Genomic DNA, 60,948 nt, shown 5'->3' with positions numbered 1-60,948 from the left:
TCCAAACAGCAACCAAGGCTCAACTACAACAGGAAGACACACACAACCCACACAAGGGACATACCTGTAGCACCCCGCTCAGGTGACCAGGGAGACTGCACCACTGGGCTTCACAGGACACCTACTACATACGGCCACTCTACTAAGATTGGGAGACATAGCAGCCCTACCTAACACATGGAAACAAACACAGAGAGGCAGCCAAAATGGGGAGACAAAGAAACATGTCCCAAATGAAAGAAGAGAACAAAACTGCAGAAAAAGAATTAAACAAAATGGAGACAAGCAATCTACCAGAGGCAGAGTTCAAAACACCGGTTATGAGGATGCTCAATGAACTCAGGGAGAACTTCAACAAAGAGGTAGGAAAAAAATGGGAGATAGAAAACATGAAAAAGAACCAGTCAGAAATGAAGAATACAATAATTGAAATGAAGAACACATTAGTGGAAATTAACAGATTAGATGAAACAGAAAATCTAATCAGCAATTTAGAAGATAAGGTAGCAGAAAACACCCAGTCAGAACAGCAAAAACAAACAAACAAAAAGAATCCAAACAAATGAGGAGAGTTTAAAGGGCCTCTGGGACAACATCAAGCATATCAATATTCACATCATAAGGGTACCAGAAGGAGAAGAGAGAGAGCAAGGAATTGAAAACCTATTTGAAGAAATAATGACTAAAAACTTTCCTAACTTGGCAAAGGAAATAAACACACAAGCCCATGAAGCACAAACAGTCCCAATCAAGATGAACTCAAAGAAACATCATAATTAAAATGCCAAAAATTAAAGACAAAGAAAGAATCTTAAAGCAGCAAGAGAAAAGCAGTTGATGACTTACAAAGGAGCTCCTATAAGACTGCCAGCTGATTTCTCAACAGAAACTTCACAGACCAGAAGGGATTGGCACAAAATATTCAACATGATGTAAAGCAACGACCTACAACCAAGGTTATTCTACCCAGCAAGGCTATCATTTAGAATTGAAGGGCAGAAAAGGAGCTTCCAAGACAGGAAAAAGCTAAAGGATTCATCACCACTAAACCAGTATTACACAAAATGTTAAAGAGAAGAAGAAGAAGAAGAAGAAGAGAAGAGGAAGAGGAAAGGAAGAGGAAAGGAGGAGGAAGAGGAAAGGAAGAGGAATATATATAATAAAATGTCAATGACTACATCAATAATTATTTTAAATGTAAATGGATTAAATGCTCCAATCAAAAGACATAGGGTGGGGACGGTGGGTTAGCTCAGTTGGTTACAGCACGTGGTCTTAACAACAGGGCTGCCAGTTCGATTCCCACATGGGCCAGTGAGCTGCGCCCTCCACAATGAGACTGAAGGACAATGACTTGACTTGGAGCTGATGGTCCTGGAAAAAACACAGTTACCCAATAAAATTAAAAACAACAAAACAAATCTGTTGCCTATTTAAAAAAAAAAAAGACATAGGGTGGCTAAATGGATAACGAAACAAAATCCTTACATATGCTATCTACAAGAGACCCACTTCAGATAGAAAGATACACATAGACTGAAAGTAAAGGGATAGAGAAAAGATATTTCATGAAAATGGAAACAAAGAACAAAAAAAGCTGGGGTAATAATACTTATACTAGACAAAATAGACTTTAAAACAAAGGCTATAACGAGAGACCAAGAAGGACCCAGTAATCCCAATTCTGGATATTTATCTGAAGAAACCCAAAATACTACTTTGAAGGTACATGTGCACCCATATATTCATTGCTGAATTATTTACAATAGCCAAGATATGGAGGCAGCCTGGGTGTCCATCAATGGATGAATGGATAAAGAGGAGGTGGTACATATACATAATGGAATATTACCCAGCCATAAAAAAGAAAATCTTGCCAACTGCAATAACATGGATGGACAGAAAATGTATTATACTGAGTGAAGTCACACAGGGAAAGACACATACCATATGGCAAGAAATCAGCCCTGAAGTCTCACTTATATGTGGAATCTAAAGAACAAAATAAACAAACAAAACAGAAACAAATTCAGATACAGAGAACATTTTCATGGTTGCCAAATGGGAGGAGGATTGGGGAGATGGGTGAAAACGACAAAGGAATTAAGAGACACAAATAGGTAGTTAGAAAATAGTCATGGGGATATAAAGTACAGCATAGGAATATCGTCAATAATATTGTAATAACTATGTGTGGTGTCAGATAGGTACTTTATTTATAGGGTGATCACTTCATAAGGTATATAAATGTCTAATTGCTATGTTGTACACCTGAAACTAATATAATATGTCAACTGTAATTGAAAAAATAAATTAAAAAAACTAATTTTCTTTCAGTGTTTGATTATATTCAATGCATTCAAGGTATGAAAGTTGATGATTCTGAATTCAGACCAAAATAATACACAGCTACAGACAGGGAGTTTAGCATTTTATCCTCATTTTTGACCCACAAGGTATAAAGTGTTCATCAAGGATTTTAATAAATATATTAAGGCTTAAGGTGATCACTGTTTTGAGTGAAGGCGGGAGACTCACTTTCTAACATACTAGTTTACATTCAGAATCTTTAGAAACAAAGACGTTTGCCACCGTACAGTGAATGATACAAAACATGAGCTGGCCCAGTTTCTTTCCCAATCGACATATCTTCGCATGCTCTTCCTTCCTCCTCTATATGATGAGCAAGGAATGATACACGTTGTTTTGTCAGGTTCAGAGAACGCACTTGATTGGTGTAACCTGAAATGTTTGCCTTTTCAGTACAGAGCTTACATGGAGTCACCTGGACAGTTGGTGATGCAGCTTACTAATAAATAAAGCTCAACCAAGAGGCTCAAAAGCTCATGAAAAAGCAAGCAAGGCTGAAGAAGGTACTAAGGAAGGGAGCCATGAAACGTTAGCTTTGACACATTTCAAATGGAGGCAAACCCTGCAACAAAGACAGTGGCAATCGTCTTCCAGCTGTCGAGAAGGAACGAACTAGAAGTCGTCTCGCAGGAAATTCCTACGAGGATCTTCTCCAGGATTCTCTTGTCATATTGTCTCTATGAGTCATCGGTACCAGGGTGTCAGAATACTGCTGTGCACCTAAGCAGAAACTCGGCCATCCAAACACACTGCCACCGGGTGTCCGTGCAGCTCTCCCTGCCTACAAATTAAACTGGCAGCACTGGTCCCGTAAGCCTGGGAACCACCCCCCATGAGCAGAGGAGCCTTCTTGCAAGAGGGAAGGCAAATGCTGACAGTGTGTTGGTAGTAAGAGTCACCTTCCTCCAGAGACCGTCTAGATGAACTCCAGAATCCAGTCGCTGCTGGAGAGGGGGGGTGCAGGCAGTGACAGGTCCTTCGGAGGGCCGCGTTCCCTCCCGTCATGGAGGGGGTCCTGCTCCTGGAAGTCCTCCTCGTCGTCATCGAAGAAGCCATTCTCCAGAGCGTAAGTGCCATCGGGGCTGGCTGCTGCCTGGCAGGCTCCCTTGTACTCCTGAATGGACTCATACAGGCTGTACAGTTGGCAGAGCAAGGACATGTCCAGCTGTCGGAGGCCAACCTTGAGGGGAGGGTGGGAGGTAAAAACAAGAAGTCAGCCCTGGAGTCTCATTTCGGTGGAACACTCCGCCAGCCATCTGCTCGTGCCAGCACATTCCTTCTGCATAGCCAGCGACTCGGGGCGTCACTCACATGCTTTGGCTTTCCAGTTTTGAGACAGCCTGAATTGTGGGATACCCACACCTCAGACATTACTCAGAGTGTCAGGGAAGGGTCACCCCTGAGGGGATGGGCAGAATCTCCCCAGCATTCAGCCGGCACACCCGCCAAGCAACAGCACTGCACATTCTGGTAGCTCCGGCTGGTTTCGTTCTGGATACCAAGACATAAGTGTGTCATTTCCTCTTGCTATGACCAGATTCAGAGACGACCCACATGTGCCTTCCTTGCTAACCCTGTCATTCTCAGCTCCCTGAAACAACACAGTCCTCTTTCAAGTGACAGGAGCGCACGGTTCAGTGTCACATACTGGCCCCTGGAGCACCCACCCTCTGACCAGCTCAACCTGTAAGCTCTCAAGAGAGGTGGTCTGATTCCCTCTCCTCCCGACTGGATCAGTCTGACCCCAACCGAGACGGTGCTGGGATCAGTTGCCAGAGCAAGCCATTGACTGTGCCTCGCAAGACTGGGCCTCAAAGAGTCTCCTGGGAACTATTTCCACCAGTGGTGATAGAATAATGAACATTTCAAAGTTATATCTTTGTTTCTCTTCAAGTTCCTCCCTTCCCCAAAGCCCATCCCACGGAAAAATATAGGACAAAAAAATACATCATTTTTATCAATCTCAAAGGGTTAATCCACCTGGAAATGCAGCCTAACCCAGAGCATCTGACACTTTCATGTGTGTGAGAATCACCTGGCGTTCCTGTTAACCACACAGATGCTGATTCAGTAAGTCCGGGGCCACTGGTGACAGTGACCTTGAGCAATGCTGCTGGGGAGAAACTCCAAACGAGATGCCAAGAGACCCGCCTTGTGCTTCTAGACGCTCGATCAGGTCATGTATCATCTCTATGCCTTGGTGGTGACAGAATGGAATAATAATTTCTCTGATGGGGATCCTGAGGGGAGTAAGTGAAATATCGATCCATTTTAATAAGCAGTAATTGAATGACTCTTGTACCAAGGCCTGGGCTAAAGCGCCAAAAATGCATGGCAATGTGTGCACAGAAAAACACAGAGACAGGTTAGAGGTTTCAGTTTTTCTAAGTCACACCCAGATAGGAGCTTTTGCTCCTCATAACAGTCTGACTTTTACACAAGTGAAGCTGGGGTCCAGAAAGAAACGTTTATGTTGTCCCAAGATTGGCTGTTAAATTCCAGGGTATTCTTCACACCCCTCAGCTACCGTGAGTCACCCAGCAAATGCTGGCTACCTTCCCACTATAGCGACACATACCGTAACACAGGAACCAGGTCACATTTACTTAGCACATTTTGCCAAGACGCTCAAGGGAAGACTTCCAGATCAAGAGGCAAGTTCTCTTGTTTCCACAGCAATTCCCATTATTCTAGAATTCCTTCTACCTTGGAACTTCTAAAATGAGCTTTTCTCAGGAAGAGACCTCACCACGAGCCAGGGGCCTGGCCTCCAGGCCCAGCCAGCTCTGCCACTTCCAATGGCTTTATGGAGGCCCCTGCCCTCACCCTGCCTATAAAATGAGGGACGTGGAGGGGATAACGTAGAGCTATCTCAAGCCCTTTGTGAGTGTGTAGTGAACGCCTGACTCTGTCCTAAATGGCACCCGTCTGGGAGTTTCCTGAGCTGTCAGAGGGCAGACCCGGCTCCTGCTCTCAAAAGTAGCTGACCAGGTAAGCTACAGGTGAGGCAAGAGATGCTCAGACTGTCACAGTGCCACACCCTAGGGTGACACCATTGCTCCTTGCCCTGGTTAGAGTGTGAGTATGCCGCGTGTGTATCTGTCAGGAGGAAAATGGGTCCCTGACACCTGCGTTTTAAAAGTCACCCAGATGATTCTGAGGTCCAGTTCCAGGGAAGAACAGTGTTGACACAAGTATCTTTCTGCCTCTCCCAGGCCACTTATGCTTATTTCAGGCCAGTCAGGCAGAGCAGCACGGAGAGTGCCTGCCTGAGTTGAAATGCTGGCTCTGCCACCCCCAGTTGAGCGACATGGACAAATTGTCCAGCTCCTAGGAAAAGCGACAGCTGCTGCTACCTCTGGCGCTGTTTTCGTTACTCTTCTCCACTCTGCTAGTCTGCGGAATCTCGCCTGGGAAGGAAAGGCAGGTACAGGGCACACCGGGCAGCAGGGCTCCATAATGACCGTGCGTCGTGTGCCACCCTGCCCCTACCTCCACCAGTCAATACCGACACGAAGCGAAGGCAGCAGTCATCTTCGGTAGAAGACGGCCAGCGTGGTCAGGCAAGGGTGGAAGCAGGAGCCGGCTCTGCGACCCTGGCCGGGTTTCAGAGGCCCGGACTTCCCAGTGCCTCGGTCCCAGGCTTCTCTCCTTAGGGGCCACTTCCAGGTGTCCCTGGCCTAGCAGGACATGCCCGGCCGGTGTGGGATCCTGTCCTGGATGTTTCTGCTCTGCAGCAGCCGATGACTCACAAAGCTGCCTTGTCATCGGGTAGAATGCTGGCCTAGAAACGGAGGTCTGACCCACCTGGGAAGTCAGCCCGTCCGGCACACGCACCTGTTACCCAAGCCAACACATGCCAAGGGTGTCAACTCATTGAACAGGCTTTAAGCACATACACGTGCACACACGCCTACACACGCCCCAGCTTCCCTGCTTTCCTCAGCACCGGCCCTCTTCTCATGTAACAGACACCCTCCAAATGAGCCGTGAGGACACGTAGGTCCTGCATAACCCTGCTTGCCACCAGGACACCTGTGCCTGGGCTGTGCTTGTTTACACACTAGCACTTGAGTCTTGTACAGGAAGCTGAAAACCCCTAGGCAGCATTCCATAATCTGCTCTACCTGCACCTCAGGCAACGGTCAGGTGGCACCCAAACTGTCCCCCACTTGTCCCCACCGCGTCGGTTAAAGCCCTGCTCCTGGCTCACCTGGCCCACGCCAGCGTCTCCTCCAGCCTTTAGACTGATTGGCTCCGCCCGCATCCCTCGCTTTTCCCTCGCCTCTGTCGGGTCTTGTGGCATTTATTGTCCTCTGCCTCACACTAATGACACGCACAGCTCTCCTTTCTCCTAATGGAGGACAGGCCCGTGAGGCAGTGACCCAGCTCCTTCCCATCCCTCGGCACCAGCACAGAGCCTTGCAGAGCAGGCACTGGGTGGGAGCACTCCCTGGAGAGACCTAAGGTCCCACCCAGAAGCAGCCTGCGTCAGTGGGCCCCTCGCTCCATTCCGGAGAGCCCCGAAGGCAGCAGGGCTGAACAGGTAGCCCTTTGTGTCCCGAGCGCCCCAAGGTGCCCTGAGGAAGCCTCACTCTGCACAGTTTTCACCACGTCATTAAAAAAAAAAAAAACACACACAACACTCACGTCTTGCCTGACAGAAGCAGAAGATGCAAAACCAAGTTTTTCTGAGTGCCGTGACAAGGTCAGGCGCAAGCGGTGTGCGCTGGGAGAGACAACAGTCGTCCCCAGAAATCAGTCTCTCCACACTGAAGTATGAGGGTCTGGAGACGTGGGAAGGGGACTGTCCAAGAGATAATACAATTAAATCCCCCGTGAACGAGAACTCATTCTTCCAGAAAAAAGTGTATGTACGCAAGCTAGCTACCCACCCGCCATTGTCTCCATTCTGCCAGCACCGGAAGCCTGTCATCTCACGGATGTGTTCCCACAGGTCCCTGAAGGACAGCTGACCCCTGGAATTCACAGCTGGATTCAGAAGATACAGCTGTTTTTGAAATTACACCTTTAAAAAATTCAGACAGGCTCATTTAAGGACAGCACAGCTTTCTAAGACCCTGTCACTGTAGCCCTCATTCTAGACCTTCAAGAGAAGAACAAGCCACACGTTTCCACTGCCTTCAACTGCTGACATGGTTCCTTCCTCTCTCTGCCCAGGCTTCCTGCTTCCTTCCTGATCCTTTCCTTCTCGTTCCCCGCAGAGCCCCCTGTACCCGCCAGCAGCACTCGCAGATGCTCACCAACCCACAACATAAACAATCCCGAACCACCCTTGCCATGCTTCAGAAATGCACAGAAGGCTGGCTTGTGAAGTCCACCTCACCCAGGGCGGGGGCTCCCAGCTGAGTTTCGCATCACTCAGTCTCTGAACATCTTTGGTGGGGAGGGACTTCTTCCTAACTTTAAAAAATTACAATAGAAACATTACCTGTAGGACACAAGGCTTAGAAGATGAAAGGAACTTTTCAAGTGAAATGTTTGTTGATTCAAAGCAAAGTATCAGAAAAAAGCTTAGGATATTTTTTAGAAATAAAAACTTGTACTAAAGTCTGTTTTATTTAAGAAACTAAAAATAAAAGTTGCAGTAATTCACTAGCATGTTTAAGAGACATAAACAAAAGCAACTTCTTCCCAAATACAGCAGTGAGTAGAAAGCAAAACCAACAGACAGGACATGAATTATCAGTGCCTGGCTCCATACTGAGCAGGGGCTGTGGGTCGGGCTGGGGAGGGAGCCAGTCGTGGTGCTGAGACGGGTTCTTCTCAGCAAATGCCACTGGGATGGACTCTGAAGTGACACCCCTCACCCTACCCCTGTCCACTGTCTCCTATCACTGCAATTCCTCCACCTGAGATGAAAAGTGCCCCCTCCCATGGGGCGGGGGGATGTACAGCTAAGCCGGAGGATAGGACCTATAGCATAGGGTCCTGAAATAAGGGGACAGATGCAGAAAACGTTTGTTGTGTGAGAGTTCACATCAAAACATAATGGGTGATAGCAACTTGGTGTAAGACAGTATGGCGGAGTCACACGATAAAAACCAGGCAGTCGTTTAAAAGAACGAGCAGTTCTGCATGTATTAGAGTAGAACAGTGACCAACATGAACTGTTCAGCACAAAAGTTCCAAGTTTCAGAACAGTATGTCTAGTAGGATCTCACTTTGTACGTATATGCACACACATCTGTAAGCTTCTGACTGGAAGACAAAATGTTAGCAGAACTTCTTACTGTACTGCTTAATTTCTTCCCAGCAATCATGATACTCGTAATTTCTAAAACTACGTAGTAATAACAAAAAGTATAATAAAATGGATGTACACTGCTAGCAAGACTGCAAGCTTATAAAATCTGGAGGACTAACGGGCAATGTCTACCAAAAGCCTTAAAATACTGCATAACTTTTAGTCAGCTAACTAGTTCACTTCTAGGGATTGATTGCAGAGAAGAACTGGGCTGTACATATTCCTCCTGAAATATGTAAGCCTCGGCCTTCTCCTGTGAGGGAGGTGTTGATTCTGTTGATGAGCAAATGAAGCCCCGGAAGGTGGCAGCCAGTGGCAGAGCAGGGAGCTGGCCGGGTCTGCAGGGCTGCAGGGCTGGTGCTGTGACCACCAGCCTGCACGGCCTGAGCAGACAACAGCAGAAGGAAGACACCACACTGCCAGCTGTGGGCTAGCAACAGGCTGAGATCACAGGTGATTTTCAGTGGGTTTTTTTGTCTTTTCTGAATTTTCTAGACTCTGTCATGAATATGTATTAACTTACAATGAGAGGACTTTGACAAAATTATCTTTTCAAAACGTAAAGGAGAAGCATCTACGGATGCTTGTAAATTTATTTCAGACGAGACTTGGTAAATGCCTGAAATCTAATTGAGCTGTGTAGTTTAAGTCTGCAGGACTGGAACATAATGAAGGAAGCAGTGACCTAATGGATCGTAACCTGATTTCTGGATAAAGGATGTGTTGACAGAAGGACACTGACCTGCATACTGTTTAGAAAAGGAAAAGCAAAGCAAAGACTGCAGCAGTGTGGATCTCGGGGCAGGGGCTGTTAACCCAGCTCCCAAGCTGCCAGACATGCCCCTCCCTGCCAGGGCCTCCGCTCCCCTGTGAGCTGTGGTTCTGTGCTCCCTGAGGCACAGTTCCCATCCATCATGTGGTCTCCTCCCCAGGGCGGAAATGCATTGGTGCCATCAGACCAGCTTCATCTCCCATAAACACTTTAGATTCACCAAGCTGAGGACTAGACTCTGAAGAGCCACGGTGATTCTGAGGCAGAAAACAGACCAGCTTGCATGACTGTGCCCCAGATTCAGCCAGACACAAAGCTCGCCCCACCTCTACACCTTTCCACAAATCCCTCTACTAGGTAAGGCAGTTTGGGTTGGCTTTTCTGCTTACCCTGAAGGCATCCACCCTGAGAGCCCATTCTGCTACTTAACTAACCTTAGTACCAATTCAGCCCATTTCCTCTTGTCCGGCCCTAGGCATAGATGAAGAAAAGGAATTGACCATTTTCTTTAAGAAATGTCTTTGCACAATCCTTTTACTTTTCCCTTGGGTGTAAAAACATTCTAATGTATTAAGAAATCAATGGTTCATAATTACATAAACCAGTCTTTCCTAATTCCACTTTCTAAAGCCACAATCTTCAAACATTTTGGTCATGGGACCCCTTTACTCTTAAAAATGAACATAAATAAAATTTTTAGGAAGAATCACATTTTGTAAATCTTTTTTAACATCTGCCTTATCTGCTTCTACATTTGATCTTTTGTGACATTTTGATTGAAGAAAACTTGGCCTCACACAGATATGTAATGGGGAAAGAAGGAGCCTTTCAGATAATTGTGGGTACTCTTCTTCGACACTCCCCTTTAGTTGGCTGCAGTGTGGGACTTAAAATTATGCCAGTGAACTTTTCATACTCTGTTACAATAAAATCCATCAGCCTTGCCCTCTGGATGGGTCTTTTAACCATGCATGACTTTAACATCAAGCATTAGTTATAAGAAAAACGTGGAAAATTGATTCACTGAATTATTCATATCTTCCAAAGGTTGATACATTTCCTTAGGTAATATTTTAAAAGTCATATTTGTCAATATGACCACCACATAATTATGGACCCCCAAAAGAATCTGGGGACCCCTAGGTGTCCCAGACCATACTTTAAGAACCACTGTTCTAAAGATTTCCACTTTTAGCCTTTGGATCTATCCCTCAAGACACTATGCATATCCAATTTGTTTTTCAGCTACCACTTCCATATATATGTTTTGTAACTTTATACTGTGAACATCTGTGTCTGCATATACAGTGGTACAGTCTTTTCAGCAGTCATGCAGTACTCCGTCAGTACTACATATTACACAACTCTGTTATGTATGACTGAAGTACACATCCAGGTACAAGTGTTGCTATTCACTTGTGTGACTATTTGTAGCATAAATGAAATTGCAGCGGAGAAGAGGAATGGATGCCTTCCTTCCAGTCCCTCCCCGGTCCTGGGGCCACAGACAACAGACCATTCATCCAAGGCCCAAAGGTTCAGGACCCAAGACGACGAACGCTGACATGGATGCAGCTGATGCTGAAAATCAGGGGGGACGGGAGGTAAAAACACGACTTCTAATGACAGTTGAAGGTTAGCTTGTGTTCTGTCATCTTCTTGAATGATCTCCAATTAATCGAGATTCCCTCCGTGTAGGAGCAGGTGCAGTTAAGAAAGATAACCTGAAGCTAAAATCAGAAAGCCCTTTCTTGGACAATGTATAGAAAATTTCCTATCAGCACCTAGTGTTTTCAGACAACTGACATAATAAGCAACAGAAAGTGGTTGGCGTCCATTCTGTTTTACGGTGTGTATTTCCCTAAATAAAATTATTTCACCATCATTATGATCATTCTTTTAAATCTCTGCTCTAAAACATTTAGGTAAAACATGAGACTTTACTGCTTTGATTTGCATATCTGTGGGTATAAGAATGTTAAACTCCTTGCATTTCTCTTTAACTGCGTTGAACTTGGCTATTTTATCTCCAGTTTGAAGCACAGTCAACAACCTAATAAAACACCCTCTTTCCATGTTCTCTAGTCTCTATATGTATTTCGGTAATCTTTTTCTGCTCAGCCACTCCAGGCTGAGGTGGCCTGGTGTCCACAGGGGTTACCCTCCCTTCTCCTCCCCCACCCCAAGGTCAGCACCTCCGTCCTCATCCTTAAAGACAGGATTCTCATACCTGCAAAACCAGGCCAGCCCACAGCTCTTAGGGGCGATCAAGGAAGTGAACACAACGTGCTCATAAAAACTGAAATGGCCACACTCCTAATAAATTTCTATAGAACTATAAGGAAGGCTAAGGGTTTTTCAGTCTCCAAAGTTCTTGGATGGAGAATAAACATCTCTGTGTCAAGTGTCTGTGAAGGAACAAGCCACAGGCGGGAAGGAGCAACTTAAGGAGCCCTCCCCACTTATCTGGAAACATCTGGAGCATGTGGGCAGGGAATGGGGAGGATGGCAGGTGAGGGCTCTGGAGAATGATGCTGGGCAAGAGGGGCAAATATCTGACCCAGCCAGTCTCAGTGCTGGTTTCCTGTTCTTGGACTCTGTGGTCTGTCTGCAGGCTTTCCTGCGCAGGACCCTGACAAATTTAGTTTTTCATACTGGGGTCTGAAGTCTCTGTGGAGTAAGGTGGGTATTCCAGGCGCTAAACGCAAAGCTTCCGGCTGCTGCGCGGTGTGGGTGAACTGCACAAGGGCCAGTCCGCTTCTCCAGCTGTCATGGACGTCCTCGCCCACCTGGCCTCTAAGCTCTCCAGCACTGCTGGACCAGGCCCGGAGCCAGGGTCATCACTGAGCTCTTCCCACGCAAACACGCCTGGGCACCAGCTCATTCAGGCACCTCTGTAAATGAAGAGGTGACCACAAGAGCAATAACGGGGCACTTTCATATACACATCTAACAGACAGACATCTTCAACCAGAAGGGGAGGGGGATGTAGAAGGCGTGCTATTTGTAGATACTTATGAGTTAGGAAAAATATTAACTTATGGTCCCTCTCAGTAGACACAGTGATAGTAAATATCAAAGTTGTATGAAAAAATATCTTTCAGTCCTTTACATCTTCTGATCCTGGGACTATAGGTAGAACCTCAGAGATGACATCAGAAGTGAGTGGAACCAGACCGCTGACCCCATAGCCAGCCCCACCACCACCACACAGACGCACAAGGGTTTTCACGTGCACAAACGATTGCATATATTTAGTTTTCTTTTTGTGTGTGTGGGGGGAGGCGGTTACCGGAATGGGGACAAGTATTGTACAGCGTAATTATGGCCTAAAAATTGTAAGAACTATCGCAGACAGCCTAATTTTTGATAAACAGCGTCCAAGAATAGCAATTGCCCCATTCCTTCTTTTCTGCTTCCAGCTGCATGAAGAGGGTTTGCAGCAGCAAGCACAGCAGTGCAGGGTCCTCAGGGGCACCACACAGCCTGTTCTCCTGCCCACGTGATTCCACAGGACTGACTCCTAGGCAGCTGTGAAGACCCAGAAAGGCACGAGAGGAAAAGAATCACACTGCTACAGCCAAAAGGACGCTTCGTGGCTTGAACCCTCATTTTCCCAACAGGGAAGCTAAGCCTCACGCAGAGAACAGGCTTACCGAAGTGATACCACAGAATTTAATGCCAGTTCAGCGTCCTGATGCTGGCTTCACGAGCTCGGCAGGCTCAAGGTCATCGGGCACCCCCAGGCTCCTGTGACCATGACAACCAAGAAGGCCACAGTGCGAGCTAAGGCCCTCATCTCAGACGGCATTTCACAGGCCCGATTTGAGGCTGGACCTTCACCACAAACCCTTTCAAAGACTACAAGCTCCTCTCCAAGACACTGGTGGCACGTGGAGGGGAAGACTGAATGCCACGGAGACGTCTGCCATTCAAGCTAACACATGGCTCCCGCAGTACAGCTCACTGCACAAGCTCACCAGGCATTTAGTTGTCTCACATGAAACGTGGGGCAGATAAGTGTTGTTGGTCTCAGAAATCAAACGTTCTCCTCAGATTAAATTCTTCTCCCAAATCTTTTCAGTTCAAGAACAAAAAGTTGTGTGTGGATGACTTCCCACTCGTGTACAGGTGGGTGCCCAAACTACTGAGTGATAGTCTAAAGAAAAAAAGAAACTGAGTCAAAGAGGTTCCGAGGCAGACCTGTGAGAACCTGCTGCTGCTGATCTGAGAAGCAGAACCCACGGATCCCCAGGGACGCTGCCCCCACGCCCCCTGCCCCCACGGACCCCTGCCTCACGTCTGAGGCCCTTTTTCTGCTTCTCCACTTTCATGTGACTCTTGGCTATCTTAGCTTGACGAGCCAACCTCACCTCACGGAGCTTCTGGGCAGGATAGTCTGTGGAAATCTGCGTGACAAAAGGTGAGACAGGGGGCCCAGTGGATATGGAGAGTCAAGATCTCCTTCAGCCACATGCAGGGATTTGAAACGCTGACTGAGATTTAGTGAGCAAAGCTAGCCTCAGCTTAGGCAGGTAAAACCCTTTCAAACCGTGGAGCGCTCAGGGCAAAGTATTTTTATACAGAAAGAGGTCTGTGATATCTAGTATTTTGGCTGTCCAGCAGCCCCCTTACTCCATCTCTGCAAACCGTCCTTTCTTTGAGGAATCCCCAGCCCCCACATGGTCACACCCTTTTAGTAACATACGATCGTGCCCTGGGTCACAACTCGCTGGCCCAGGCTGGCCAGGCCACCCAAGCTGGGCACTTTGAGTCCTTCCTCACAGCATTTACAGACTGGACCTAAGAAGCAAGGGCGAAACCGCGAGTGCAGACTGTTAGAAGCCATGTTCCAAAAGGTAGAAAAAAAATAAAATGGTGGGAGAAGGGGGACAATACAGTGGCCTTCCTGGAACCCCAACAGCCGGGTCCCGTCTCTGTATGTGCATCTAGCCGTTCAACAAGACTGTCCCTTCGCAAGAGCTCGCTAGTTCAGATGCAGTTTCTATTACTAAGGTAGAGTCTTCGGTCATGAAAACGAGAAGGGTCTAAACTACAGCAGTCATATTGCTGTGGAGATGCCCGTGTCTACCAGATGGGGTCAGCTCCTTCACATCTAGAATGTTCCTAGTCACCCCTGTATCCAGTACTTTACACCTAACATACACCCAGTAAACATCCGTTGAATATGATCTAAAAATACTCTCTGATATTTAAAAAAAGAAACTGACAAACTCAGCTTCTCGTTTTAATGGCATTTCTCTGGTCTATAGAACAATAACCATCTGAATGACCCTCACAGCTTTCTAAATGGGCCCATTGGGGGATGGGATGGGAATCACAGTGGTACAGAACTCCAGAAGGGGTCACTGGAACAGGAAGTGCTAAAACTTGGAGTACACACTATGACTCTCAGAGCAGAGCAGAGTGTCACCAATCATGGGACAGAACCCTCCACCCACACAGGCTCCCCCTGCCCTCACACGCCCTGCACACCAGCTTCCCCAGGTCCCACCCTTACCATCCTTCGAACCATTCTCTCCAGGCCAAACTCTCCCCTCCAGCCTCTCACTCTACATTCCGAAATGTTTAACACTCTTCCACTGATGTCCTGGCAAGCCACCTTCCCGCTGAAAGCCGCCACTTCTCCTGACTCCCACATTGAATGTGCAACAAACCCCACACTTCCACTGAGGGATTATCAAGGCTGTTGCTGCCATATAAAGGCATACAATGCAGTTATTGAAGCCATTCTAACATACAGAGTATGCCAAGAAAAATGTACACACATTTTAAGAAAGGAAAAAAACTATATTAAAGTTGTAATACAATGAATGATACTAGCATTCATTTGATTAATGCTATCTTTTGAGCCAGTGTCATACTACACATTGCTACTGTAATTCAATTCAACTTGAAACAGTAACACATAGGGTGGACGGGTGGCTCAGTTGGTTAGAGTGCGAGCTCTGGGCAAAGGGGCTGCCGGTTCGATTCCCACATGGGCCAGTGAGCTGCGGCCTCTGTAACTAAGACTGAAAGGACAACAATTTGACTTGGAAAACTCATGGAAGTACACACTGTTCCCCAATAAAGTCCTCTTCCCCTTCACTCATTAAAACTTTAAAAAAACACACAAAGTAATACATAGATAACATCTCTTAAAATGTGCACATTTTTTGGCACCCCCAGTATATATTGACCCAGAAGATGTTTGCAATATGTGCCCCGAGAAAGGCAATATAATGTGATCTCTGTGTGTGTGTACGAATGGGTGTGTGTGTGTGTGTATGTGTATGAGTAAGTGTGAGCGTGTGTATGAGTGTGTATGTGAATGTATGAATGTGTGTGCAGGCTTGCATGCGGAGAGTATAATGCAATAGTTAAATAGGCCTTTGGAGCTGTACACATCTGATTGAATTTATGACCTCAGGGGAGGTACTTAAATTATGAGTGATTTTTAAAAATATAAAAGACTTTGAGTATGTATCTCATGGAAAAATTTCAAGCTGATGTATAGAAAGCATTTACATTGTGCTTACACAGGAAATATCCCCAAATCTTACCAGTGGTTATCTCTCGGTGCTAGGATTGGGAGTAATTTTGAATTGGTTTGCTTCACTGCATGTCCCAGGAGAAGGTGAAGTCACCTCTGGTTCCTCTCACCACCTTCCCCAACTCTAATATTTAGTCAGCAATCCTGCAGCATCTGCTTCAGAGGAGCGTCTCCTGCAGGTTCCCCGCTCACGGGTCCCCACCTGGCTGGAGGCTCTACCTCCTGCTAGCCTCTAGCACCTCCCGCGCGTCCAGCTCTCCCTCCTACACCCGACAATCAAATCCATCTCTAAGAGTCCAACTCGGTGCCACTGCCCTGCTTCACCCCTTCCCTGGCAACCCTTGGCCCACCATCCCAGCCCCCCTTGCTGCCGCCCACTCCCAATGCCTGCCTGCTGCCCATCCTAGGGCCCTTGGCCCTGGTTAAAATCCTGTCGCCTCCATGTCACCGCTGCTGGAAGTCAGCCCTTTCTCTGCTCACAAGAAACTTTTTAAAAAAGGGATTAACCACATTCAAGGGCCATGAATTCCAGTTCTGTCCCTTGACACAGATTTGACCTCAGGCCTTCAAATTAAATAGATCAACACAAACTGTTCCTGGAAATAATTCAGGAATGAACTCCCAGCTCTTATCTCTGTGAGGCCCTCACAGAGGGAGCCTCAGCTTCAGGTCACCACTCAGACCCCCACCACCCAGGTGAGTAGGTCTCTGAAAAAGCCAAAAGACCAGAATACTTTCAAAGACCTTGTGACATTTCTTGAAAGGGACTTTGTCAAGGCCTGTAGCCTATCTTAACTTTATCTCAGCTAAATATCAGACAGACCTCAGTATGGCTGTTTATTTTCCTGCTGCTTCAGATAGCTAGGCTTAGAGAGAGCTCTGGCCCAAGACATAATTACAAGGTTGTGGCTGTACTTGAGTGGCACCAGGAGGGACCTGGAAAATTACTTTTGGGAATGGCATGTTGACTCCCAAGCCACCACAGCAAGACTCCAAAGCATGTTTATAAACCAGAAGCGTCACAAAAGGAGTGGCCCTGAGCTTTTCCTGTCTCAGTTCCAGTATGGAACTTAAGCTGGGAGGACTCTTCCTATTTCACCCCCGTATTTAAGCAATATCTAAGTTCAAACTATAAACAGACTAGGCATAAATTTATCTAATTCAAATGCAGCACTGCTGGTGTCTATAAATATTTATTCATAAATAAAAACAGTCGGCTTGGAATTTAAAGTCATTCTGTAAGAAGCTTAAAAATCTTTTCAAAGAGAATTGGAAATCACTTCAATGCCAGCTACAGAGTGAGAAGACAGTATCTAATTGATTAAGAAGTATTAAGACTGCTTTTCTAGATTTAATTCTGTTTTCAGAACAGATATGCTTCAGGGGAAAAAGATGCCCAAATGGAATTTTCTAACTGATGTCTTTAATGAACTAGATGCCTGTTTAAAGGATTTCCATTATGAATCTTTTGGCAAATTTATTCTTGGGGGCGAAACGGCTTTCACACGTTGGATTTCCTTAATGAAGTATTTACCTGTACTGGGAGAGGTAAAGAACCGGTACCAGGGGAAGGGAACGGGCAGATCCCAAAGGGAGGGGCGGCCGGCGGGGGCGCGGGGGACGGAGGGGGCGGGGATCGCAGCCAGCGAGAGGGTGTTCAAAGGACGCAGTTTTTCTGTTTTCTTCTGGCCTAAGCCGGGTGGAGAGAGCTGGGAAAGGCTCGATAACACCTAAATCTCTGTCCTTGCCCTGCTTTTGGCGTTGCCCTAAATCGTGCGTCTTGGTCCAGAAGCACCTAATGTACTTCCCTAGGACTGACGAAGACTAAGCCCCATTGTTTGGAGCCCAGACGGGAGGACCCCAGGGGCCGACGCAGAGAGGGGCTAGGTGCGCGCCCGCCCGCACGACCGTCTGGAGCCTGAGGCTCTGGCTGTAACCGGAGTCTGCACGCGCCGCCTGGGGCGCCGGGGAGGGGCGAGGGCTGTTCCAATCGACGCTCGCTCGAACCCAGCTGTCCCCATCCAGACAGGAAAGCACCACCGCACACCACTCTTAACCCCTTGGGCGCAGGGAAAGCCGTTCCCTGACACGGGAGATCTGTTACTCTCTGAGGGGATGAGAGAGCCACTCCCGCACCGAGGCCAAGGGCGAATCCCACGCCGCGCCTCCGGCCCCGGGTTTCCGAGCCAACCGGGGCCAGATTGGGGGGAGCCTGTCTCCAAAGCTGCCTCCGGAGAGTAGGGACCCTGTCTGGGTGAGGGTCCAATCGCGGACACAGAGGACAAGTAAAAGGGGTAATTGAGAGGACAGTGCCCGTCTTTCCACGCCAGCTCCTGGGGCACAAGAACCAGAGAAGGGAGGGTCGGCGCGGGGACTTCCGGAGCAGAGCTCGGGTCCCGCGAACTTGCCCGGACGGCGAGCCGGGTCAGGGAGACCCTCCGCCCCCACGCCCCGCCTGCGGAGCCCCCTTACCATCTCCTTGCGCAGCAGGGCCAGCGCGGCGTCCAGGTTTGGAGGTTTGGCCGGCAGCGCTGCGCTCCGGGCCCCGCCGGCGCCCGCGCCCCCGCGGCTCAGCTCGTCCTGGATGCGCGACTTCTGCGCGTACAGCCGCTCCAGGTGCCGCCAGCCGCCCGCCGCGCCGCCGCCCGACGCCGAGTGCAGCAGCCCGCTCAGGCTCTTGGGCAGCGGGGGCAGCCCGTCCACCCGCAGCCCCCGCGCACCGGCCCCGCTCATCGCCCCGGCCCGGCCACGCGCCCGGCCGCGACTGCCCCACCAATGCTCTCCCGGCCCGCCCCGCCCCCTTCCCGACGGCGCCCCGCCCACTTCCCGCCCCGCCCGCGCCCCGCCCCCTCGAGCCCCACCGGCCTGGCTCTCTTCCAGCCCCACCCACTTCCAGCCCCGCCCACGTACCCCGGACCCGCCCCCGGCTCCCCGCTCTCCTCCAACCCCACCCCCTTCCCGCGCCCGGTCCCGCCCCCGTATCCGCCGGGCTCACCTCTAGCCCCTCCCCAGACGACCCCCTCACCTGACTGGTCGGAGCCCCGCCCCGGCTGCACCAGACCAGGTAGGCTCCCTGAGCAGCCCCCACGGCTGCTCGTAATGACCGCGGGGGCCCCACCTCAGATGCGCCCCGACGAGGCCTCCGGCGCTGGGGGAGGGGGTGCAGAGTGCCCTCTCAGAGCTGCAGGACGCCAGTGAGGGCTGGCGGTGCTGGGGGTCCCGCCCGCGGTCGCCGTCCCCGGGGCCCGGACCCAACCGGCAGGGCCCGGCTGACCGAGGTCTGGCCTCAGGGCCCCGGCCTCCCCTCGAGGACGAAATCCAGACGCTGCCGCGAGCGCTTGCTCGGTGAGTTGCACGTCCCGCCTAGAAGAGCGCCAGGTCCACTTTGAGACTTCAAAACAAACGTGTCTTTCAGCCTCGCCGTAAGCACAAAAGTAATTCTAAATGGAAATGTTCGGAAAGTAGAGAAAAGGACTAAATCTAGGAAAGTATCCATCAACTCTGAGGCAAAAATAGCACGACTCACAGAAAACAGAGAAACAGGCTCTCCCCCTCCCAGGAAGAACAAAAACCACAGCTACACCAGATTAGAGACCGCGTCAGGAAGTCGGGACAGACTTGCAGACACAGCCCCCCCGCAGGTTAGAAACCAAGGCCGCATACAGTCAATGACTTTAACGCCCACTGATTATTGGTTTTAATTGTAAAAGATTCAGTTGGTCTAAATACATTCAATAGGATCATAAATTACAAGGTGCTCTGAGCGCTTTAGACAGCCAGCGTAAGAAGACCTTCACTTTGGGGGGCTTTCCCCCTTTAACCTACCGACCCTTTGGGGCCCACCCCAGAATGCAGGTTTTGAACGTTTGCACATGTTCTCCCCCGGACCCTTACAAGTGGCTGAGACCCACAATGAGAAGCCCCAGCTCAGGTCGGTAATTTGACGGCATCCGAGAGGCTACCCACCCCACCCGCTGCCCAGAATTGTCCACCTTATCACCCGGCCTCACCTCCCACTAATTACCTAGTCACATTTCCGGATTTCACGTATTCCTTCATTCGCCTATTTAAACAGTGGGTGTATTCCCCACAGAGTAACAAATTTGCTTGTGTGGGAGTAAGGGACAGGAGGGGACAGAACCATTTTGATCTTTCCATCACACGCTGGCATGAATTCCTTTAATTCCATGTGTCACGTTGCTGTCTGTCCTGCAGTCCCTAGCAGAGATCACCGAAGTTAGGTGATGGGAGGTTCGGTTATTCCACAGTGCAATGAGAAAAGAAATAATTTCAAAGCATCAGGGCCTGAAATCATTTTAAAGCATATGCTTTAGAAGACTATAGATGGCATAAAGGAAAGAGGGTTCAGGCCAGCTGTACAGCAACATGAGGTCCCCAGTGCCAGGACATGAGGGACATGAGGGTTTAAATAACGTCAACCCCACAATATTAAAGGCAGGCTCTGCGATCTGGGATATACTCAGTGAGGTAAACATATTGAATAGACCCCTTTATCTCTACAAATAACAACCCATGTGAATAGAAATTTCTACAGGATTCCTGTGGTACTGATTAAGACTCTATTTGTATAAACCCAAAACATAACTATGCAAGAGCTACCAAATATTTTCACACGCATGGGGAGTGTCAGTCGATGCCTGACTAATTAAAAGGTCCGTATAAGTACCTTTAAAGTTTCATGCATGAAACAGGAATGAAGTAATAACTTGTGAAAATGTGATTTTTTGGTGTTTATTGATTTCTGAAACACCAATATTCTGACCTCAAACCAGAATGAGACCCAGCAGTCCTATGCAGCTAAATCAGTCTTTTTTTCTTCTTCTTCTTAGTCTTTGTTTTGTTTTGTTTAGTTGTTCATAGGTTCTTGGAAGTCAGAATACACAGACTTCTAATCCAATTTTGTATTCATTAACTCACACTTTTTCTTAGACTTTGTAGATCAAGGTCAGGCACTTGAACCTTGGAGCATAGACCTCAAAGTCCCGACATCTGATGACACTTAGTGGATCTAAAGCCATGTTTCCAGCCTTTTCAGCTAGAAGCGTGCTATGAACTTTCAAGGACTCACCAAGAGGCATTCTCCTATCCACCCAGTAATCCAGCCATGTCTTCATCTCACCTCTAATCCCTACCACTTGGTGTGTGGTTTCTGGAACATCGCAGTCTTTTTGTGCTTTTTTTTTTTTTTTTTTTTTTTTTTTTTTTATAATTCTGAAAGTTTCATAACTTAGGTTGTTGAAAGAATAGAAAGAACCTGAAAAACACATTGAAAGTCCACATAGCTTTCTTTTTAGAGCTGATGACTTTAAATTCTGCAAACCGTAAAGAAGTTTATCTTCTTGTCCACAGTAGTCATTTTTCACTTGTTGCAGGACTAAATTAGAAAACTTTGAGAGCAGTTATACAATGTATTTGACCTACATTTTAGCAAGTATTTAATCATACTCTTTTATATAATTTTTAAGTTGTTGCTTTGTCACCTTAACATTATTTAAGTATTTAGTCAGGGACAAGGGCACAACTTTTTTGGTAACTATTCTAGTACTTAGTGCTATGCTAGGCAGCTAGTGATATAAAAAATTTTTTAAAGAATGTATCATTGCACATAACTCATTGAGCATGTACTATGTGTAAACCACAGGGCTAAGTTCCATGGTGACACAAAGATGAAGAGGAATGAGGACCTCACCAAAGGTTGTTGATTTGCCCAAGTTTGTTTAGCTAATAAGCAATGGTACATTGTCTCAAGCCTTGTCTTCTTATTGGGGAGATGCCAGGGACAGACTCCAGGTAGCTGGCTGTGTATAGGCTGGACCAGAGTCTGCACTTGGATGTGATGATCAAAACCCTTGAAATGGAAGAGATCACAAGGCAGAGCCCACAACCAGTATTTAGAAACACTTTCACTCACTAGCCCTTTGCAGTAATTAAAACAATGCAAAAGGACAAAAGAGAGTGCAGAAAACTAGAAAATACAGTAAAGCAATTAAACCATTTGGGAAGAACCTGCCACAACTTGATTTTCTTAAGTGCAAGATGAAGCAGCTAGCTGAGGAAGCTTGGCCAGGCAATAAAATGCCCTTTGGGAGATGAGAAGAAGGAAATAGGGTTTAGTGCATACCAAATTGTGGAAGAGGAGATAGGAAAGTGAGGTAGAGAATTGGAGAAGTATATGGGAAAACAAGGCAAGAGGAGACTGAAATAGATGGGCAAGCTGGTGGGAGGGAACAAAGCATTAGGGCGGGGAGGGAAGGGTGGGTGGAATGTTTTGGATTAATATCACTCATTCATTTCTCCCCTTCCTACTTCCCTCCTTTTTTTCCATCCATTTTAATCTATTTTATGCCAGGCAATGAGCCAGGCTCAAAGATACAAACAAGCTACTCTGAGATGATAAATGAAACACAAAATACAGCAGCCCGGTGCCTCAAGTGGTTGGAGCACCGTGCTTCTAACGCCGAGGGCCACCGGTTCGGTTCCCACATGGGCCAGGGAGCTGTGCCCTACAACTAGACTGAGAAACAATGGCTTAAAAACCGGGGCAGGGGCAAAAAAATAAAAAGAAATACAAAATACAATTTTTGTCTACAGGGTACCAGCCTCTACTTGAATACCTAAAATGCTTTGGGGTCACACCGGGTGGAGCCTGCCATTCAAATTTCAGACCCTTCTAATGTTTAGAAATAATATTGTCCGCGGTGACTTCTCTCTTTCTTTTTAAAGATTTTATTGGGGAAGGGGAACTGTGTATTTCCAGGACTTTATTGGGGAACAGTGTGTTTTTTCCAGAACCCATCAGCTCCAAGTCAAGTTGTTGTCCTTCAGTCTAGTTGCAGAGGGCGCAGCTCCCTGGCCCATGTGGGCATCAAAAGGGCAATCCTGTTGCTCAGAGCTGGGTCTCTAAACAACTGAGACATCCGGCCATCCGGCTTCTACTTTTAAAAGCCTTTTTCACATACATTGTCTCACTTGTCTCCACAAAAGTCCTTAGTCAAAAAATGCCTCGGTTAGAAAGCATTTTAAACTGTTAGGACCCTGGGTAAACACTGCTCTCAGAGATCATCTGAATGGCTGCTCTTCCTCCCAGAGAAACAGCTGGTCTTCTGTGAAGACAGGGTTTAGAGTTACTTAGCCGCCTTAATCACTCTCCTCCAGACACATACTGCTTGTCAGTGTTTTCTTTAAAGGTAGTGTTCATATGTAAGTGAAAATTCCACATGTGTTCTAAATAGCCTTGGACTGTTTCCTCCATTTTACGGTTAGCCTACTTCTTTTGAAGCTTAAAATCAAATTAAAGTTTGCAGTTGACACATGACATTTTTGAATAATTTTGAACTTTAATCCAACTTTAGTTTTAACCCCTTTGCAAGTAAGTTGCACAAAAGACTAACAGTCTACCCCATCAGTGTTAAGATTTAAAAAGGGTGGGGGTGGCCAGTTAGCTCGGTTAGTTAGAGCGTGGTGCTAATAACACAAAAGTTGCCAGTTCTGTCCCAATGTGGGCCAGTGTGCGCTGCATCCTCCTTAAATAAATAAATAAATAAATAAATAAATAAATAAATAAATAAATAAATAAATAAATAGATAAATAAAAAGGGTGAACATATATATGTTTGTTTAGGCCTATGACATTTCTAGAAGATGGAAGAAAGTGGCTCTTCTAGGAAGTAGAAAAACAAGGTTCTGAGAGGGAGAGTTTTAACCTTTTATTTGTATACACTTTTGTATTACTTGCATTTTACATTAAATATGGGATAAAATAAAAAGTACAATTATGATTTTATTCTTAACTATATTAATTAAATGCCTCTTTTTTTATGTACTACAGTTAAGCTGAAAGCTTATTTTTGTGTAGCTGGATATTTTAACCTAAATGTAATACTTTGACTTATGTATATTAAATTTCATCTTGTTTTATTCAACTTATAGGATCCAATCTGGGAAAAGCTTTTTGAATTTGATTCTTTAATCTAATTTAATACCTATCTTTCTCAAAATTAATATTTTAAAGGGCCTAATATGTTCTGTGTACTGGGGTAAGCATTTTACAGGCAGTCTCTCATTTATTTTTCATAATACTCCTTTGAGGCTGGTGTAATTATCCCCATTTACGGATGGGGATAAAGTGAAAAGAAGAAAATTAACTTGCGTACATTCACACATGTAGTAGTGGTATAAGTGAGATTTTAAATTAAGGTCTCTCTGACTCAGAGCAAGTTTTTTGTTTGTTTGTTTGTTTGTTTGTTTAGTTGTGATAAGCACGTGACATGCAATCCACCTATTGACTTGTGTTTAAGTGGACAGTTTGATTAACTATGTGCACATTACGAAGTGGTGCTCTTAACCACCGCAGTATTGATGAAAATGAGAAGCTGAGCAGGGTCAAGGACAGACCCTGTGCCAGAGACCTTCCTCCAATGTGACATCAGTTGACTCTCGTTCTTTGTGTACATTATCCTGTCACTGTGTCAGATTTCAAGGGCTAAGAGTGCTTAAAACTGAGCTGGCCATTGTGATAGCCACCAGCCCCCAGGGCTCGTGAACACTCGACATGTGGCCAATCCAAACTGCGACACACTGTGGTTATAAATCACACACTGGATCCCGAAGACTAGTACGAAATAAACAATGTTTCCATGTGACATGCTAGTGGCTTCGCTACCACGTAAACATGGCTGCTGCCTCACACGTGGCTTCTTTACAGTCCCAGCTTGGTTCTTCTCCAGTGTCTCTCGTCTTGGAGTTGTACCTGATTTTATTACAAATTTTCGTCTGAATCCATTTGGGAGTGGGACGATCCTGCTTTTGTTTCTTGGCCGGGAACTGCATGATCCTGAAAGTCTTGTGAAAAGACGTGGTGAGGACCAGAGCCAGCCACGCACGCCGCAATGGCCGGCTGAGGGACAGATGGGCAGGGTGAAGGGAAAGGGTGACACACCGAAAAACAAGGAAAGAACAATTGGGAGCTAAGGTTTTAGTCCACACAAGAGTGAAAGCCAGCCCTAGAGGAGGGCCAGCCTGTGAGGATGGAGAAGAGAGGAGATGTGAGGTAGATGGTTTTTTAAAAACATAGTACTCGATGCAGGTTGTGAATAGAGACTTGAGAATTACCCTCAGAGACTATGCATGCTTTTTTTTTATCCTGAGTAAATGAGAGTTGAGAGTGTGACTATCGTGGTCACTGGGACTGTCACACACAATAAAAGCCGTTCAGTTGACAAGACTCAAGTTGAAACAAGCCATTCAAAAGCCAGCATTTCCAAGAACCCTCTGGCTGGGACATTATTTGCAAATCCTGTTCAGATAACGGCCTAACTGAAACTGAAAATCATGGCGTCCCCCTCTTGGCACTGCTCACTGTTTAAATGAATATCAAACAATGGGGTTAAAATTCACTGGGCAAAAGTGGAGTACGACTGAACGCTCTCGGAATCTACCCAAAGAGCAAAGGGGGACTAAAATGTAAATAAGAACCGGGAGCATCAGACGGAATTAATTCAGATAAAGTCCTCTGTGTTCCAGTCAGCAGATTGGAAGTGAGCAGTGCTTTACTGAGCTCTACAAGTTAGCCAGGCTGAACGGCAGTGGTGTGGGCCAGCAAACAGGTTGCTGCCTTTTTTACTCTTCTGCTGGTAAGTTTGGTACCCAAGTTGAATTAATCATTTAAATAGACTTATGTACTCACTCCAGGCAAATTTCTTAACAAAAAATTAAAAATAACTTTTAAAGTAATGGCCGTCATCAATCCTAGATTCCCTGAGATCTACCATTATTCATTTATCTTTTCTCTTTATTGGTTTAGTCACTTATTTTTCAAAATTTGTTATTTATTAGACATCTACCATGAACCAACCTGTGTAATATGATAGGAATACAAGCAAACAGTTTCTGTCCTTAAGCACCAGAGACGGGCACATCCGCTGAAACGTTACATACGTAATTGGTCCTATGACTGAAAGAGGAGTGAACAAGCCTATTTCCCTGGGGACAATGGCAGGGCACTGGAGACGGGCAGGGGAGTGACATGGTCAGGTTTTATGTTCCATCCTCATCTCTCGGGTTCTGTATTTGCAGATTCTGGATTTGTGAATTTGCCTCCTTACTAAAATCAATACTTGTGGCATTCCCGTGGTTATTTGTGGACATGTACAGAGAGGTGAAAATCTGAGTCTCCCAGTGCACACATTCCTTTGGTACTTTCGCTTTGTGCCCTCCTCCTGCCCTGGCTTTTGGGGGTCTCCTCGCTTCCAGTAAGAAGCACCCCATTTTACGTCCATCCTGTGGACCCTCCTGGCCAGGTCAGTTCCCAGGCCCGGCAGAACATCACTGTGGAGCCTGTGCTCTAGGTGTCAGTCCATGTCCTAAAACAATGCTCAGGGGAAGCTGCACTTACTGCTTGTTTTTACACGTGGCTCGTCTCTTCTACCTGTGTGATGGCAGAGGTTGTGCTTTGCTCATCATCAAATCATCGTCAGCTTCTAGCATGGGGCAAAGCACTTAATAGGTCTTAGGAAAAGATTTGTAGAGTCAAACTTAAAAGTGGGACTTTAAAGCTGGTAAGAAGGAAAGGTGATGTCATGGTAGGTGGAGTAGAAAGATGTTCTGGTGAAATGCAGGATTTTTTTTATCCCTTAATTGTACCCTCTAGAGCACCACCAGTTTTCATCACGAAGCAGGGACTTGGATGTCTGTTCTCTACTATAGCCCCAGGGCCAGACCTGGCATGGAGGAAGCACCTGATAATTATTTATTGAATAACTTGTCCCTTGGTTTTGCTCTGTAGCTCTCCCAGGTTTTATAAGAGACCCAAAGAGGATTATGCGCCGGTCCCACACTCACCAGATTTCTAATCCCCAATATGGGCAATCTCTTTTAGGAGATGAAGGCTCTAACTTCAAATTTTTGTTTGAGGATTCTGACTCTGGCCATGTGGGGTTACAGGTACCAGATTTGTTCTCCCACCTTAAACAAAGAAAAGTGAACAAAATCCAGGAGAAGTCTGTTTTCATATATTGGACAACAGGCCACAAGGGATTGCGGCCCTTGAGAGAAGGATCACAGGTGAGTGTTATGGTTCCCCTGGCTCTCTGTCTGGAGGCACTTTGCAGAGCCAGGCACAGGGGAAGGGCTCACTGCAGAAGACACTGAGGTTGAAATCTGGAGTGGCAGAGGCAGCTGGAGCTTGTCGGGCAGGAAGAATCTCGGAGAGGAGGAAGGTACGCCAAATGGCGAAGGCTGTGTGGGGCTACGCTCAGATCTTTGCTGAACACCTAGCTGCTCATGTGTGGTGTGTGATGTCAGAAAACCACTGAGGAGCACCGCCCAACAATTGCCAGAGCTTCCGCAGGGCTAGGAGACTCCGAGCTCTGACCCTCCAGAGGGGACAGCCCAGGCGGACAGCCAAAGCAGTCCGTGGGGAAACCAGAGCTTCACTTCCTAGTACTAGCTCTAGGTAACCACGTTTGTTGTATTTAAATTAACCAGTTTTCAAAGAAGGGGCTTATTCCTTAGGACCATGAAAAGTCCTATTTCTAGTTTCCTGAATGTTTAAGTATAAAGCTTAACTATTTCCTACATGCTCAGATCTCACACCCTGACACCATCAGTTTGAGACTTAGAGTTAGCAACTGATGTATTTTATTAGGAAAATTAGCATCAAAAGAATAATTTTAATAACTTCTACTTGTGCAACACTGCATGTTTTTTAAAATAATAAAAATGATTAAATACATATTTTATTTATAAAAATATCAATAAACTTATTTTTTAAAGTATAAACTATAGATAACACAAAGAACAACATAAGGTTGGCCTGGAAACCTACCACTCACAGATAACCATTGTCTGTACTGTGTCCTTCTAAAGGGCCCTTTCTCACGCATTATCTCATTGAGTCATCACACCAACCATTAGCAGATGGAATGCGTATTATTATCCACATTTTACAGATGAGGGTAAGTGGCTTTCGGAGGACACATGGCTTAATGGCCAGAAAACCAGATCTGGGTTGCGATACTCTGACTGTAGGCGCCTCTAGGCTCCACACCTTTCCCTGAGTCAAAGCAGGGGCTGGGTTTCTTGTCACTTTCTGGTAGTAGATTGTAAGAGTGAGAGGAGAACATCCTAATTTATATTCTACACGCTGATCAAGTGGATTTCCAATTGGTGAGAGAACAAAGTAGCCCAGATCAAGAATTACACTGGGATAATTTGCGGAGGCAACTAAGTAAAATGGGGGAAACTGAAATTTAAATCGTCATTTTGTAACTCTAAGAACATAAAGAATTCTCCCATTTCCCAAATCTGCTATTTTTAAAAAAGCTGTTTCTTCAGTGACTCTAACCTTCTCAGAATCATTCTTCCAGTTGTATTCCGGTGTCCTTGTGTTCTGGAGCAGCCAAGCTCCGCCCCAGACTTTGGCTTGTCCTTTAGGTACTTAGCACCTAAAACACTTTCTCAAATTGTTAAATTGTTCAATCACCAGAATGAGTTAGTAGCAGAATAAGTCAAATTCACAAACAAGGCAAAAAGGTTTGTTTTCCACCTCATCTTTACCCCTTTGCCATCCTTATTTTAAGAGAAATTTTCTGCTTAAACAAAACACCACAAGCAAACAAATAAATGACCAGCAGCTTTCCACAAGGTTCGATGTTTACATCTAAAGAGGGAAGTGGGATGGGATACCCACACTCAGCAGAAGTGGTTCCTACTTTGGCTCAGGGTCTCCATGCTTCCCTTTATCCTTCTCCTACTGTGCTCCCACTCCTAGGAGGGGCTTCTGGTGCGAGTGAGAAGGATCCCAAACTATCCAAAATGCATACCTACTTTCTGTGCATATATTAACCCTCTTACCTGGAGCTATTTGGCAAGACCTGATGAACACAATGAATTCTGCCATCTGGACAGATTTTACTGCTACCAAGAGATTGTTGGGGCCCAAGACAGGCCACCGGAAAATATCCCACAGTGGCACATTGGTTACTTTAATTGAAGTTACTTGACAAGCAGACAGTGACAAAAGGGCACTTTGACACTCCATTGTCTCCTGGAATGCAGGAAATGAATCTCCCAGGTGAAAGGTGTCCTCCTTAAACCCGGAGACACCCCTGATCATTACAGTTAAACAACTCCAACTAAAGAGTGTATAAACAAGGCTTGTGGCCTCTTTGCTAATTTACTACCTGGTTTAAGTTCCTCACTAATGAATACCCAAACCTCGCTTAGATTCCTTTCTAATGAGCACTTTGTTTTTTGTCCTGTCAATTCTTCGCAGATTTATTATTTCTTTGTCTAAAAAGTATAAAAAGGTGCCTGGTTCAGCCATTTCTTTGAGCCTCATTCTATAATCTCAGCATCATCTTATGATTCTCCTATGCACACATATTAAATTGGTTTTTTCCCTGTTAATCAGGTCTTGCGTCAATTTCATTATTTTATTATTAGTCCAGCCATAAGAACTAAAGGGTGGAGGGTTCTCTCCCCTCTCGGACAAGATCATGTTCTGGAGGTAAAGTGAGTTTGTTACAGAATATTTTCCTGCTTCAATCAAAAAATATGGCCCATCAACCAGCAAGATCAAGTCTGCATTTTCCAAAGTTTATGATAAATCTTTTCATTCATGAACAGAGTTTAGATACTTATGTTTCCTCTTCTTCAGGTAATAGAAGAAGACTACCAGAGTTCTAGGTATTACAAGGATGAATGGAATACGTAAGGGAGGAAATAACAGGATTTCACAGGAGTTAAATCTACCTGCTGAGAAATGTTGTATATTTTTGAGAAGTAACAAAAATTGTCTAGCATGAGGGACCGTTAAATTTAAAGGAGACCCTAAAACCGAGTTGGCAGAAAAACTTGAAAGATTCACACTTCATAATTTAAAAACTTATGATAAAGTTGTAGTAATCAAAACACTGTGGAACTGGCATAAGGACAGACATATGAACCAATAAAGTAGAATTGAGAGACCAAAAATAAACTCTCACATCTGTGGTCAGTTGGTTTTCTGCAAGGGTGCCAAGACCATTCAATCAGGAAAGAATAATCTTTTCAACAAATGGTACGGGAAAACTGGATATCCACATTCAAAAAAATGAAATTGGGCCTTTAGCTTACACCATATACAAAAATCAACTCAAAATGAATCAAAGAAAACAATAACCAGAACAAGGACTTAAATTTAAGAGCTGAAACTATAAAACTCTTAGAAGAAAACACAGGGAAGTTCTTCATGATGTTGGATGTGGCAATGTATTCTTAAGTATGACGCCAAAAGCACAGACAACACAAGAGACAAATAAATTGGACTTCATCAAAACTGAAAACATTTGTGCATGGAAGGACACTCTCAAGAGGCCTAAAATACAACCCAGAGAATGGGAGAAAATATTTGCAAGTCATGTATCTGATAAGGTTCAGTATTCGGAATTATAAAGAACTCATACATTTCAACAACAGAAAGACGAACAATCCAATTTTAAAATGGACAAAAGACTTGAGTAGATATTTCTCCAAAAAAGATACACAAATGCAAAATTAGCACATAAGGGGGCCAGCCCAGTGGCTCAAGCGGTTGGAGCTCCGTGCTCCTAACTCCGAAGGCTGCCGGTTTGATTCCCACATGGGCCAGTGGGCTTTCAACCACAAGGTTGCCAGTTTAATTCCTCGAGTCCCGCAAGGGATGGTGGGCAGCGCCCCCTGCAACTAGCAGCGGCGACTGGACCTGGAGCTGAGCTGCGCCCTCCACAACTAAGATTGAAAGGACAAAAACTTGACTTGGAAAAAAGTCCTGGAAGTACACACTGTTCCCCAATAAAGTCCTGTTCCCCTTCCCCAATTAAAAAAAAAAAAAATCTTTAAATAAAATTAGCACATGAAAAGGTGCTGGATACCATTAGTCATTAGGGAAATACAAATCAAAACCATAATGAGCTACAACTTCACACCTATTATAATTTAAAAACAGCAATTAACAACAAGTGTTGAAAAGGATGTGGAGAAATTGGAACTCTTGTACAAAGTCATGCAGTCTCTGTGGGAAAGAGTTTGATGGTTCCCCAAAAAGTTAAACAGAGTTACCATAAGACATAAAAATTCCACTCCTAGATATATACCGAAAGGACTGAAAATGAGCACTTAAACAGTACACAAATATGTGCATCAGTGTTCATAACAGCATTATTCACCTTAGCCAAAAATAGGAACAACCCAAGTGTCCATCAATAGATGAATGAATAAACAAAATGTGGGACGTACTATGGAATATTAGTCATAAAAAGGAATAAAGTTCTAACACATGTCACAACATAGGTGAACCATGAAAACACTATGCTAAATGAAATAAGTCAGACACAAGCGGACAAATATTGTGTGATTCCGCCTATATGAAATATCTAAGGCCTAGAGACAGAAAGTAGAATAGAGGTTACCAGAAGCTGGGGTTGGGGGAGAATAAGGAGTTATTTCTGAATGGTTACAGAGTTTCTGTTTGGGATGATGAAGGGGATCTAGAAATAAATAGTGGTGATAGTTGCACAACATAGTAAACGTAATTAATGCTGTTGAATTGTATACTTAAACTGATTAAAATAAAAATTTTTACTATATATGTATATATATATATATATATATATATATATATATATATGCACAATAAAAAACACAGAGAGACAAATCAAGAAATCAAGGTTGGCTAGTTCAGCTACTACTATGGTTATGGCATTTGACCGGTACGTAAGTTGGCTTTGCTCTGGATCAAGAGAGACCATAATAAGTTACTGATCTCCGATGAGACCAAGGGAGTTGAGTCCCATGTGAAAACTTGTAGAAAGGCTTATGATAATTAGGAAGGTCCTAAGTGGGAGGTTGTTGGAGGGCTAATTTTAACCTATGCTTAGATTTCTAGGGAAGAGTTTCAGTTACCGAGGACGGGGTTAAGTGGTCTAGTGGCCTGGCAATTTCAGAGAAGCTGGAAGCTGTTTCCTGCAGAAGCCAGACAGACCCAGGAATCCTCTTAATTGTTCTTAGTTACTGGACTGGGAAAGTTTTGAAGGTCCTGCAGAATGGCAGAAGTAAGGGATTTACCTTCTTGGGATTAGAGCATGTCTCAGGAAATGAATTTTGCTTTGACAAAATTGTAACTTCTTTAGAAACCTATGCCCTTTCTGAGCTAAAACACCAAAATAGATGAAGTCCATCTTAGAGCTCACCTGATGTTTAGAACACAACAAAAGGCCATCATACACTGAACAAGAGTAGAATCATAAGGAAATGGAGGTCCTTGAGGCTGGGGTTAAAGACTTGTGAAGAGTCGGAGAGGGACTCAGTGACTCCTGAGACATAATGGTCCAGGTATGTTTATTTCTTAGGAGAATGTAAGCAAGTGTTGACTATTTTTATCTAAGGTGACACTGAGGGAAGCAGAATGCGATTTACAGCAGTTAAACATGCAGCCTCAGGACTCACTGAGATAGAATTGGATTTAGGTTTGGTATGCAAAGAATGACTATTTATGGTGTTGAAGTTGTTAAACAAAAACCTTCATGGCCAAAAGCTTTTCTGAAAGAAAGGGTTTATTGAGCCACATGCTACTCAGGAAAAGGATCTGGTCCTGGGGCATGCGGACTAAACCATCAGCAGAGGACTGGATGAAGAAGATGGCATGGCCATCACCCTGGTTGACATGTTGACAGGCTCTTCATATATTAAATTTGGTGGGGGGCGGGGGGAAAGATACAACTTGTTTAGACAAAATTTACACTGGCTGTAGATAAAGGAGGTGGAAGAAGTTCAAGTGGGGCCAGTCCTCGGACAAGTACAGAGTCTGTAAGACAGAAGTATTTGCCCCCCCCAAATAACATATAACAACAATGCCTGTATACAACTCATAACACAGACTCAAAATATGTCATTGCCAGTATTGAAAGAAGTTGACAAATCCACAATCAGAATAGGTGACTCAGGCGGCCAATTGGCTCAGTGGCTGGAGCGCAGTGCTCATAATACCAAGGTCACCGGTTCGATTCCCACATGGGCCAGTGAGCTGCGCCCTCAACAATGAGATTAAAAACAGTGACTTGACCTGGAGATGAACTGTGCCCCCCCACACACAACTAGATTGAAAACAACCACTTGACATGGAGCTGATGGGTCCTGGAAAAACACGCTGCTCCCCAATATTCTCCAATTAAAAAAAAAAAAGAATAGGTCACTCTCTCAGAAATGAATAGATCATGCAGTCAAAAATTGCTAAGATTATAAAAGATTTGAATGAAGCTATTTGAATAATAAAATTATAGAAGATTTCCTATAATAGAGCTGTATAGTACTTTGCACCCAATAAATAGATGACACGTGTCTTTCAAATATACATGGGTCATTGTGATGTTTGATCTGAACTGCATGTCAAAGAAAGTTTCGTCAAATTCCAGACTTGATGTAATACAGACCACATGTTTTGACAGCGGCATAATAAAACTCGAAATAAACCATTGAAAGAGAGCACCCCCCCAAAGCCCATTTGTTTGGAAACAAAGAAGCAAAACAATCCCAGTGCCAAATAATTCATAAGTCAGACAGGAAATGATAATAAAAATCATGAACATTTTAGAAGGGAACATTAATGGGAGCATGGCACCTCAAAAATTGTCATTCTGTCGCCAGAGAGAAGCGTCTAAATCTAAATACATTCATTAGAAATCAAGAAAGATTTAAAATAAATAGACGGAGGGTTCACCTCAAGAAGTTGAAAATAGAATAAAGGAGCAAACCAAAGGAAGTAGAAGAAAAAGGAAAAGTAAGGATGAGAGCCAAAAAGAATAAAATAAAAATAGAAGGAACAATGAAAAAATTGTGGGAGGGAGATAAGGGTAAGGGGGATCAAATATATGGTGATGGAAGGAGAACTGACTCTGGGTGGTGAACACACAGTGGGATTTATAGTTGATGTAATACAGAATTGTACACCTGAAATTATGTAATTTCATTAACAATTGTCACCCCAATAAATAAATTTAAATTAAAAAAAAAAAAGAAAAAGAAAAAAATGTGGCTGTTTGAAAAAAACTCTAGTAAATCTGGTAAAATATTATAATATGTCATAATAATAATAACAATAATGTTATTATGAACAATCAAGCAAACATAACCACAGACAGAGTAGAGCTATCTGGGGGGCTTTTGGGGGCTACTTACAAAAAGTGTTGCTCCTTTGGATGGTTGTGGGCCGCAGTGCAGGAAGTTCCCATATAAGCAAGTTCGGGGGTGCCTGGTGGCCGGCTACTAGGCTATCTCTGGAGATAATGGTGGAAATAGCTGCCAGAAGTTAATTCAAAATTTCAACGTACACTCAGGAATATAAGCAGCCTTTTGTTGGTTTTGGTCCACAGTTGTTAACTGATTAACTTCTCTTGACTCTTCCTTCTACCCTCCGGCCTGCTGAATTTAATTTAGGACATCTCATATTTTTTTCTTGTCCAACTCCTGAATGCATCTATAGCTTTACCTGTGGGGCTTTTTGATGGGGCATAAGCGTCTTGCATGGACTGGTACAAGCTGTTACGCTTTCGGTGATCAGCTTTATACCTTCCTTATCTTCTGGTTTAACAGGGTATTGTGGCGTCTCGACAGAGGTTTAGATACATCAGTCTGAACCTTAGTTGTTTTAGCTCCCAAATCTTGCCTGTATCTAAGAATTTTGGGCCTCTCTTTGATCTCTCCAACGTGTGCTTGATTGAGACACCAGGGGAACCAGCGACCAGACCAGCCATGGTTTCACTGTGAACAGGGGCCTTGTCAGGACAGGACTTCAGGAGCACATTTAATCGGCTGTATTTGCACAGCAAACCCACCCGTATCTCATTAGCGCTGTTGTGGCACAGAGGAGACTGTCCCTTGGTTACAGGGTGTGAGGGAATGTTAGAGGGTGATTAGAGAGACCCACCATCTGACTTGTTTGTTGACTCTAAAACAGGGGAGATTTCAAGTTCATAGTAGCACCTGAATTAGTTAAAAATGGGCAAAATTATCCTTTAATGTTGAGAGAGATCTCTCCTTTAGAGTTTGAGGGTAAAACAAAATCAGATGCTGAATCCCCTGCTGGAGCCCTTTATCTAGTTGATCACTCACTTCAGTTTTTACCCCTTTAGTTTTTCAGCTAATGCTGAATAATTGTCTTTCTCATGTCCTTTCTAGAAGTGTCTCTGCCTAGAGATTCCTTCCTGTGGGGATTCATGAGGTGGGGTGTGGAGAGCATCCAGCTCTTTCAGTTATAACACCAGAACTTGGCCAAGTTTGTCCGCAAAGGGGCAGAGGGTGAGCATTTCAGACTTTGCAAGTCATCAAATCTCTGTTGCAACTGTTTCACTCTGCTGTTGTGAAGACACCAGGGACAATATGTAAACAAATGAGGGTGGTTGTGTTCCAATAAAACTTTAGTTACGAAAACAGGCAGAAGGTCAGATTTGGCCCATGGGAGGGTCAGATTTGGCCCCAGAATGTATCTGTTAAATTCCCTCTCTCTGGATTAAGGGCATTTACAAAAAGTGAGACGAGAGCTGGGGTCATGTGTGCTTAAGGCTCTACTTCCCAACGCTGTTCAGAGGGTGACAAGGCCTGCTCCTGACGTCCCCAGGGGCCTCATCTCACCCTTTCCTTCCTGGAGGCCTGAATCTGAGCCCTGTCTATTTTGATAAGAAAGATCTGCCCAACATCTACAGCTCTTCTAAATCCTTCTGGTTTCTGCTGCCAGGTTAAGCCCCCTGAGGTCTTCTCATTCTGCCTTTCAACCCTTTTTTTTTCTCGCAGCTGAGGTTTCTGCTCACATATGAACTAGTTGGTATAGATCTGTGAGCCTTGGATTATTTGTCAGAAGACCATTCTAAACTCCTCTGTAAATTTCTCTCCCTCCTGTCTAATTTCTCCAAAGGCTTTGGAACGACTTTGACAATGACTGAGCTCAGAGCAGGAACAGGGCTTAACATCAACTGTGAGGGCTTTTCTCTGTTCTGAGGGGGAATTAATTTGAAAAGACAATTGAACCTTGAAATTTTGGGTTGCTCAGGAGGGAAGGGGAGAGAAAGGGCAGAGCGAGATGGAGAAGCAAAGAACAGAGAAGAAATAGTGACAACAAAGTCTGTCAGATCTGAATTGTAATTAAGGGATTAAAAAAGAGATACAGTTTTATGTTTTTCACATTTTTCTTTGCCTTGGCCAAGGAATCTCTTACTGAATCAGTTTTAGAATCTGAAATTTTTTTTTTGGACGTTTTCTCTGACCAATCCCCAAAATGTAGAACATTGTATGTTTGCAAATGTTTCCTTTTTGTTCTAAGGTGTCTCTCAAATAAACAATTTGTTTCTATCAAAAGTTTCCTGAAGTGGCTATTGTAATGCTTAATTACCCTTGATAAAGTGACAGCATTTAAAAAGATAAGCACACAAATTTGAATTACAGCATAACTACAGATACCGTGTTTCCCTGAAAGTAAGACCTAGCAGGACAATCAGTTCTAATGCGTCTTTTGGAGCAAAAATTAATATAAGACCCGGTCTTATTTTACTATAATATAAGACAGGGTCTTATTTTACTATAAGACCAGGTCTTATAATATAACATTATAATATAATATAATATAATATAATATAATATAATATAATATAATATAATATAATACTGGGTCTTATTAATTTTTGCTCCAACAGACGTGTTAGAGCTGACTGTCCAGCTAGGTCTTATTTTCGGGGAAATATGGTACGAAGTAGAAATGTGACCTAGAGGTGACTTGCATAGAGACTGAAACAAGCCCATCAGAGTCTTGCGATGCCTGTCCAAGGTGTCGCTTATACAACTGTGTCGCAGGTTCCCCAAGATACTGGCTGAACCATAAAACCACAAGCCCAGCAGATTTGCAGTTCCCAGAGGGCGGGAGATTTACAGAGTTCTCTCCCAGACCTAGACTCTCATGGAGGAAACAAGGTAGGACTGAGGAAAGTTCTCATAAGGATTTTATAAAACTAAAAAAAAAAAAAAACTTTATTGAAGTATACAAGGTGTGATAAAAAAAATACAGTGAATGTTTAAATTAAAAAAAATCATTACAGGGGCCGGCCCGGTGGCTCAGGCGGTTGGAGCTCCGTGCTCCTAACTCTGAAGGCTGCCACTTTGATTCCCACGTGGGCCAGTGAGCTCTCAACCACAAGGTTGCCAGTTCAACTCCTCGAGTCCCACATGGGATGGTGGGCTGTGCCCCCTGCAACTAAGATTGAACACAGCACCTTGAGCTGAGCTGCCGCTGAGCTCCCAGATGGCTTAGTTGGTTGGAGTGCATCCTCTCAACCACAAGGTTGCCAATTCGACTCCCGCAGGGGATGGTGGGCTGTGCCCCCTGCAACTAGCAACGGCAACTGGACCTGGAGCTAAGCTGCGCCCTCCACAGCTAAGATTGAAAGGACAACTTGACTTGGAAAAAACTCCTAGAAGTACACACTGTTCCCCAATAAAGTCCTGTTCCCCTTCCCCAATAAAATCTGTAAAAAAAAGTTATTACAGTAAAAGACATATTGCTATTAATCCCCCTAAAAATACTCCCCCTCACTTTGAACACACTTATCCCATCCTTCTTGCCACTTTCTGAAGCAGCTCTGGAAGTCCTCTTTTGCGTTTTTAGTTGCGTTGTGGTGGCTGCCACGATGTTCTTAATCATTTCAAAACGTTTACCTTTCATGGTTATTTTGACTTTGGGGAAGAGCCAGAAGTTGCACGGTGCCAGATCCAGTGAATAAGGTGGATGAGAACACACCATAATGTTTTTATTTGACAGCAATTGCCATATACCAGAAGCGATATGTGACACAGAGCATTGTCATGATGGAGGATGAAACCATTTGCCCATTTCTCAGGCCGTTTTCTACACACAATGTTTTTTAAATGCTCTAATAAGCCCTTAAAATAGAGTTCACTGAAGTATTCCTGGGTACAAACTTAGCTGGCACAATTCCATCAGGTTAAAAAACACAATTAATATCACCTGTCCTTTGGATGGCAATTGGCAGCAGTATTTACCATAGTTTTTGATCACAGATGCTATATTATAAAATTCATCCATCGTAAGTGTACAATTTGATAGCTTTTAGTAAATTGTAGAGTTGTGCGACCATTAGTACAATCCAATTTTAGAACATTCCATCACTCCAAAAAGTAACTTTTGGCCATTTTCAGTCAATTCCTGTTTCCACTCTCAACCCTAGGTGACCACTAATTTACTTTCTGTCTCTGTGCATTTGCTTATTCTGGACATTTTGTATAAATGGAATCATACAACATATAATCTTTTGTTCCTGGTTTCTTTCACTCAGCATAGTGTTTTCAAGGTTTGTTTCGTAAGGTTTTGATGAGTGACCCAGGACCAAGTTTGGTCAAAGGGTGCTGGCCTAAGAAGAAACCTTCTGGACTTAGTCCCCAGGCCGGTTTGAGGAATGGACTTATTGGGGCTCGTTGGGATCTTCTCCCCATGAGCTTCTTCTTATAGACATGCAACAAATATGAAAGAGAGACAGACAGTAGCATTCGCGGTGTTAGGGCAGATTTCCGCCATGGTTAATGTTTCTTCAAATCTGATCAGATAACCAAGAGATCTCTAAAAAGGGTTTTTTACTCCTAGGAAACAAAATAAACTAAGCATTAGTAGAGCTCAACAAAAAGAAATCAGAGTCAATATTCCCTTGACACATAGGAACCACTAAATATATGTAGGTATTATCATTCATTCATTCAACATATGTTGAATACCTACAATACATCAGGCTCAGTGCTGGAAATTAGTGATACAAAGCATAAAACTAGGTCCAGTTAATTTTTCAGTGCCCCTTGGGAAAAGGCTTGAGGGCAGAGTCCAGGACAGCAGCGATGAGGAAAGAGAGATCGGAGTGTATTCAAGAAGGTCCCAAGGAAGGAGACTCTGTAGGAACTGGTCACTTGAATGCGAGAGCGTCAGGTTGATGACGATCCCATCTGAGCAAACAGGGACCATGCAGGAAGAGGAAAAGCAGGTACTGAAGTCAGGTGATGGCTTCTGGTTGCGTTGAGTTCAGGGGACCCGTGGGAAAATTAAACGGAAAAGTGTAGTACTCATAAGTGTCTGGGGTCTAAGCTCAGAAGAGAGATGAGTGCTGGAGAACTAGAGTGGGAGGGGTAAGCTTGGGTGTGGGAAGTGAAGCCAGGTGGGGTATGCAGAGTGAGAAGAGAAAGCTGGTGACAAACGCGGGCTCTGTCAGCAAGGCAGACGCACTTTGCGTTGTGACTTCCTAGACAATGGTCTAAAGAATTGATCTTCCATTAGCATGTGCAAAGGTGAGTGACAATGTCTTTTCTTCAGTAAGATTAGGAATTTCTTACTTCACAGAGCGGGTCCCATGAGAAATTCTTATATTATTATGAGTAATCATAATGTTGCTTTATAGGACCCTAACTTAAAGCCTTTGTTTGTAAGGTCTTGCACACCTAAATAGAACACTCTCACCAAGAAAGAAAGAAAGAAAGAAAGAAAGAGAGAGAGAGAGAGAGAGAGAGAGAGAGAGAGAGAGAGAGAGAGAGAGAGAGGAAGAAAGAAAGAAAGAAAGAAAGAAAGAAAGAAAGAAAGAAAGAAAGAAAGAAAGAAAGAAAGAAAGAAAGAAAGAAAGAAAGAAAGAAAGAAAGAAAGAAAGAAAGAAAGAAAGAAAGAAAGAAAGAAAGAAAGAAAGAAAGAAAGAAAGAAAGAAAGAAAGAAAGAAAGAAAGAAAGAAAGAAAGAATCAGCAGCCCCTGACATGGGAGAACGTGCTGCTCAAAGACATGTTCTATTCAGACTCACAAGTGACAACTTCTGAGCCCAGAAATCCATCAGATGTTCTTCCCAGGTATCTCTGTTCACAGAAGTCATAAGTGCTTACAGGAACTGTTTATCCTTTATTCATCACCTCTGTGCATTAATTTATGAAATCCTGTGAGGTCACTAAGTCAGCCTCAGGTGAGAAAATGTATCCCATGGTTTACCATAGGCAGAGTTTCCCATAAGACAGCACTTAAGACAGCCATTTCCCATTGCACAGGCCAGAGTCTACAAACAGCATATTCAGAGGTGGGCAAATGGTTTTTCCTTCAGCATTCTAAGGCATTCTCTACATCAGAAAGGGCTAAAGTCAAAAGAACGGTACAATTTTTATTGAATGTTATGGGTTGAATTGTGTCTTGCCACAATTTGTATGTTGAAGTCCTAACCCCCAGTACCTCAGATTGTGACTGTATTTGGAAACAGGTCTTTTAAAAAAACTTTTTCAATTAAAAAAAATTTTTTAATTAAAATTTATTGGGGTGACAATAGTCAACAAAACTACATAGGTTTCATGTGTCTAATTCTATAATACATCATCTATATAGTGCATTATGTGTTCACCATCCAGAGTCAGTGCAGACTGGTCTTTAAAGAGGAATTATTATAAGTTTAAATGAGGTTATTGGGCTGGCCTGATCCACTGTGAATGGTGTCCTTATAAGAAGAGGAATTTGGGGCACAGATACCCACACAGAGAAAAGACCATGTGAAGACTCAGGAAGAAGACACCATCTACAAGCCAAGGAGAGAGGCCCCAGGAGAAACCAAACCTGCTGATACCTTCACCGTGGACTTCTGGCCTCCAGAACTGTAAGGAAATAAATTTCTGTTGTTTACGCCATTCAGTCTGTGGTACTTTGCTATGGCAGCCCCAGAAGACTAATACACCACATAACCAATATTTTCTCTCTCTATGTGACTATAAGCCAACAATGGCTGGATAGGGGTGGGGAGTTCTGGCCTGCAATGTTTTCATGGTGTGAGCCCGAACAGTGCTTGCCACCTTAAAAAACGGCTGCCTTCATCCTTGTGAGATTACAAGTGCAATGCTCCGGTCTGGGGCAAGCTGCTTTCAAAGGAAGACGAGACAGTGGCTTGGACTCCACCTGTGTGAAGGGCACAAAGAAAAGCAGATGTGTCTGCAGTGCACCTTGCCGTCTGCCCGTATTTTCTTTGGTCAGAACTCAGTAACTTGGCACATCTCAGTGTGCCATTTGTCAGCAATGCTGGCACCAGGGAGAGGCAGACATCAAGGCAGGAGGTCTGGGCGGGCCAGGATGGAGGGTGAGGCCCCGAGGTGCTCACTGCCAGCCCTGCCCACAGGGCTTTGTCTGAAAAGATGCAATTTCTCTAATCAGTGTTTGCTGGAAGTGATCTCTGTCTGGCCTGGTAAGATTAAGGCTGTTTCAGAAGTAAGCAGGAAAGAACTTTAAATTGCTTGCTTGTCTCTCTTTGAATTTCTTTCCTACAGGAAAATCTAACGAGTTGATTTTGAAAAAGATGTATGCAATTGTGCTTCTCTCAGTTGTAACATATTTCCTCCTGTAGACGGTTTGTAATTTTGGACTGCTTTCTCTTTTGTTTCCTCTTTCTTCTTTTTCTCTTTCTTCACTCCCTTCTTCCCCTCCTCCCTTCCCCACTCCCCCCCCCCTTCTCTTTGAACAGGGCCATCTTTAATATGCCAGTCAAAGGACACTTCCCAGCTCAGCATCTTGCTGCATTGTCTGCCAGCCCCGATCTACCCACAGACTCTGCAGAGGTGGGCCCCTGGGAAGGAGGGGGCCTGGGCTGTTGTCCTCAGCCCACCCGAAGTCGCAGGAACCAATCGCCAACAGATTGATAGTAGGGAGCAAGGGGGTTGGAGGAGCCTCTGCTAAGGAATATTATCCAGTGTCGCTTTTCTGTTCTAATCGCCCTCTCCGTGCAGCTCTTACCAGCTACTGTTCTGGGCGGTGCTCTGGTCGAAGCGGTGGGGGGGGGGGCCGACGTCCTTATCTGACTTCTGAGACCAAATTCTTCTGATGTGCCCAGGCATGTCTGCCTTTGCGTCTTCCCTAGACTTCCTCAGGGATTGTTGGCGAGTCTCTGCTCCTCGGATCATCTGTCGTTAACCAGGCAAAGGGCCAATTGTGGAGAAAAGCCCCAGGGCCTGCCCGCCCCAAGCTCCCTGAAGAACTGGATCTGCACATGTGGACCTTGCTACTTAAGGATTCCCCAAGAGATGGGGAGGGGACCTAGGAGGAAAGGGCGTCTCCACCATTGTGCCTAAGAACAAAGGAAGCAGCGCCAGAAGGAGCGCGCTACCATTCGCTCTCACTGGGGACGGGTTGAGTCCTGGAGCAGCTGGGCTTGAAAAGCAACTCCTTACAATAAGACTGGGTGTGAGTCGTCCGCCAGCCACTTGCTGACGTGGGACTGTGGACATCTCATCTGAAAGCTAAAGCTGCTTTCCACTGTGTGAAAGCCCTTCGCACCCCAAGGGGTGCTGTGAGTGCGGGATGGAAAAGCCAGCACAAAGCGCAGTATCATGGGCGGGGCTTGGGGAGGCCCCGCCCCTGTCCTGTCTGCTGTGGCTGGGAAATCTGCCTCCCGCGTGCAGCAGCACGTACAGCTATGGGTAAACCCAACTGTATACACCCAGGGCTAGAGGACAGCGGTCGGAGTGCTTGACAGGGAACACCACAGTATCTAGTAGGTACTTGTCCAGGTAAGTTAGGAAGAGACTTGAGCCAAATGCAATGCCTCCACCTGGCACAGAAGGTGGACCCTAATTTTCAAGGTTATACCAGTAGAGAGAGAACCGTAATCTCAGGGTGTCTGTCAGCGGTCTGACTGTTGAACCAGAGGAAGTTTGGGGCCTGTGGGTTCAGTCTAGTGGTCCTTTTGCACAGGGCGGGCCAGCAGGGGTGCAATGAGATCTGAAGGCCCCAGAAAGACCTTCTCTTTGGTCCCTAGTGAAGCTGTTACAACTCTCACTGGTACGCTCAGGTCTGCTCCTTGTGGCTTAGAGGCCAGGGACCCCAAGGCCCCATCACTTCCTACTGCAGTGGCTTTTAAACTGTGCTTGCTGAGGCCCCTGGGGTGCTAGGGGAGCCCCTCAAAGGCATCCCAGCAGAGGAAGGGAGGGGCTGATAGGAGTAGCCTCCCCTGCTCCAACAGAGCACCCAGAGGCTATCTCTCTGTATATACTGGGCTTTGGGGACGATTTTATTGTGTAAAACGTTTAGTTAGGTTCTTTGGTTGAAAGCTACAGAAACTGTCAGGCCAGTGAGTAAAGAGCGGATGTTGGATGTGTGTGGGTCTCACTGGAGAGCCACCTCCGAAGGTCTCAGCAGGGCGGCTGTCTGCTGGACGGAAGGAAGTCAGACCTTTGCTGCACCATCACCTCACCCCTCGCAACAGTGGAAGGCTGTGGGGGTGAGAGGTGGGCCGGGCAGGGCACCTCCAGGGACCTCAGACGCAGTGGGAGAGAGGGCCAGGCCACAGCAAGCTGCATGTGCTAGGAAGGGCACAAGATCAGCCACCTGCTCACTCAAGAGGTGACAAGACAACTGGCACTATCTGTGTACTAACTTGCCATGTCAAGCTCGCTGCTTTCCTGGTGTGTGTAGGAGCAGGTGCTGTATCCGACGGGCTGGTTCTCGGTGTCACCTAGGCCCTGCCTGACGGACCGCTGGTCGCTTCTGCTATCCCTGCTCTGCCTTCACAGACTCCATCTTACCCCCTAAGACTCTCCTTCACTTGAGTGCAACTTTCCTGGTGCAGGATGGGAGAGGGAGTGGGTTGAGGGGATAGAGAACAAAGAAGATGATGGAGGGGCAAGAAACAGATGGTGACAAAAACCCCTCATTGTTACTACCAGCTGCAGAAAGTGTCATTCCAAGAGACAGAAGTGTGACTCTGGCTTCCCCGAAGGTGTTCAACACCCACAGAGGGCCACCAGGGCCCAGAAGACTGTCAAGATGAGTGTCGTGCGGGGTGTCTGGAGGGGCGGCCTGCGGGGTCTCAGCTCCCACTCCCCACATAAGAACGCAGGACATGGTGAGGCCAAAAAGGAACACCCACGGAGCCATAGGCAGGGAAGTCATACCACTATGGTCTCACTGGAGGCTGGGTTTACACGACGTGTGATCTGCTGTCCGCTTTGCTGCCAGCCGACCAACTGTCCTCGACTCTCCTTACTCTCCTTCAGTCTCCTCCTTCACTCTCCTCTGCTCCCCTCCGAAGCAGCGGCAGTTATATCAGTGGCTTAATGGCTACAGCTGATGGCCAACCAGCCACAGCTGACGGCCATCCACTATCTGAGCCAGCACCTCTCCACATGAGGCCGAGAGCCTGGAAACTGCTTTCTGGGGCTCTGTCCCCACAATGAGCCAGCCTGCAGTCCACACAGTCGGAGGGCTTGCTCTCCCATCAGATCCTCCTCAGAGACAAGTTTACAAGGCTCTCAACAGAATGTGCCTCATTTTAATGAAATAATCATTTTAAAGAAATAATACCAAAATCTCAGCATCACCAGAAGCCCGTTTGCTGTCGCCCTAACCTCTGGACTCCTGACTCCTAAATCAAGCTTCACCAAGAGTCACCTCTACGTGTGTCCTCCACGGGGCAGCAAACAGGAGGACAGCATCCTGGATCTCTCTGGAAATGTGAGGAATTGTTGCAATTCTACTTTAGGTGTTCCCTGATTTCTAGACTCATTTAGAACCTCTCTCTGGTCCATTCAGGTTTGTTTAGAAATCTCACTGGTAGTGATTATTAAACCATTTTGCCCCGTTTGAGCACATGTTGAGAAGTCTTGCTATGTTGTTACCAACCCTTCTGGGTCAGAGACCCGCATTAAGGTCCTTCTGCCCAGTGCCTTTGGCGCAAATAGAATGAAAGCAGAGCAGAAACTTTGTTCTTTGATCAAAGAATATAAAGGGTGAGCTCATGCTGTAAGGGCACCTTCTCCCCTACTGGGAGGAGCCTTCTGTGTTTATAGACTGAGGCATGCAGTGATTCAGTCCTCTTTTAGGCATGCGTAGTTAACTCCTGTGTTGCACTTGGCTCTTTTGTACATGGTCCTTTTTGCACATGATGCTCCATCTTGGTTTTTGCACCTGGCACTTTGGTCTTTGCACTCGGCACCTTGCTCTCTGCACTCAGCCCTCTTCATTTTGTGGTCAGGAATCCTTTTCAGGTCCTGTAAACACAGGTCTCTCGTAACATAATTTGTATTGGGAACCATTAGGGTCTGTGGGGACAGAGCCAGGAGTGCAGTTTCCAGGCTCTCAGCCTCACATAGAAAGGTGCTGGCTCAGGTAGTAAATGGCCATCAGCTGTGATTGGATGGCCATCAGCTCTAACCAGTGAGCCATTGGCCACTAATATAGCTGCCGTGGCTAAGCTAGCAGAAGATGGGGGGCTAGCAAGAAGATGGTGGTGTGGCGTAGTGTGGTGGCATGGCATGGCATGGTGGAGTGTGGATTACGGACTGCAGAGAGGCAGGTTGCAGCTAGCAAGTGAGGTTGGTTGGCAGAGACAAGTGGACGGCGGGTTGCGAATCCTGTGGCTCCTGCTTCCTGTGTCTCCAACCCAGCTGCCTGTGAAACTATAGTGGTGTGACTCCCCTACCTATGGCTCCGTGGGTGTTCCTTTTTGGCCTCGCCATATCCTGCGTTCTTATGTGGAGAGTGGGACTAGAGACCCCAGATGACACCCTCGTGACAGGGTCTTTTGGGTCTTTTGGATGATAGCCCAAGGCAACTGGGCACTCAGCTCACTCTGAACGGGGGCTGGGGAAACCACAGTCTACGCCCTAAGTGACTTTTCAGGGTGGGATCTGGAAAGCCTGACATGGAGGACAATTAAGGTGGGAATAACACCTGTCACAAGCCAGTGCTTTGGCTCCTGGTTATCGCACACCCAGGGCGGCGTCAGCACGTGAGAGGGATGGGGGGCAGGATGAACCGCGGAATTGCAGGGCTGCGTTTTACACATGGGATCATCTCAACCAGGTTTGGGTTTAAGCCCCAGGCCTGGGCATTAGGAAAAGTGCTCCCAGGTCATTCTAGTTCGTTTGCCCTGCATATCCAAGCATAGAAAGCTAGGCTAAGGGTACTTATACCTTTCCACGTGGGGTCAGATGAGGTCTTCCTTCCAAGCTTTTCTGAACTTAGAAAGGGACAAACATTTAGGTGTACCTCATGTCCCACTAAGGAGACTTTACTGCAGCTGCTGAGAAAAAGACTTAAGAACAAAGATGTGGTCAGATGGAGGCCAGACCACAGCTGCTCGTCACTTTCGCATGAAACAGTGCAAACCTAGTGTTACCCGGCAGGTTTCATTGTCCAAATGAGCTTCCTTCTCTTCAGTAATTCATGTCCGCCTGCCCAGAGCTCTAACCCTTCATAGACTAGGGATAGTTTAACTATTTATCTATCTACTGGATATTTGAACTTGTTTACTCAAATTCCACCCTGCTCCAGAGAGGGTTTCAGGCAATGACTGAGACTTGGGTCGTAGGGGAAACCGAAGGTGGTGGAAATAATCCAAGACTGAGAGTTAGGGACTCAGTTATAGTCCAACCACTCGCCCACTAGGTGACTTCTACTTCCTCAGCCAGAAAATGAGGAATTTGGGTTTCCAGCTCCAACATTCAATGATCTGACACTAGAAGCCCAAATGACAAGAATAGAAAAGGAGGATACAATCAGAAATCTGTATCCCACACAGGACCTCCTGGCGCCTGGAACCTCAGAATGATTTCCAATTTTCCAAAGGATAGAACTGAAACTTCAGTGGAAAGATGTGGCTTAGGACTGTATCATCCCCCAATCAAAAGAAAAATCTGTTCCCACCAGATGCATATACATCTTCCTTTTGGGATGCTGCAACCAGACAGCGTTTCTGTAATTCATTATGTCCCAATAAACACTTTGGAAAAGAGAAAATAGCTGCTCCTCTTAAAAGACTATTTTACGCAAATCACTGTTCATAAAGAAGCTTTTAAAAACCCAGAAGCCCTCTGAGTGTTTGTGACTGTATTTGGAGAAAGTGTCTTTAAGGAAGTAATCAAGTTAACATGAGGTGTCCTTAAAAGAAGAAATTAGGACACAGAAACACACAGAAGGAAGACCATATGAGGACACAGGGAATAGGCAGCCATCTGCCAGCCAAGGAGAGAGGCTCAGAAGGACCAACCTGCCAGCACCTTGATCTTCAACTTCCAGCCTCCAGAACTGTGAGAAAACAAATTTCTGTTGTTTAAGAGCCCCAGTCTGTGGTACTTTGTTATGGCTGCCTGAGCAGACTAATACACACAGGTATTCATTCATCCATTCATTCATTCATTCATTCATTCATTCATTCATTCATTCACTCAAAGAAAAGATGTACAGCACCTATTGTGTTAAGCCCGAGCAAGAGGCTGGAGCTCAGAGCAGAATAAAACATAATCAGTGTCTTAGATACGGTCACAGATTAGTGAAGCGCACACATTGTTATGCACATGTAAGTGTTATTTTAAAGGAATTTTATTTCTTTGCATCCATATTGTTCTGAAAATTGTTTCAAAAGTATAAAGAGAGTATTGTAAAGGCTAGGAGGATTAACCTGGAGTTTAGAAAAACTTCACAGAGATGAACCTGTCAGATGAGGTATCTATTATAACTCAGGGGCTCAGGCGCTGCTGTCTTCTTGGGCGTCTTTCTCCATAAAAAAATATTTACCATTATATTTTACTGACTGAACCGGGAGAGAAAAGCATGTAATGTTCATATTAAAGCATTTTCTTTGACCTAAAAGTTCATTTTTCTCTTTTAATTTAAAAGGAAATTAAAACATTTTCATGGGCCCCTGAAAGTACTGTGGACACTAGCACAGAAACTCGTGCCTGACGGAGAAGTCAGCCCTAGAGATGAGGGAAAGGGCACCTTGTGTGACAACCTAAAGCCAGGAGACTGCACAACTTCAGGTTCAGTGTGGTTAGAGCTACGGGGAAACTAAGGGAAGGAGAAGAGGCTGAAGAGGCAGGCGTGGGCCAGCTGAGAAAGGTCTGGAATGTTACGCTAAGGCAGCGTGTGCTGGGAAATGCTTAACAACCAGCTCCTTGGAGAAAGAAAGCCCCAGATTGTAGAGTTTCCCAATGTCCTGGGTATCAACACTCCCACCGTGGCTGATTTCAAGCTGCCTCCATGGCGTCACTGCAGACTGGGTGGGGATGTGCCCCATCAGCTCCTGCAGGCCTTGCAGGCTCCATCCAGGGCTTTCTGCACTAAGGCAGTGTCTCCAGGAGTGGAGAGCCTTTGTGGAGGGGATCGCCATCACCACATTTTTACTTTAAACCACTCTGTGTCTCTGATACAATTCATTTGGCTGCGAGTCACAGAAAGGCCAACTGAAATTAGCTTACACTATTAGGAAATCCACTGCCTCATACAACAAGGAGCCCGAGGAGATGTGGGTCTGTGAACCCAGCACCCGGAGGTCCCCTCTGTCCATCCAGTCCGCTATCCACAAGGCTGGCTTCAGTGTAGGGCTGGCTCTTCCAGTAGTGGGAGAATGGCTGCCAGTACCAGTTGGGACTAAATGCTTCCTTTGTCACATCTGCTGAGTGCCTTCTCATAGTCCTCTAAGAATAAGAAAGCAATGTCTAAGGGCTTCCAACAAATGTGTCTTCCTTTCTGGTTGAGCAGAACAAATCACACGCCTGTTCCTCACCAATGGCTGACAATGGCGCTGGGACACCCCTTGTATAATTAGACCAATTCCTGGGACTAAATAGGGGTGAGCTTCTCCTGAGGCACAGGGGCTGTATGAGGAAGGGAGGATACCTGAACAAAATTGATGTTCTTTAAGGAAGGAAGAAGTGGGTAAATCATTGGGAAGGAAAAAGAAACAAATGGATCTGGGTAGGCACCTAGGAATCGTACCTCCACTCTACTAAGAGTGTGGAGATGGATTACATCAGAGAGAGATGGAAAGCCAATAAGGCCCCTCTTGTAATTGACAGGGTAAGAGATGGTGGACCTGAATTCAAACTGATCTCAAAAAGGGTGGAGAGAAGGAGACGAATGTGGGAATGCTCAGAAAATGGAATTAATGGCACTCGGAGCCTGACTAGGAGAGGAGAGACAGTTTGTGGAGATACTCGCCAACACAGGGAACATGGAGAGACATAACCAAGGCTGAAGATAATGCATTCATTGTTGCATATTTCGACTATTTGTGGGACATTTGAGGAGAGATGTCCAGTATCGAGTTGAAAACCAGGGCCTCAGAACCCAGAGGATCGTGAGGCAGGAACCAGAGAGATTTATGAGTCCCAGTTATATAGGTGGTTGACGTTTTTCTGGAAAAATATAGAGACTGAGGAGAGGGGTGAGATGGGAACTTTGTTAAATATCAGTATTTAGGGATGTGTTGGGGAAAAATGATGCAACAAAGAATAACCCAAAATTGGGTTGGGACTGCCTGGCCTTAGAAATTTAGACAGGATTTCTTGGAACCCCACATTCCAAGTTCCTATGCTCTGTTCCATTTCTGCAAGTTTCCATGGGTAAGCCTCTTGTGACTGCATGGAGCTCCCCAGCACCTGTGCCCTGACGTGTCCCAACAAGTCATTTCTTTGGTGGACTGGCAAATTCAGCACCTCCGGTTCCCAGCTCCAGACTGAAAGCAGTGACAAGACTGTAGATGTCACTGAAGGTTTAGAAGGGGTGATGATGAGTCTAAAACCTGTGGTGGTAGATACTTCTGTTTTACTGAACCGCTAGTGGGATTCACCACCATGCCCGTTCTGGATGTGACAAGAGCTCGACATATACTTTCTGAATAAGTGAATTAATGCGTAAAAAGTACTCTGTGGTCCTCTTCCAAACGAAGCTGTAGATTTCTCTTTTTCCTACCCAGCGCCTATGGTGGCCTCTGAGTTACTGCTAAAACATGCAAATTCATTTTCCTCTGGCTTTCACCCTCACCTTTGCCAACCACAAACACATCAAACTGCTTAGCAGAACTAAGACCTTTTTTAAAAAGATCACATCATGATCCCTCCTTAGAGACGTTTAGGTTTATTAAAAAACAAAATATATTTTTTTGATTACAAAGGAAAAAGGGAAAGTAATGTAATGCAGTAAAGGCCACTTGTATTGATTGAATACAATTCTGAAGCATGAAATGACTAATCGTAAATCTTGTTGGAATAAAAAGCTTTTTGTATGTGTGTGTGTGACTGTAAGTTACCAGAAAGACAGCAGCGGAGGTTCTCAGCCTTGGGTGCCCTAAGTCCCCAGTGCCCGGACTTCACCTGACCTCTGTGGCTGGGACCTGGGCACCCATGAAGGCTGTGACAGGTGAATGCAGCCAGGACATGGCGGGAATTGGGATGGGCTCTGCAGAGGAAGGTGCCACAACAAAACAGGCTGTGGGACCGGGGGTCTTCCCTGTAGGATGCAGTTTGGGATCTGGCCACTTCCATATGAAGAAAATGAACAGTATACACTCTGTGAGGATTAATGGGAATACATAACATGTTGTTGCTGTTTGCTCCGACTCTCCCCACACCAGTGAAGGCTAATTCCCTTTCTGTATGTTGCAGCAAGGGGCAAAAGAGCACTGACTTTGAATAACAGAGGCCTGTATTCAGAGGCTGTAGAAACATGACGTCTTTACTGACGTCTAGGAAACTGAACTCCCCAAACTTTACAGCCCAGGACAACTCCCTCAAAATTTACAACCCGTGCTCATCTCTTTGGCTCAGATCCATTAACTTCTGTCACCATAATTCAGTGGATCAATTTTCTAAATAGAAGATGGCAACAGAAAAACTTTTTTTTTTTTGTTGTTGTCCTGCTGTTCAAAGTCTTTTCTTATTGGTAGACCAAAATCCTTATCCCTTCATTCACTTTAATTACCTCATCCCAAATAACCTCCTGGATGAAACATTTTTAAAATGGACAATCTCTGTCCGTCGAAGGCCCAGTGGAATGTGAGCGCCATTTGGGCAGCCTTCTCTCTTGAGTCTTTAGCACCAGGTTTGCAAGACATTTTCGTTGAATGATAAGTCAGACTCATTGGCTTGCTGCATAGTTTTCCAGAACTTGATGCCCACATTCCTCTTAGCATGCCGGGAACACGGGTGTACAAAGATCTGTTCATGTCTCTACTTTCAGTTCTTCTGTGTACATTCCCAGCAGTGGGATTGCTGGGTCATGTGTAACGCCACCTTTAATTTCTTAAGGAGCCATCACGCTGTTTCCCGCAAGGTATCTCACTATGGTTTTAATTTATACTTTCCTGTTTGTTATTGAGATGGAGCATTTTTCAAGTTCATCGACCGCATGGATCTCCTCCATTGTGAAGTGCCCATTGATAACTTTTGTCCAGTCTTTCTTTTGGGTTATTTATTTTTTTCTTATGGATGCAGATTAAATGGTGATATATTCGAGTCACTAACCCTTTGTCAATTACATAGGCTGTGAATGTCTTCTACCAGCTTGTGGTTTATCTTTCCACTCTCTATGGTATCTCTTGAGGAACAGAAATTCTTACTTTTAATGTAGTTGAATGTATCCATCTTTCCATTATGATTCATAGTGGTTGTGTCCTGTGAAAAAATTCCTTTTGCCCTAATTTAAGTTCATTAAAATATTTTAGTATATTGTTTTTCATGTAGTTTCCTCACTCACCTGAAATGCTACTTTTGCCGTAAATGAAATATACACATGTGCACAGGCCTGTTTCCAGGTCTTTTATCATGTCCATTGTTCACTTGGCATATCCCGTGCCAATACTACACTGGCTTAATGATCACAGCTTAGAAAATTATAACTTAATTACTGTATTTGGTAGGTGGGTCTCCCTACCTTGTTCTTTGTAAGGAGTGTTATGGCTATTCCTAAGCCTTTGCTCATCCTTATAAATTTTAGAATAAGGTTTGCAAGTTTTATTAAACATGAAGGAGGAGGGTGTGGGGAAGGCAGGGATGAAGAAGGTGGAGAAGAAAAAAAGAGTAGAAAAGAACTGTGTAGGAATTTTATTTTTAATTTATCAAAAAGAACCTTTATTACTTTTATAACAGCCTTTTATGTTCTTATGCTTCCTTGCCAGATGCCTTTGGAGCAGGTGCTTTCTGGGCTGGAGCTTTCGGACCCTTCTGAGCTTTTGGAGGCACTGCCTTCTGGCCTGCAGCTTTCTGGGCAGGAAACTTCTGGGCTGGAGACTTGTTGCTGCAGCAGCCATCTTTTTTACTGGAAACTTTGCAGCAGCTGCTGCAGCTTCTCCTTTAGCAGCAAGTGCTTTTTTGGGAAAATCTTTCAGGAAAGCTGCCTTTTGAAGCTTCCTGACTTCAAGCTTAATTATTTGGTTTCTCATTTTCTTTGCCTTCATGACTTTGTAACGATCAAAGTCTGTCATCTTGGCTTTCTTTTCTCTGGCTTCACTCTTCTTGGCCCATCTTGTGGCTGCCCATTTTTGATATCTGCCTTCTGTCAGGCTTTTTGGACATACTTCGTAGGCACTGCGTGGGAACTTGAGGGTGAAGTCAGTGAGTTGCGTGCGTTTGAAAAGCATCGCCTGTCTCCTCACTTGAGTGCAAGGTCATCAATCAAAGCCCTGTTCTGATCAATAACATCCACAGTCGTGACCAGCTTCCAGCATGAGGCCCAAAGCAGACGTAGGCCACCTGGCCAACCTCCACGAAGCGCTGAACACCATGTTGGCCGTGTTCAGCAAGAAGCTGTGTAGGAATTTTTCATTGGAATTACAGTAAAATAGAGATTGATTGGAGGAGAAATTACATTTTAAGATATTGAAACTTCCTAATTAGGACTATGGCATATTTCTTCAATTATTTAGGTGATCTTTAATGTTTTTCAATAAAGTTTTACGGTTTTCCTTCCATAAAGGGCTTGCATATTAGATTTGTTCCTAGGCATTTTACATTTTTGTTGCTAGTATGCTGTTGATTTTTACTTTTATAACTGATCAATGTAGATATGTAGAGATGCAATTGAAATTCAGTCAAAATATTCATTTTGCGTTTAGCACACAGTGAATAATCACTTATTAGTTTTAATAATATACCAGCAGATCTTTTTGGGCTTTCTATATAGACCATCATATCATGCTCAAATCATGAGAGTTCTGTTTTTCCCTTTCCAATCCCTATCACCCCGCCCCCACGTCACTGCACTGGCAAACAAGTTCACTGCAACTCCCTAACAAGATGACTTCAACATTTCACTTTTAAGTATGTTTGCTGTAAGTGCTTTGAGGTGCTTTAAAGAAAAGTAAGTTAAGCTTATTAACATTGTTTTTCTTTTTCCCCCCAAATCATGAATGGGTATTAATATTATCAAATAATTTTTCTGCATCTGTTGAGATAATTATATAATTTTCTCCTTTAATCTCCATAAAACCACAATAATAACAGCTAACATGTAGGTTATTTTAAAAAAAAGAACTAAAATACAGGCATATAAGTTGGGAAGGTCTATGTTGAGGTAAATTATTCTGGTCTTTCCATTGTCCAAGAAGAAGTAAGAATTTTGTTAACATTAGACTTTGTTAAGTTAAATAGATATATGAAAATATTTAGTGTAATCTTTAAACTAAAGCTGTTCAACAGAAATACAATGCTAGCCACACTTGCAGGACATTTTTATAATTTAAAAAATGTCCAGGAGCCATGTTAAAAAAGGAAAAAGAAATAGGTGAAAATAATTTAATAATATATTTTATTCCTAATACATCGAAAATAATATCTTTTCAACATTTAATTAATATAAAAATAATGATGAAATATTGTACATTTTTTAAAAATTTGTCTTCAAAACCCGATGTGTAATTTACACTTACAGCATAACTTAGTTTGTGCTGTTCGTATTTTAAGTGCTTAATGACTACACATGGCTACTGGCTACTTTTAAGACAACGCAGCTTTAAACTATTAGAGCAAATTTCCAAACCATTAGAGTAACAAAATACAATAAGAAAAAGAAAAGGAAAAAAAGAAAAGCCCAATCAATACAAAAGAAGGCAAGAAAAAACAAAAAGATGCAATAACATGGATGGACCTGGAGGGTATTGTGCTGAGTGAAATAAGTCAGACAGAGACACATACCATATGATCTCACTTATGTGTGGAATCTAAAGAACAAAATAAATGAACAAACAAAACAGAAACAGACTCATAGATATAGAAAACAAACTGATGGTTGCCAGATGGGAGGAGGGTTGGGGGGTTGGGTAAAAAAGGGGAATGGATCAAAAAGTGCAAACTGATGGTTACAAAATAGCCACAGAGATGTACAGCATAGAGAATATGGTCAATAATATTGTAATAACCATGTATGGTGTCAGGTGGGTACTAGACTAACGGGGGGGTCACTGCATAAATTATATAAATGTGTAACTAGTATGTTGTAACCCTGAAACCAATGTAATATTGAATGTCGGCTGTAACAGAAAAATGTAAGTAATTTTTAAATAAATATTTTTTGTAAAGAAAAATATTTATTTGTAAGGGTATCTCTCTGTACCAGGAAGAGAAGGATGACCAAATCACAAGAAACTCTTATCAATAGAGAAGGCACCAAGTTAAATCTGTATAATGAAACTTATTCTTGTTTACCACATTTTTCCTGGTCACCTCCCCACAAGTGACCTTCCCCAAACTCTTCTCTGTTTTTCTGAAGATGACATTTAAGCCTGAATTCTAAGCCACCTCTGAGAGTTACTCATTTTTCCTTGATTATCTCCCAGGTATACACAAGGTATACATATTAATAAACTTCTATTTTTTAAAAAAATGAAAACAAACAATGAGGAAAACCAGAAAGCAGGAATAAATTTGAATATATCAGTAATCAAATAAATACACGTGGTTATACTGTAAAATTAAAAGACAAACATTGATTAAGTTTTACAAATCGAACTGTATGCTGCTTTTAGGAGACTCATTTTAAATTTTCAAGGAAAAGCTGAAAATAAAAAGGCACAAAAGTATACTCCAAGCAAATTCTAACCAAAACAGACTGGAAGCATAAAAACAAAAATACACATTAGTACACGTACAAAGGGAGGCTACAAAATGAGGAAAGATTTATCAGGAAGCTACAACAATCCTAAACTTGGTGAGACTAGTAAAGTTTACAGTCTTAAGTGCTTACAAAAGAAGAACAGCTCAAATTGAATGAGCTAAGCATCCAAATTGAGAAGTTAAAAAAGGAAAAAAAGAATTGTAGAGTAAAACCCAAGAAAAAGAAAATGATAAAGATGGCAGAAATTTATGGAATATATAACAATCATACAATGAAAAGGATTGATAAGGCTAAGAATCTTCCTTAAAGTGCTAATAAAATAGATCACACTGGCAATACTAATCGGGAGATAAGGAAGAAAGCAGAAATAAATAATATTAGTAATACAGGGGAGCTATGACTATAAATGCAGCAGTTTAAATATTATATGAATCAATTCACGCTAATACATTTCAAAACTTAGATGAAGGGGATGAATGCCAAAAGCAATACACATCATCAAACGTGACCTAAAAAGAAATGGAAAACTTTACTTGTTCTATAACCAGCAAAGAAATGAAATCTATAGTTCAAAAATCAATCATGGACTCAGATGCATTATAGGCAAATTCTATCAAACATTTAAGAATAGAACATTTCAATCTTACACAGAAAAGGACAGAACGTTCCTCAAGTCATTTTATGAGACTAGTAAAACCTTCATGTTGAAATTAGACAAAGATAGTACAGGAAAAGAATATTGCACATGGTTCTTACTCATGAAATTAGTTGCAACATTAAATATTAGCAAACAAAATCCGTCAGTGAGTTTTTTAAAAGTCATACATGTATTTTCAGGAATGAAAGATTGTGTTAAAGTGAGAAATCTGATTATGTAATTTGCCACACTGGCAAGCTGATCCCTTATGCCTGTAACAATCCCGGACCCTGCTTTCAGGGACGTTGGAGACGTGCCTCCCACCGGCTCCCTATGCTGCACGAGCTGAGAGCTATTCCTTGGAGTTGGCATAGAGGAATGTACCAGGGAGATTGTCGAGAACACGCCCGATGGCACATGAGGCGGTGGGGCAGAAATGAGAGTACCGGGCACAGAAGACAAGAGAGAGGTGAGGACACTTGATCCTGAGGGTGCCAAAAGATGGAGCCCAGGGCCAGGAGGCAGGCGCTGCTTCCCAGCCGCCGGCCCCAGGCCTGCTTCATGCTTCCCAGCTCCATTTTTGTTGATTTGAGTCTATTCAAATTGGTTTCTGCTCCAGTAATATTTGCCTAAGACAATCACCTTCTCTGCCTAGGCATTTCTACATGTCTTTAAGACAAAGCTCAAATTTTAACTTCTGTGACCCATTCCTCAACTGCCCCAGCAGATTTATTTGCTTCCTTCGATGTGAATCTGTAGCACCTTGTGTATAACCCACATTTATTGTCTAATTCCAATACCATGTGAGAAGCAGCACTGATCACGTAGTGTAACTATTATTTTTTAAGATATTGATTTCTTCCAGTGCCCGGCATGTATGTATTAATAGTGGGTCCTCGCCAGTGTTTCTTGAATAAATAATAACAGACATTACGATGTACTGGGCACTGTTTGGTGTGTATACACATTATCTCATCTAAGCTTTATGAGAGAGATACTGCGAGTGTCCACTGAATAAATTACAAACTGAGGACCAGAGAAGTGAAGTAAGTTGCCCAAGAGCACACAGGTAGGCTAGTGGGTGGCTAGGATCCCGCGGGGTTTCCAGAACACTAGCTCTTCGGATGCCACATTATGGTTTGGACACCAGTCCCAGGAAGCCGTGTCATCTTAATTTGAACCACTTATCACATTAGGGAAGGATTTTTCAAAGGGACCCTGTGAAATGAGGGAATCTACAGTTTACCTGTACACTATTTCTATGTTGCACGAGTGACTTCCATGGCTTTAGAAGGCTAGGTCGGCTTCTCCTCAGGCCATTTTCAGGGGGGCAAAGCCACCGTAAAGCCAGCGCGAGATGGATCCTGAAACTGACAGTGACACAGAGCTTCGAAATGGGTGGGCGACATTTTGCTCAGCGTTGCCCACACATGTCGTGAGGCTGTGGTCATTATCCATTTCTTTCTCCCTCTAGGATTTTTTCATATCTGTTTTGGAAAACAACATGCACAAGTTACGGAGTTCTTCCTGATTTCCAGGCACTGCGCTGAAAGTCCGTTTCGTCCTGTGGCCCACACAGCGATGGGGAGCCCCCGCGGGATCCGACTCAGACGCGGTCCTGCCTGAGCTCCACGCGGCCTGTGACGTGTGTCCCGCGCGTGCGGCCCACTGGGTGTCTGCTTGTCGCGGACCGGACGGCGGAAATGGCTGCTTGCAGAGCGGTGACCGTCTCGGTGATGAGTGTCTGTAAGGTCCGCGCCCCCGGAGCACAGGGAGCCGGTGCTGTGGGCACCCTCTGCTCAGACTCCAGGGTGCACGTCCCTCTTCCGCAGCAACAAAGGCCGCTCTGTGTGGGGGTCGCTGGGAGCTGAGCCGGCGACGCACACATTTCTCCAGTCTTTCTTGAGGATCGCAAAGGGATCTCATTTAAAACGGAATGAAGCGTGGGTCTGAGTGATGCCGGTGAGAGGCAAGAGAGACCTTGCAGATTTTGTGGGCGAGCCGAGCCAAGCAAAGCAAGTGGCACACACCAGGTCAAATTCGGGCTTTGTCAGTCACTAACTCTGTAAATTGGTAAATCACGTAATTGCTCCTGTTTACCCCATTCATTAATTGCCTGCTTTCCCCATCTGTAAAATGGGACTAGTATAGTAATGCTTAATTTGCATTTATGGGAATTAGATGAGAAGATGCAGCCCCAATGGTTCACAGATGTTCATTACTGAGAGTTGTCACTCTAGAGTGCTTGTGAGATCCAGCATGGTTTAGAGACAGGAGCACAGGTAGGTTTTGTTGGACAATTCAGAATTCAACTGCCAAAATGAAGGAAAGAAAAGTCCAAGGGAAATCATTTTATCTCTTGAATGTGTTTCTTTAAAAAAAAAAAAAAAGGAAGAAGGAAAGGAGACTATTTAGGTCACAATGTGTGGATTAATAGCTGAGTGTTACTAAAGGACTGGAAAGTGATGTGCCCAGTTATCTGGTCACCTTCCAAATAAAGGCAGTTAAATACATCCCCAGGGAGAATTTCTAGACACTGTCTAATTAAGGACAGCACGCAGCCCAGAGAACCTAGTGGGCCAGTTTCTCCCTGGTCTGCTCCCTGGTCCTGGAGGGATGGGCTGCAGAAATAAAATCACTGAAATAGCGCATGATTTCCTTTTCCTCTCTCCCTTTGAAACCTCCTGACGGGTGTTGCGACCCCAGACCTAAGGAACGGCATCCAGGAGAGGGTACTGGTGGGAACAGATACTGGAGCAGTGACATCATCGTCAGCCTTCCAGGACCTCGTGAGGGGGACACAGTGCCCTTCATTCTTGAAGAAAAAAGCATTCACGCAACTGACACCCCTGGCAACTAGCCTCGAGGTTTTATCAATCCCCTCTCTTCTGTGCTTCCCCATTTCGCCAGGCTCCTGCAGATGGAGCCGGCCCCACGTGTTCCCCTGCGGCTCCCAGGACTGGCGACCTCGTTCTGCCCTCTCTCCTGGGCTCCCATTCAGGCAGAAATCCCACTGGACTTCTTTGGGAAGACAGGCCTCACTGGCAGGTATTGTGCGGGGCTGAATGGGCCCAGCTGCTCCGTGGCGTTTTGATTGATGAGAGTCCGATGGAGACCTTTTAAAACCCGATTTCCTTTGGAAAATCACTCTGGTTTGTGCGTGTGTGTGTGTGTGTGTGTGTGTTTTCGAGTGTGTACACTGCACACTCCCAACAACTCAAATACAATATCTATTAAATGTAATTGAATTCAACTAATATGAATTTAATTGGGGGCTCTCCAGAAGTAAGGAACAAAACAAATTCCACATTCCTGGACTTTTATGGAAGAGTATCCAGGCCGTTTCATGTCTGACGCACACTAAAGATACTCATAATTTTACTTAGGATCAAATTTCCATGATGCCTCCAGTGTTTCCAGCTCTAGAAGCTCACTGCTGTGCCCACCGCTTCCAAGCAAGTTCAAAAAGTGTGGCTTCACCTGCTAGGATTTCCCCCCAAAATCCAACTCTGCATTTGTCCCCGGCTATGCTGGAAAACCAGGCCTGGTAATTCTGGAACTCAGTAGTCTACACAACATACAGGTGACAAGGCTCCAGGACAGTTGCCTCTGTGTAATCCAGTTAAGAAGAGAATCTGCCATCAGACATACACCCATGGCAGTCAGCGTGACTTGGTAGGTATCTCTGGTGTAAAGGCAAAGGGTCCCCAGTGGTTAAGTTATTTCCTTTCACACTGGGCATTTTTTTTCTGGCATAAGAAAGACATGAGAACACAAAGAAACTCATTTCCAGTTCATGGCACCACTAGACAATGACTTAAGAATCCATTTCCTGATTTTATGTTTTTTTCACTGTGTAGTCATCTCATGACACTCTACTCATTGAGGATGTCCCCCTGTACTCCCCAGTTCCTACCCAGTGCTAGGTTTCAAAGACACTCGTGGTGACCTCACAAGGGGACGCTCTCAGGACTCAGAGAAAGGGCACCATTTGAGAGAGACGAGTGAGAACTAACACAGCAGTTAGGAGTCACCTGACCCCCAAGAGATGATGCTGAAGAGGCTAGCCCCTAAGCCCAGTGGGGTACGCAGCTCATACATACCCTTGGGACTGGAATGTAACTCCAAGCATGCACCCCAACCAATTTGGGTAACCCATATCTGAATACAAGACATATTGACACGGGTGTGATCTGCTCACGGAACCTGGAAAAATGGGGAAGCAGAGTCAGAATGTGGGTTTTCCTGTCCTATGCAGGGGGAGGATGTCCTCATTCCAGAAGAAAGCTCTTATTCAGTAGCCAGAATGCCTCCAAGGGAGAGAAACGCACTTCTTTGGCCCACTTTGGGTGGATAGAAACATATCTTGGAGGCCGCCTGTTCCTCTTGCTTTCCTTTGGTGCTCCAAGCACAGTCTTCTGACCCGGGAGCTGGTGTTCTCAGTCATTCACCCCTGGGCTGTTCTAGCTCACGTTCTCTATCTGTGAACATTTCTCATTCTACGGACTGAATCAGCCTATCAGTCTGCACCATGTGAATTGGTTGGTTGGTTGGTTGGTTGGTTGGTTGGTTGGTTGGTTGGTTGGTTGGTTGATTGGTTGCAGAGATAAAATTGTGAGCAGATTATTGCAAACATACATTTGCTCTGATAATTACACCTTGAAGTGGGGTCAAACGGCCTGGGTTCTCGCACCAGCTCCATCTCTAGCTAGCATCACTCTCTGGGCATCTTAGTTTGGGTTTCACAAAGACAGAGTCTGAAACAAGGATTTGGGACCAGTCACTTATTTGAGAGGTGGTCCTAGGAAGAGTGGGGATAAGGAGAAAGTGGAGGGAGAAAAGCCAGTAAAGGGGTGCTAATGGCTGGGCCACACTGGGGCGCTGGGGTTCAATCCCTCTGGGTGCTTCAAGGAACAGTGTAGAAATACCTCAGTGTTGTCCATCTGAGAGATGCGAGCAACCTAACAGGGCCACCTGCTTTTGTAGAAGTTGGCCCTGCACCCAGGCTTCTCTGTGGGTGAGGACTAGAGAAATGATGCCCGAGGGAAGCCTTCAGCTTCTGAGGTCCCTCTGCTGAAGCTTCAGACTGACTCAGAGGTGAGCAGGGGTATTGGCAGCACCTGCTTTGGGGTCCCAGGCTGTTCGCGGTAAAAATGTGGGACTGGAGCAAGAGCATGTCTCCGGCTCTCTTCATCCCTCATGACCTCTGCACAGCCCTTTCCACCACAGACGTGTTCCATAGCAAGGAGGCAGCCATCTGCAAGCCAGGAAGAGGGCCCTCACCAGAAACTGAATCAACCAAAACCATGATCTTGGACTTCTAGCCTCCAGAACTGTGAGAAAATAAATTTCTGAGGTTTAAATCACCCAGTCTGTGGTGTTTTGTTATGGTAGCCTGAGCAGACAAATGCACAGCCTAAGTGTCCATCAGCA

The 60,948-nt window shown here is 44.8% G+C and overlaps 1 protein-coding gene and 1 pseudogene across 2 annotated transcripts; both read right to left on the bottom strand.

Moving 5' to 3' along the window:
- Positions 1–2,192: 2,192 nt before the first annotated feature.
- On the bottom strand, positions 2,193–18,744 carry FAM89A (family with sequence similarity 89 member A). The gene is made up of 2 exons (XM_081039415.1): positions 18,439–18,744; positions 2,193–3,550 (listed from the first exon to the last, which is right to left on the bottom strand). The coding sequence occupies exons 1-2, from the start codon at positions 18,697–18,699 to the stop codon at positions 3,287–3,289; spliced, it is 525 nt and encodes a 174-aa protein (XP_080895541.1). The 5' UTR covers positions 18,700–18,744; the 3' UTR covers positions 2,193–3,286.
- A 33,184-nt stretch (positions 18,745–51,928) lies between these two features.
- Positions 51,929–56,078, bottom strand: LOC308493332 (large ribosomal subunit protein eL14-like; annotated as a pseudogene). Its single transcript has 2 exons — positions 55,995–56,078; positions 51,929–52,540 (listed from the first exon to the last, which is right to left on the bottom strand). The product of its transcript is annotated as a large ribosomal subunit protein eL14-like (transcript).
- Positions 56,079–60,948: the final 4,870 nt, after the last annotated feature.

This window comes from Rhinolophus hipposideros (assembly GCF_964194185.1).
Source record: "Rhinolophus hipposideros genome assembly, chromosome: 26".
In the NCBI taxonomy this organism is placed as follows: Eukaryota; Metazoa; Chordata; class Mammalia; order Chiroptera; family Rhinolophidae; genus Rhinolophus; species Rhinolophus hipposideros.
The sequence above is the reverse complement of the archived record's forward strand: the minus strand, read 5'-3'. Positions and strand labels throughout refer to the sequence as shown.

Coding starts and splice junctions, on each gene's coding strand:
- FAM89A (XM_081039415.1), bottom strand. CDS start 18,699: ATGAGCGGGGCCGGTGCGCGGGGGCTGCGGGTGGACGGGCTGCCCCCG. Junction 3,551..18,438: donor CCCTGCTGCGCAAGGAGATG/GTAAGGGGGCTC, acceptor CCTCCCCTCAAG/GTTGGCCTCCGACAGCTGGA.